This window comes from Chelmon rostratus, chromosome 6, assembly GCF_017976325.1.
Source record: "Chelmon rostratus isolate fCheRos1 chromosome 6, fCheRos1.pri, whole genome shotgun sequence".
NCBI classification, from domain to species: domain Eukaryota; kingdom Metazoa; phylum Chordata; class Actinopteri; order Chaetodontiformes; family Chaetodontidae; genus Chelmon; species Chelmon rostratus.
The window spans coordinates 26,394,236-26,466,324 of NC_055663.1; the positions used below are offsets into that span (position 1 = coordinate 26,394,236).

General features: G+C 42.1%; 1 protein-coding gene and 1 long non-coding RNA gene across 2 annotated transcripts; one reads left to right on the top strand and one right to left on the bottom strand.

Annotated features, from left to right (window-relative positions):
• The first annotated feature begins 11,196 nt into the window (after positions 1-11,196).
• On the top strand, positions 11,197-45,901 carry si:dkey-106n21.1 (solute carrier family 23 member 1). Its single transcript, XM_041938497.1, has 12 exons — positions 11,197-11,268; positions 19,736-19,888; positions 27,150-27,307; positions 31,248-31,431; positions 32,515-32,696; positions 34,182-34,299; positions 35,532-35,688; positions 38,035-38,288; positions 39,714-39,878; positions 41,479-41,587; positions 45,536-45,631; positions 45,717-45,901. The coding sequence occupies exons 1-12, from the start codon at positions 11,197-11,199 to the stop codon at positions 45,899-45,901; spliced, it is 1,833 nt and encodes a 610-aa protein (XP_041794431.1).
• On the bottom strand, positions 20,761-25,040 carry LOC121607600. Its single transcript, XR_006006894.1, has 3 exons — positions 24,983-25,040; positions 24,749-24,901; positions 20,761-23,707 (listed from the first exon to the last, which is right to left on the bottom strand). It is a non-coding gene; the product is annotated as an uncharacterized LOC121607600 (long non-coding RNA).
• Positions 45,902-72,089: the final 26,188 nt, after the last annotated feature.

Below are 72,089 nucleotides of genomic sequence, written 5' to 3' on the forward strand. Positions count from 1 at the left end.
AAAGGGAGGGATATAACAACTAGGTTTATAACAGCTAGCTCGACGTTAGTGTAATAGCATTGTGGAGTTGCATGTATGCAGTGGATGGAAGTGGTGGGAGGATAAAAGATGCAGAGACAAAAAGAGCAATATGAAGAACCATGCAGCTTTTTCAGCTAAACATTATAAAGGAGCCGGAGAACAGCAGATAAAAGGAGACAGTTAGATACAAAAGCAGCAGTAGATCAAACCAATGCAGTGTAGAAGCCCATGAGAGTGTTACCGGATGTGCACGGCCAACATACTGACCAACTGTTATGGAGCTTTGGAGATATGCCTTTCTTTGATGCAGTGACCTGAAGAGGAGACTTGGGAAAGTGAGAACAGAGAGTGAGACAAGCTCTGCATGTGCTGTGGTGACAGGGACATGGTGTGATGACAGCTTTTTGTTCTCCCAAGCTGCTTTGTCATGAAATCACTGACAGAGGAAAAGAAAAGGCAGGAGACAGTATTTGATGGGCAAAACGGTCCAGGTCCACAGACCCAAAACACATCTGTAATGACACGAAATACTAAAAATCCAGCCTTGGATAATGTGGCTCAGTAACATGTAGTGTGGTTGACTCTGTACGTCCAGATAAAAGACCAAAAAAAAAACCAAAAGCAAAATATGGTTGTTTATCGATGATTCCTCCTTTAGCTGCCTTCAACAAACACCAGCTCCCACAGGCCCAAGACCACAGTCAGTCCAGGCTGTAACGAGCGAGGGCCCAAAGGCTAAGAAGCATCAAAGCATTAGAGATTACAGCTGTTGTGAAGATGAATTTAGAAAAGCGTTGGTGGATATTGCGTGCACTGCCACTCTCTAGTATTCCTATCCTGATGAATTCATTGTTATTTATCTCTGTGAAAATTCAAATTCGTCATTTGAGACGCAAAAACTATTTTAAAAGCTCTGTTTTCCAGCCTTTTTTTCTGGTGCCATCTTCAGGCAACATGTCACATCCTATGGTAACGAACATCAGCATTTAACTGTACCTGCAGCTTTTCTGCGTCACGCTTTAGCTAATGTTAGCTAAGGGAAACTAAAGGGGATGAAATCAGTGTTTTGGTTAAATCTCATAAAAGCTCATCAAGTGCATGAGTCCATATATTGCTTTATGCAGGTTTATGGGGAAAAAAAAGATTGTATATATATATATGAGTATTGCTCACAGATCACACAGTTGGGGCTGCAGTTTTTCTTTGGCGCACACTAGTCGTCCTTTTTTCATTGATTGTTGAGGACCTGAAATTTACTCTCAGCTGCTCCACTCATTAAGTCCAGAGTAAGCTAATGTTTGCTAAACGCCTAAAGCATCAATGTAAACTGGGTCAGTCAAACTCATTTAGGCCCGAGGCCATTTGTGTTGACCAGCGCTAGGTCAGACACACACACTGAGCTATTTGTCACAAGTGCATGTGTGTGTGGGTGACATTGATTGTTCCTCACTCTCCATGTGTTTGCTTGCATCAATATTGAGTTTGTGAGATTTTGAATATGTGCTTCAACAAACAAAAAAACACCAGAAATGTGCAAAATGCGGAGAGATAACAGATGGAGGCGAGAGCGCTGACTGTGATTGCTCGTGTGTTTGTTTGTAAAGGGTTCACCTTTTCTCTGCTGGCTCTTCATCAGCGCCGAGAATACCACTACAGACAGCAGAGTGATCGTGTGTGTGTCTGAGAGAGAGAGAGACAAAGAATAATCCGTGGACTAATGGAAAGCCAGCTACAAAGGGACACACACACACACACACACATATCCTCAATACCAATAGTCACGCACAAACACATAACCCCACAGGGCTGCTATCAACTGATGCACTTCCTGTGACAGTGGAAAAAAAGAGCACTGTTCACTGACACAAACACAAGCACACGCACACAGATAGTCACACATACATGCGAAACAAACAAACACACCCTCATGTTTGTATTCACTCCGACCTGCGCTGACACACAAACACACTTTCACATGGCCTCTGTTAGCCACAAGGCGCTAAGTAGCTGGTCACTTTTGCCTCTGGGCTTCTGCCCATTTCCTGTGAACTTACATAAATGCTGAGCCATTAGACGACTAGTCTTGCCTGAAATGCTATTTAGCAGCAGCTCATAGCTCTGTCCCTCCAGCAACTTGACTGAGAAGGAAATGAAAGTTCATACGCGACCCATTTTCAGTCCACAGCTGCTGCTTAAAGAAATGCAAGCCTTGTGTCCGTTTGGGAGCATTCACTGTGAAAGCTGAGTACAGTGTCTGACTCCAAGGGAGATAAATTAACACAAGATTGTAGAAAGGAGCAGTTGTTAGCTGCAGTTATGCGACTTTTAACTCTGTACAATCTCTCAGTATACTTGTTAAGTGTTTTTAATACATAAAAACAACGGTAAGGCAAATAAGGTAGGAGGCAGCATACAAGGTATTTACAGCATATAGCCATGTGCAATGTATGCCTTCGTTCTGGTGTTATGCACCAATGCAGTAATGTAAACTGTATGATAAAGGATGTTTGTTTTGGGACTTGCAGCTGAAGTAATCTTCAGTGCAACACACACTGGTGGCATTAAGCAGCATCATTTGACCTGTGCTAAATACCACTCATAGCAGACACGGCACATACAATAGACACGGATGACGTAGTCAAAGAACTTGCTAATAAAAATGTTGTTTTTCTGAGGAGCTGACACGCATCCATGCTCGGAAATAGGACAGATGACACGCTTCGATCCAACATGACGTGTGGCAAAACAAAAGGTGCCGTTGGTCACACGTCATTGGTGAGTGTAGCCCTGAATACGCTCTAGGTTTTCTTTATAGCACATAAATCCTCCACGTGGACTGTTTTGGCACTTGTCTCTTAGCTAAACTATGGATAGCTTGTATGGTGAGTGACACTTCTATCCCATGCCATTTGCCTCTGTCATGAGTGTTAGGGTTTCCCAGTAAGTTACAACAACATTGGACAGAATGAGTGGTGGAAAGGACTAAAACTGTGTGCTGGGATTGTTGGAGCAAATGTTTGTCTGCAGCAAAACAAACAATGAGACATGCTAAAAATATATTTTGTCCGCTTCCGTTTGTCTATAAAAGAGATTGAGTCCTGCACAGAGTTCCTTCACCGATGCATTCAAGTCAGTCCATTGGGCCTTCACTAAAAAAAAAAAAAAAAGGTGATTGTTAGCTTGTCCTTGTCTATAACCCGTAGTGTTTAAAACTAAAACTATTAAAAAGCATTTTGGTAGTTATTCAGTTATTGTGGAGTTCTATACACAATAACTAGAAAGAGAAATAATGCCATTGTGCAGGTGAGGATGCTGTCGTTAACAGGTTAAAAGAGGAGTTGGAAACTACTCCCTGTCAAAGTTATTTTCTCAGTCAGTCATTTGGGTCATTGCTGCAGTCATTGCACATTGGGACACACATAAGGACTTTTGTGAATGGTTTAGTTCTCCAAGGATATACATGATCTAAATCCAGGGGTCCCAATCTAGGATTACCTCAGATAATCTTGCACTGCAGTGAGATGTAATGACCTCACAGTGTTATGGCTACAGATTAGGATTTACAATGTTCGTCCTGTGAATGCACCTTTGTAAACCTTGACCTATGCATGAATGGCCTGTATGTACTCAATGAAAGGGATTACGAGGGACCTAGACAAACAGGGAATTTGTATACAGTGCAATACATTTGTAAGTAGAGCTGGATAAGTAGGTAAATAATTTTTGCTGACATGAGTATTCATTTCGTTCAGTATGCTGTCGGAGATGAAGGCCCTGTATACCCACACAGGTGTCTGATGTTATTCTGACTAATTAAACCTCATGTTAAAGTTGGAAGGAGCCATGCAGGGAATTATTTTGCCAAACTCAGGCTTATATGAAACTTTCTACGAAACTAGCAGCATGTTCTGACTTGGCTAAAATGTAGCATGCAGTATGCAAACAAAAGCGAAATCTGCAGGATGCCGAAAATACCCAGATGTTGCACTGATTCAGTGGAAAGCTCCAGTTTACATCTATCTCACCTACTGTGTCCCACAATGCAAAGTGCTGGAAAGATCACAACAACCAGCCAGGCTAACAACAGGATGTTTTTTTTTTTTTTTTTTACAATTATCATATGATTTTTCATCACTAAATTCACTTTTGACAATTCCTGACTCAAGAAATCAACTGTGTATGCGATTTCTGAAAATTGATGACGAATCGGGGGTAGCTTGCCAGCCAGCCAGTCACAGGCCCTGCTCACCCCACAGTAACATGGTCCACTGTAAGACTCCAACACTGCAGACTCCAAAAATACAGAAAAACAGAAATACCAGGAGAATTGGCTCCAACTCACATTACATTTGCAGTTAACAGTTGCCATAGCAACAAGTAAAGGAATCTGTCTATCAGGAAATTGCGTAAAATTGCGTCAAACTCGTCAAACTTGAGGCTGTGCTCAGTCAGCAGTAGTTAGCGTTTAATTTAGCAACAAGTAAGGCTAATTGTCCAGAGTTGAGGCAGAGCAGCTGGAAGACATCAGAGGAAAAAACAGAAAATATTTTCTCAGTAAAATAGGATCCAGTTTCAGCCCAATCAGAGAATAAAGTTATAAAGTTGTGTTTTTGTAGAGTAATCCCCGAGGCCCGACCCCAGAAACACTCCATCCTGACGCCATCCTTCTCTTTAGGAATCCATTTTGGACACAAAATTATTATAGGCCCCCAAGTGTTGGATGAGTCATCAACATTTTTTGATCGTTTTCTGAGGTTTTTCAGAAACCAAAATTACATCAACATAAAGGAAAGATCCACGGATATTTGTTAAATTTCTGACATCTGTTTTGGCAGAATAATACAGAAATTCCTAAAAAAGGAATGGACTCACAGCAGCCAAAGTCTGTTCAAGGTGATTAAACCCAACTTTAATGGGTATAGTGTTGTGTTCTCATAGAACAAGTCAAACAGCTGTCTTCGGTTCTAGTCCATGAGGGCTCAAAAGTGCGAAATCGACACTTCCTTGAGACCCCTTCTACTCACATTATCTAAAACAATAACCCTTAACACAGGTCAGGTGTCGCCAATCAAAGTCTGTCAGGGCTCTGTGCTACCAGCAGAGTTTTTGTGTTTCTGTGTGTTCAGCGTTCAGCAGAGGACAGTCACGTCCTGGCTTAGGATACACTGCCATCTAATGGGCAGAGGAGAGTTTGCAGCCTTGTAAATATTCTCAGCTTTCTAACTGAGTGTATGTCATTTAGTTAATCCATTAATTCAACATGTACTGTAAAGGAACCTTAGTTTGGAGACATGATTTAAACCACACACACACACCTGTAAAACACAGCATAGAGACTGATTTTGGGGTTTGATACAATGACTGTTCTTCCTTAGTCTTGACAGGACATTTGTTTGTACGTTTGTTCTCTGACATCTCATTACATAAAGCCTTAAAAGAGAACATAGCACAGCTGTCAAAGCACTCCAATTTTTTCTCTGAAACTGACCAAACTGAAGCTACGCTCAGCCATTATGGCCGACCCCGTCTCCTTAAAATTATGTTTACACGTGCAACGTTTGGGTTAATTTATTGCCATGATGAAAATATGTCTTGAATCAATGTAAAAATAGTTGCAATATGTTTGATCTGCATACTGTCCTACCACAACCACTCACAGGACACAAACAAAAGTCGGTCTCCGATGTTCTGCGCCCTCTATACCCACCATTCACTTCACCCGCCTGCTGTTCGGTTGTGGTGCGAGCACATGAATATTCATTGAGTGGAGAAAATTTGCCACTTTTTAGGAGATCGGCTAAGTAGCTTTCGTGGCTTGTACAGAATGTGACAGTCATGCATGTGTGTTTGTTGTTTTAGTGCTGCAACAGCGTTTCTATGCTGCCTCATGGACACGTCAGTTTTTCAATTACATTTTTCACATACGTGTGAAATCAGTGCAAAGGTGGGAAAGACGCAAAAAGGTGGAATTCACGCCATTAGTTTGAATTGAAATCATTAAACTGTCATTGTGGGGCTTTGCAGAAGAAAAAAAATTGGCTTCGTTTTTGGTCTGACACTCGTGCTGACCACTTCCTTGCACATTAGACCCTGTCTACCAGATATGTGTGATTGTTAGAAGTGACTGATAACATATTACACTGATCACAGTGCAGTATCTGAAAGAGCTTTTCTATTAAATATACAGCATCTGGTACTTCTCGACTCTTTAAGTCCACTGACTCACTGTTTTGAATGAAACTAAGGTTAGTTTTCTCAGTGCCCACAGTGGGGGCCCTCAGCAGCTCCTTCAGTAACAGACTGCTGCATCCACCCTGTAAGAAGGAAAGCCACCGCAGGTCCTCCATACCAACAGCCACCAGTGTTCAACTCCAGTGGTGCTTAATGTGGCACTGGTTTCCATATTCAGACTGCTTTTTACACTGATGTGTGATTTATCATACACCTTGTGCAATAATCCTTTTTCTACTCTCATTGCACTCTATCAATACATACTGGTATATATTTATATATGTGTTTGTGTGTGTGTGTGTGTGTGTGTGTGTATTTATTTATTTATTACTGTGCAAAAGCATAAATGCTATAGCCACTTCATAGTAGCCACCATGTGGATTTGTTTATAAACTGTGTAATTCTATAAAATTTTTTGAATGTTTTTTCAGTTTGAACTCCTTTATATATACAGTTAGCAAGTTTAGTCCAGTGGTGCCCAACCTAGGGGTCGGGCCCCTTTGAGGGGTCACCAGATTGATCTGAGGGGTCATCAGATGCTTAATGTGAGAGGAAAGAAGAAGTTCTGATATACAAAATATTGATTTGATGGACACTCTGTGATCTAATTCGACCTCTTTGGGCCTTGAACACTGACTAACGTTAAACCATGTGAAAGGTTCAGAGAGGAAAAGTTTCAGAACCATCTAAAACACGATGAGGAGACACAACGACCGTGGATTTTTTTCTGGTTTTTACAATGAGTTGTATTTTACAAACCTATCATATGTTTTCAGTGATAAATATTCATTTGTAAAATGTAACTAAGTGTGTAACTACTGTACTGTAACGTAGAACGCCAATAAAACCAGAATTCAGCTGTTTACGAACTGTGTGATTCGACAGCTGTTTGACAAAGTGTCGCTTGTGAACCACTGAGCCTTTTGAGGATGCTCCTCTCATACCCAATCATGATACTATCACCTGTTACCGATCAACCTGTTTACCTGTGGAATGATCCAAACAGGTGTTTTTGGAGAAAGGACTCAAGTGAAGTACCTCAAACTTGTACTTTACTGCAGCATGTGAGTAAATGTACCAGCTCCTGTAATTTACCATTTGGAATGACGCTTTTTACGAGATCAGACCGATCCTGTCCGAACAGGACTTTCCTGTTGTTTCAATCAACAATGAGTTCATTTAATTGTTTATTTATTATTTTGATTTTGATTGAAGCCGAATTGATTTTTGTGTTTCGTATTGTTGGAGGAAACCTGAGCACAGCACACACACTGAAACAATTTGGAGGTCTTTCTGTGAGCTGTCCTGAGAGGGAACTTGATGGGAAGGGTGGAGGGAAGGGGAAGGGGATGAGAGTGTTTTCTTGGATTGCCTGTTTGTTGGATCTTTGCCTTGTTTATTCCCCTCGACCTGGCTTTTGACGTTGATACTGGTTCTTTTTTTCCACTGGACTCGGTTTACCTCGTCTCATTCACTTGTGGTATTCTCCTCCATTTCCTGTCCAGTCTTGAAGACGTTGAGGAACCTGAGACGACCGTTCTTCTTCTCCTCTTTCAGGCAGAGGCCTTGCTTCTCATCCTCAATCTGTTTGAGTCTCGTGTCCCAGCCTTGTTGTTTTTCGAGCTGCAACTCTGTGAACTTCTCCTGCAGATTGTTGTATTTGGTCCGCCAAGCTTTGTCGCTCTGGAGAAGTTCAGCTCTGTTGCTGGGCAGGTTGTCTGTAACCTCTACAAGAGTGAGAGAAAGAGACTTGCTCTCCTCCGTTTCCTGTCCAGTCTTGAAGATGTTGAGGAACCTGAGAACCTTGAGTAATCCTTCAGCCTACGCGTCAACTTCAGTGTTTGGATCTCCCAGATTCCAAGTTGCAAATTTAAAAAAAAATTCCATTAAACTCTCAGACCAAGAGAAACTCTTTGACATACTCACGCCCGTTTTCAGCATTTGGGTTCGTTTGCACCTGTCCCGAACTTCACATTAACTGTATTAGCTATGCATGCCATGTGCAAGCGTGTCATTGGCTACTCAGTACTTTCTGATTCTGGAGAAGGTACCTGAAGGATAGTCAGGTACGGACCCGGATGATGGAGTTGGCGTAGGCGACCAAAGTGAGCTGTCAGAGTGGGCTGTGACAGCTCACAGCCCACTCTGACATCGGTTTGGCCGATGTAGACGAGTGCGGAGGCAGTCTTCTTAAGTTTATACATACCTAAGCTGACTGTGACCATTGTAAAGGGCAATAAAACCATTCAATATATGAGGCCTTTGCCCTTATCTGAAAAATTCTGAATCTGATTCTGATTGGCTGGGAGGTGTCCAGAGGCGTGACACAGGTGTTTGTTTGCTGTTTTAAAACGAATTTTCCCATATTAACCCTTGAGGACGGGCACAGGTTTTGTTTTCAGGTTTGTTTCAGTGCAAATCGAACAAAATAAATGACTTTGAGCAACTCTGACTGCCCTTTTCTGGAAGCACGCTTGAAAAATGCTGACTGTTCACTGGCATGACGTCAGTGTCGGCTGAGAAATAACGTCACATCACACGTTCGCTGATGGAAAATCGAATCGCCTGCTCGCAGAAAACGGCTAACAAGAGGGATCATCTGACAACACAACTGGCAATCATGTGTTCATCATGCTCCGTTGGAATTTTTCTACTTAATGTGTGACCTTTGCTGATCTTGGCTGACACGGTAGGTATGCTGATATTTAGTTAATATTAAGCTTGACAAAGAAAAAAACTTAAAAATTCTTAATAATTCGGACTCTTACTGAGCTTAGTAACTAGCCCAACTTTTTACCTTTTTTCAAACTCTCATCATCAGAGTTTTACAACAAACACATTCAACGTTCTTTTGAACTTGTGTCACAATCCTCTGTGTAGTTTAGTCTGTGCAAAGTCTCGTGAATTTCCTCACGTCTGGGACATGTGAACTTATGACTCCCTGCATCAAATTCACACTTTCCATCTAACGAGCTCAGAGAAGCACGAGCACTGAGATGCTCGCAGCACAGCAGAAGCTTTTCTCAATGAGTGCCGCTCTCATGACAAGCCTCGCAGATTCACCGTGGCATAGGAGTGAATTGATTTCTCTTTTCCTCAGCAAAAGAAATTCGGCATGCGGGACAGTGATGCTCTATATGGCTTCCATGTTTGTTTGCCCATACCAAGCGCCCTGAACACGTGTGGTGATGGGAAGGATCAGTGCTGCTGGGTCAGACGAGGTTTCAGCTGTGGAAAAAAAAAGACTGAGAAGACGGACTCAAAGGTTTAGGAATGGTTAACATTCGGAACTCTAAATTTAAAATACTGAAATAATGAAAGTGGAAAAGCAGCAAATCTTCACACAACTAACAACGACTCCTAAAACGCTTTTGGGGAAGAAACATGCAGTCACCAAGCTTAAAATTCATTTCTGTGTGCTGTAACTGAACTGAAACTAAAGACCAGGCACTGAACAAATCCAGTAAAACATTCAGCAGCTCAGTTTGATTCATGTGTGACTGACTTGTCCTCCATTGCACTGTCAGCTGATGTTCATGGTCATTGTTCTATGTGGAGCCATCCACGATACTTAAATTAAAAGAAAGGCACAATATCTCTGAAAAGTTTACAATTATTTAAACTGATTGCCATGATTTACTTTCTAACAAATATTAATATTATTAATATTAACAAATCAACAGAAAAATAAATGTTGAGCATTAGGCCAGTACTGAGGCTGCAGCTTAATCTGAATGCCCCTTTTGGACAACAGGAGATTTTTACTCTCGAGTATGATCACTGGAAGTGATGCTGAAAGTTTGATTTCATTTTAAATAGAGCAGTTTTACTTCCATGTTAAGCCGTTTTGTTTAAACTATTAAAAAGTCCCACGTTTCTCACTTTCTACTCATCAAGTCTGAATTTTTAAGTAATTAAAAACATTTTTTCTGCACATTTTATACAAAAATACATGATATAATGTGCTTCACAACAGATAAAGCAGCTCTGTCCCCCCCCCCAAAACCCAACAGATTTAAGACGTTCTACGAGACTAGCTGGAAACCTGGATGCGGCTGGACCGTGTGGGGTTAATGTGCTCCTGAGGATGTGATTCTGGACTGTTCCCGCCACGTCATTTAGCCAGCGGGAGAACTCCAGTTCACTCAGGAGGACGTGGACAGACTTTCATGTTTATAGGTGCGACTCCGCTTTGCTGCGATCCAGCCTGAAAACGCAGAAAAAATAACAGCGAGTAAATAACAGTAAAGACCTGTGGTGAGGTAACATACAACAAAATATTCTAGGTGAAAGAAAGATGGAGAAGTGAAGTTCTAAGTTTTACATTTTTAACATAATATGAAATACACAGGAGGCTGGAAGCGAAGGAGCTGAAAGCTGCATCACTGTATTGATCCATAAACTGATGGCTTAAACGACTAGTTCATCCTACCTAAATGCCATTGGTCATAATGTGGCAGGTGGAGTCCACTGCCGTCCAGGTGAACCGCTGTATCTTCACAAACAGTCAGGAATTCAATCAGACACTTGGCTGATCCATGAAATCCTGCACGAAAACACTCAGTCCCACTTTTAAACTTTTCAGAAGAGCTGAGCATCTTAGTCTTAGTGTAACAAATGAAAGATTTGTGTGACAAATGTGCCCGGCTTCCTCTCATAGGATTCATCGTCACACAACAACAGGCACATGACCGCAAGTCAGGGGAAATAAAGCCCTCATTCGCCTTAGAAGCCCAGAAACGTTTCAGAGCCGGAGACGAGATTACAAAATAACTGTGCCCCTCTCTGGACTGTGATACTTGGTCTCCGTGGTGACGTGAGGCGGTCACCTCTCGGGTCTGCGGTCAGTCACAGTTTTGCTCGCACAGTGTGCTCGTTCATCTGCGTGGAGTCCACCTTGGTCCTCAGGAGCAGCTATACAGCACCTGGCCTCAGGTTACCACAATGCATCTCACTTCAGAGGAGAGGATCGAGCTGGGACTGAAGGAGCAGGGGACAGTCAATCCTGCATTCGGGGTGAGTGTGGTGTCATCCTCATCCTCTTTGATTCTGCAAAGCCAAACTGAACACAGTGTCAAACGTTGAGCGAGTAGGTGAGAAAAAAGTGACATGCACCTCTTTGTAATGTGGACAATTAGGACATGAAAGTTGTTTAGCATTATTATTACATTTCTTAAAGCTGCAGACCAAGAGAAAGGGAAATGCGGTGCTATGTTCTTACATTACAGCAGTAAGAGCTAAATGTAAGCCACTGTGGAATGTGAAATGGCCAACGTGTGCATGCATCTTGTGTAGTCGAGCTGAATCAAACAGTTTTAAGCTAAAACTGGAAATGCTCTTTGGCAAAACCCCGACCAAGAAGCAGAATATTGACGCGGGGACATGTGGCTGCGTGTGGTACGAAGGTCTGACTGCATGGAGTGTGTATACAGCTGAGCCGGGGTTGACGTTTCCCCTTTTTTCTCCCCGTCCCGATTTAGGAAGAGTTTAGAAAAAAGGGGAACAGCAAACAAACCGCACAGCTTCAACCGCAGATGGGCGAACACGTGAGCCTGCCAGCAAGGCGAGGCGCCAGGCCTCGTTTATTATTATTATCCTTGTATTGTATACTACCTGACACTCCTATGCAAAGGCCCAGTCATGGATTTCTAGCATACAATGAATTCAAAGACGTTGAACTAGGAATTATACTTTTAATAAATCAATCAAGCTTCCTGACTTTGGCGTCCGGATTAAGTTTTCATGATTCATTTTTAGACTTTGCGTATGTAAATATGTTTCACAAGAACCTTTGTTCTTTAAATCAACTCAAACTTAAGTATGTCATCCATGAAAAGCATCTAAAACCAGCTGGAGCCGCTGGGTTATTTTAGGCTATTTTGGGACAAAAGCACCCCAAACTAGAGAGATGTACAGTATATTAATGTTTATCATGAGCTCTTTGTCCTTTATTGTTACAGTTGTGCATGTTAGAGCAAAATGGTGATATGGTAATGGTGTCACTTCACACATTATGCTGCATTTCAAACAACATATGCCTCATCCCTCTGGCAGATATTTTTATCCTATGGAAGGTTCCATTTCGACAGCCGAACATCTTATTTCCTGTCTCTTCAAGATTTTCTGCAGCGTTTAGTGCTAAAAACATGAAACACATACAGCGTGTGAGAAATCCCAGCAGTCGCTTCTTTAGCCTATTAATAGCGGATGACTGATTCAAAGCATAATTACATGGAAGCAGCTAAAGACGCACGTTTCGAAAGTGAGACCAAACGATTTCAGCAAAAGCAGCGATCAAGATTTCCTGAGGTGTTTGTACTTGATAACCTGAAACTGACTGGTTTCTTACATGCCTGGATTGATATTTTGAGACTGTAAGATGACTTTTATACACAGTTTTCATGCCACACAGACTGTCTCTTCCACCAGGTTTAGAGCTATTTGGAACTCAGCAGTGCAAAGCAATGGAATGGCAAAGCGGATGCGTTTTTGGTGTTTTTTTTGCCGTTTGGACAAGTCGGCTTCTGTTTGGCAGTTCAGCTTTGAGTCCATTCAGGGTTTCAGGTATCATCGGAGGGTAGAGGCTAAACTCCAAAGACAAAGGCGACTCTTTATTAGCTTTCTCTGGATAGTGGAACAGCGTCTTGGTGCAGTAACTCTGACCCTTCATCTCCTCTCTGGTTGCTGTTTTTTAATACTGGCGATAGCGATATGTTTTGAGGGTCATTCTGGTTTTTAGTCATTGCAAATGACTGTTGATACATGTGATATAACTGGTCAACATGTAAAAAACTAATGAAGCTGTGCTAAATGAATTCCTACAAGGGAAGGATACAAAAACGAACAGCAAAGGTCCAAAAAAAGATGGACAAATTATACAGAACAGCCAGTATGCTTCGACAGATGTCAATATGGCACTCTTAAAAACGAGGCAAGAAAATATATGTAGTGGATCTTGAATATGGCAGATAGTGCGGGTATATTTGTGCATGCATGCTTGTACGAGAGTGTGAAAATCACTGAACACAAACTCAGTCACCTGCAGTCAGCGAGTCTCAGAAGAGAAGGTCTCAGAGAAAACGGCTCAGATTGTTTGACTTGTTTCGGGAAGATAAAGATAATTAGCAAGTGGGAAAACGCAAGCTGAGTCCCCCGAGCAGGCGGGACCTCAGCGCCAGGTTAGACGCTGCGCTGGCAAGTCCAGTGACGAGCTTTCGGGTGTGAACGTTTGAGGAGCGATTCTTGCCGAATGGGACTCTCCCAGACTCAAGAGAAACACTTTGTGTTGTGCTTTAAAGCAACAGGTACAGGATGGTAGCGTTAACCTTGAATCAACAAGTGTGCATGCAAACAAAAACTTTGAAAAACTAGAAAACAGGAAAAACAAGATCATGGAATACAACAACCTTTTGACCTCTGGATTAAAACGTAGGAAGCAGCTAAGCACAGTCTCCCCTTTTTCCTTAAATGTCTATTTCAGGCATGCAGATGACACCCCCTCCACATTAACATCTAACCACCGTAGGAAAGCGGTTAAGGCTCTGCCTTACACTAACACAATAGCCTCAGTTTGAATCAGCAGCTCAGAAAGGTTCACAGCCAACGGAGACAATCAGTCATCTGGAAACTAAAACGGTAGCTGTTCTTCAGTGTGCTTTACAGCCTCCGACTCGAAGAGCCTCATCCATGCAGCCAGCAAACTGATTGGTCTTCCCACGCCCAATTTATCCATCCATTCCATCAGCTGTGACGTGGAAGGCACACATCTCGGCACATGATGCTGTGCACTAATAATCACACGGCCAGCATTAGTGATGATTAACCACACTTTTAGCACCGTCTGCCACTCGAGGTTAAGGTTATGGAAAGATAGCGTCTTGGTTTAGTATTGTAAAAGTCAGTACTGAGCTGAAGATTGAGTTTATTAGATAAGTTAAGTGCGAAACCACAGACAGGACTCAGGACTTGTGCACTATAAACAACTGCAGCAATTGGCAACACAAATTAGTTATATGGAACTGAATTTCTCAACCCTGTCTTTCCAAATTTACGATCCTATGCTACTCACGTAGAGACCAGTGCTCACATCAAGTCCTGCATGTGATCCGGGGAATAAAACCACTTATGTTAAGGTTAGTGAAAGGGTTGCAGCCTTTGCTGAATGTTAATAAAGTAAGCTGCTACTGTCTGAGGCCACTTTTGGTTCACAAATGACATGCAGCAAATGTCCAAAGCTGCAACCAAACCAAGGAAACATCAGTTCTGTGTTCAGCGTCTTAGACCGACTGACATCCATCTCTTTGCTTCCACGCAAGTAAAACTGAGGTAGACTGAACTCTGTGGTCCTTTACATATAAGAAATGTTGCAGAAACAGTGTCTTATTCCAGTTAATGCACAGAAAACCTTGTCACTGTTTCTTTGGTAGAAAGCAGTTCCACTTAAAACTGATCACAAAGAGGTCTGTGGATTATCCAGAGTAACAGGGACACTGATATTTCACACTTCCATTAGAGATTTCTCAATAAAAAAATCAGTATTCAGCGGCGACATCTCAAAACTTGGACAAATAAAACCATCCAGAATGTCTAAATAGAGCAAAAAGAGAGAAAACGTCTTTCATTTGCTTGTTTGTTGAGGTAGTTTAGGTGTGATGGTATTTCCAGCACGGGTTTTGTGGCCCTCTCCACCCTCCTCCTCTCCTGTGCTTACTGGAGTGCAGGTGGATAACCACTAGATGGTACCAGATGTCAGCGTAATGACTGAAGCGAACGTCTGCGCGCTCGTCCTGCTGAGAACTTCGAGGCGTGAGAGTAAACCAAACAGGAGGTGAAATGCGACGCAGATGGGTGCGCATTTGCATGGTCCGTCTGCTCCATGTGACTCTCGTGTGACACAGAGGCAATGCTGGGATGCGGGCACCGAGGTGTCCTGTCTGACCGATCACCAGCTTGAGAGCGAAGCATGTGGTTTGAATTCAGTGTGGATGTTATCTTGTGCGCTGGCTCCAGTGAGTCAAAGCTGTGACGTCCAGTGAGAAGGATGCAGCTGCCGTCCAAACACTGTTAATTCTTGCTGATTTGATACAAAACACAGAGAAAGAGACGGACAGAGGGTTTGAGTTTGGATTTAGATTTTAAATGCAGAGCTGAAAGTACTCACTTTCACTTTTACCTCATTATGATGTGAACTGCTGCTTGATTTTGCTCATATTACGCCACAGCAGGGCTCTCTACAAACTTAAAAAAAAAAAAAAAGCACATTCTCAAGTGACGCTTCTGAAACCGATCTGTTCCGTGTAGACTGTGCGTGGAGGGAACTGGCCTCCTTGCATGTGAAGACAGCTCTCAGGGGGCATTCATTCATATACTGCACACGCAACTGCACAAAAGCAAATATGTAAAGCTGAAAACTGAGGACGGACAGTTTATGGCAATGCTTTCACTCCATAAATGCGCAGCTCTGAAGCACGCTACATGCAAGCACCAAGCGGGACACATCCCCAACAGTGTTTGTACAAACCCGCAGCAAACTGATCTGTCCTATGTGGCCTGTTTGCAGAGGGTGTTTTCCTCTTCTCTCATTTTGAAGACAGCAACTGGTCTCACCTATCACTTCTCCCCAAAGGACGCCACAGAAAATCCCATAAAACCCAGAACAGGCTGCCTATCCATCATGGACGACATGCTGACAGACAATGTCACACCTATGACCAAATGTAAGCTTTAAAAGTCACATTTAAAGTTAATAAATTATCAGAAATTTATATTCTAAAAAGTGCTATGTCTCAAGTTTTTAAGTCAACATTTCTCTTTATTTAGCTCCCATCACAATAGAAAAATGCTTCAGGGTCTTTGTCAGAGCGTTTGAAGTAAGGTTCAGTTTGGTAATACACACAATGCATTGCACAGTTCACTGTGAGTTGTATTTTTATGAATGTCGATAGTTGAGACGTCTCTCTCTTGCCTTTTACATATGTATTGTTGTATGTAGGGTTTATGGTGTGTCTTATGGTGAATGCATGTTCTTATCGTATGTCTGTGGTGAAACCAAAGAAAAATATTCACATAAAGTATTCTCAATTTGTAGATGGGATTTAATTATTCAGGAATCAGTCGCTTTCATAATCCGATGGTGCTAGATCCAGGGATCAATCAAAAGCATATAGTTAAATCTGATTTAAGATCCATTCCATAGAATCCGCCCGTCATTGATTTGCTATTTGATCACTAGATGACAATAAAGGGACATTTCAGTGAGTTCATTTTCTTTAAGGATGTAGGATCATTCTTTAAGATCATCTCAGATAATTGGGTCCAGCTCTCAGCTGTGTATGAACTCTGCCCTTGTGAGCATTACCAAACTGAGCCAGTACGCTTAAAACCCGGAGATGAAGGCTCTGCAGCCAAACACAGGCGTTTTTTTCTATTGTGATGAATAAACAATGAATAAATAAATGTAAATTTTGTCCTCCTCAACTTCAGAACTGTTGGAATATTGCGGCTGGATTTTGGGTTTCATGCTTCACTGAGAATGACACTGTTGATTTCACAGTCCTTCAACAAATGGCAAACAAATGTCAAGAAACTTGCAGAGTTACCTTGAACTACAAGTTCATGAATCCATTTCAACATTTGCATTCGAAATCGTCGGCTTATCGGTGTTTGTTCATGTTGCATTGGCTGAATGTGTGACCATGAGTCAGGTGATATAAGGATATGGACACATGGATTTGATTTCATTTATGTGTTTGGAGACTTGTGTCCTTGGTTCCACATATAAATGTTTGTTTATGGGCCCTCCAAACAGCAATCTGTGAGTCTGTATGATTTACATAGAACAGAAAAAAGTAAAAAGAAAAAAGAAATGTATGGCGCCTTTCATCTGGACAGCTTTACTGGAAACTGGTTTTGTCACACTGGGCAGGAGCTGACCACTACATGTACCTAGTTATACTCCATCGACTGCAATGTATTTCTAAATCATACGGTTAATATGTAAATAATGTCTGTTTGTGTATCGCATTTGCCACTCTTACTGAGACTTAGCTTCTCCACACAAAACCACTTGTCCTACTCTGCTTATTATCAGGTATCAGGAAGAAAGCCAGAGCTTTCAGTGCTGCATACAGACGACCCGAGGACCACACCTGATACCCATTCTTTTTCCCATTTCTATGACTGGTCTTGGCTCGAGCTCACCAAGATGATTTAAATGGCAAAAAAAAATCTGTTTTTCCAGGTCCGCAATCCTTTAAGTAGAAGAGGTAGTATGCTGAGGGAGGGAGTCACATAATTTTAAGCATTTATTAGTATTTTAAATCAAAGTGTTGACGGAGTCACCACAACGCACATTTAAACTGATTCCAAAAGCGTTGGGATGCTGTGTGTTTAAATCATAAATGAAACAGAAAGAGATCATTTGCTGATCCTTTCTAACATCTACTCGACTGAAAACAGCACAAAGACAGTATATTTAAAGTTTGACCTCATCAGTGTCATTGATTTTTGTAAATTATCTGTTTATTCTGAATTTGATGCAGCAACGTGTTTCAAACAAGTTGGGACAGGAGCAACAAAAGACTGGGAAAGATGTAAACCTGAATACAACGTTCCCTTCAACAAAGATCGACTTTTCATACTGCTGCTAGCTGCCGCGTAAGGTTTAGGAAATTGCTAGCTGTTGTGACTTATATTAAAGGATAACTTTCGTTTTTTACAACCTGGACCTTATTTCTAGCATTAAATACGACCATTTACTCACCCAGACAACTTTGGTGGCATTTGGAGTCGTTTTGAAGAAATTAGCCCCAGAGGAGCGGCGCGTATATCCGTATAATGCGAGTACTCAGGGCATCCATGCGCAGCCTCTATATAACGCATAATCTGCAGCGAAACTCGTTCATATTCCAATATTTTGTTCTGATATGCTGGTGCTATTCCCCTCTGAGCCCGTGGTGGCATGTTATCAATATCTGGCGTCTCTAGGCAACTACCTCTGACGTGGATGATGTCATTACCGAACGCCGGGCACTGCGAGCAACCAGCCACAACACGGCTAACTCTGCAGCGGTCGGCTACGAATACGCAACAACGAACCATAGCTGTGCCAAACTACAGCTAAACTAGCCGACCGCCGGCTCACAGGTGATTAGCACCAGCATATCAGAACAAAATATTGGAATATAAACGAGTTTTGCCGCAGATTATGCGTTATCTAGAGGCTGCGCACGGATGCCCCGAGTACTCGCATTATACGGATATACGCGCCGCTCCTCTGGGGCTAATTTCTTCAAAACGACTCCAAATGCCACCAAAGTTGTCTGGGTGAGTAAATGGTCCTATTTAATGCTAGAAATAAGGCCCAGGTTGTAAAAAACGAAAGTTGGTTTGCGGCAGAAGTTGATTTCCCATCATGACCGCAAGATAAGACTCACACATATAAACACATGTGCGTCTGAACACATCTGTACCGACACGCTCCACATACTGTATGCATACTAGACATGTTCAGATGCTTGTTACAACGTGGACTTGCAAAATGAAATGGTTTTGTGTATATTTATGTGTTTGTTGCTGAGCTTTTAGTCGGGACTAGACCTTGTCCAGCCCCAGATTTGCCTCATCAAGATTCTTAACACCAGGAACTGATGTATATTTAATATTAATAGATGGCAATCAAGGAGACTTGAAGTGCATGCTAGCACACCCGTTTCGTGCATATGCATATGTTTAAAGCAGCATATGTGCTACAAGCATATACAAATAGAAGGTTTAAATCAAGGTGCTTGGCAGCTGTGTCTTCACAGAGGCTTTCTCAGTGTGATTCAAGTAAGTGCAAATGGCCAACAATCATTTTCTTGCATATTCATGAGCGAGCGCACGTTCCAAACTAAAAATGTAATCAGTACAATCTAACCACTTAGAGCAGTGGCGGCAAAATATAGTTGTCCTCAGTTAAACACCCTAAACTCAACGTTTTGCATATCAGTCCGAGTCCATTCGCTCGCGGTAGGCTGGACCTCAGTGCCCCCGTGTCAGGAGAGGGGAGTGTTGCAACATAAGTCACTGTTGTCCAAAAAAACCACATGCAGCTGTCAAAGGTCAGAAATGTTGTGTGGGAGCAACATCTTGGCAGGATTTGGGAGGAGGTGAGTTGTTCACCCCACCTGCCCTCCACTATCGCCCATATGGGTGTCCAACATGTCAAAACTCACATTAATTCCATTGCATGTGCTCTGTGTTTTTGATCATCTGAGCTAAACTAAACCAACACCTTTAGACCACAGGGAAGATCTCTGAACTACCCTCAGTTTCAAGAAAAAAAACCACGAAGGAAGCTTTGGCTTCATGTTGCCAGAAGACTGCGGGTCCAAGTAGTCTGGATGGAATTAAAGAGAATATTGTTTCTTATCTGATGTTGTTTGGATAGATGAAATTGCTGAATGAATGACTTGTCTGCCTTTGCTGTGCTTTTTTTCCCAAGAGCAAAGAGAGTGATGGACAACCCCAGCTGGCAGCTGAAATAGTGGAGCCACACACAGAGGCCCCGGAGGAGACTGAGGACAAATGCATAGATTTGGTTTACTCCCTCAACGACAGGCCGCCGTGGTACCTCTGCATTCTGCTCGGCTTCCAGGTAAATCACTCTCACGGCTGGTTCAGTAGCATTCTTTCCTCACTCTAGTTGTGAACTTATGAACTGAACAGGAGGGCAGAAATTCCTCTTTAAAGCTGCTTTATTAGATTTTTAACAGAAGCATGCCAAAACAAACTGACAGGCTTGAAGCTCTGACAAATTACGGCTTTGTGAACTTGCTATGCCTAACTGCAGCATTAGTGTTTAAATGTAGTCATGTGTCTGCTCCACCTGATGACGGCGAATCGTTTTAGCTCTGTTTTGGGCTCCAGCAACTCCTGAGAAAAAAAGACGTGGCTCTTTAACTTAGCTGCTAGATGTTTCGGCATCAGCTAGCTCACTGCTAATGGACAGAGCTGTTCAAAAATTCATGATGACCCCTGTTAACATTACACAAGGTCATTTAATTCAGTGCTAACAGAAGTAATATTAATAAGTGGAGCTTTAAACTGCACATTTGGGTGAAAATAAGTATTAAAAAATGGCTCTAGTGTATCTTAATATGCGATTTAGCATATTTTTTCTACCAGTAAAATAACATTCATTGTGCTGTAATGTAGATAGAAGTAACGTGAATATGATGCATGTACAGTATATTGAGCAACTATTTGAAAAAACAAACTTTTGTATAATAAATAATTCAGCCTGCTTACAGGAGAGGGTTGTGTGTGTGTCGGGGATTGGGATTTAAGCGCGCTATGGGTTGTACCCAGATGCAGACACGAGGGGGCACTGGTTTGATTTAACTAAAGGTAACCAAAACTTAAGGGACTATGAAAAACACTCAAGGGCCAATGGGCATAAGACAGGAAACAAAGACAAAACAGGGAAACACTGAACAAACACTTACAAGAGACGTAGCATGGCTCATAGACAAAAGACAACACTAGACAAGCACATACTAGAAACATGATGTGGTTAAATACTAAGACAGCTCACAAGAAACACACACAAGGAACGTGGCTTGATTAGAGACGTAGACAACACTAAAGAAACAATATCATAAACTGGGCATGGCTTGGGAACAAGGACAATTTTAATACACTTTTAAGAGGCATAGCAGGGCTAACAAACACTAAAGACACGGGACAAACATTTACCAGAAATGTGGCATGACTACAGACAAAGACAACATTAGAAACTCTCTTACATGGAACGTGGCATTGACACGAACAAAGAAAAACACTCAATAGTGACATAGGGCTATGGCATGGATTCTCTGACAGCAAGAGTAACACAGACAACACTAAATGACACTGGACAAACACTTACATGAAATGTGTTTAACGCCTGTTATACAGCACTTACACATCTAACTTTAAATGTTTCTGTGGTTTCACGCACATGATGTTTTACCGTATCTCATCGTGATGTTTATGACTTGCATTCGGGAGCACGTAACATGACATGTGTCTGTTGAAAGACAGATGTGATTATCTCAACCAGCTGCTCAGTTTCCTGTTTTTTTTGTGTGTTTTGTTCTCATTCTTACTTCCCTTGGTACCTGCTGTGTGGTGACATCTGGCTATGTGTACAGATTAAGTGGGTGTCAGAGAGCGTCATGGTGTTTAGAGGCAATGCCTCAAAGATAAAAAAAAATGGCGAAGAGAGGGACAGGTTAATTGTGCATTTAAGTCGAACTGCCCCTTTTTCCCTCCGAGTTGAATCGGCCACTTACACGGCTACAAAAACATCCTTTACCACCCGGATCATTACTACTGCCCCTCGCACCTCTTGTTGACACGGCACTGTTTTCACTTAAGCAAAAACTGCATCCATTTCCCAGATATCAGCTTCATGACTTCCAGGAAAAGGACTGTGTGGCATCCAGCCACTGAAGCTGTTTATCATGTGTTCTTTTGAATGGTGATTGTTGCCAAACTCGTTATGTTGGAGCAAAAATGCCAAAACCTCAGGCTTCTCAAATGTGAATATTTGCTTATTTTCTTTGATAGTAAACTTTCTTTGGCACAGTTCATTAGCCACCTCATCTAAGTGTTGAAGGACACACTGTCAAATTTATCACCTCGCCTTCCCCCCTGCGTTTGATTAAATGTAGACCTTTATTCTTCCTGAAGGCTCTGTAATTATTTCCAGCACCTCACCCGCCGAAGACCACACTATATGGCACGCACACATACTGTAAACTTGGCTTAAAGCATCAGTCGGCCAGCTCTTTAAACGTTGACAGAACACAGAAACAAGCTAATGGGTATGGTATGGGTAAGCTAATGGTATCTTTGTTTTGCTGTGGATAGTTTTTATTCTGCTAGTTGGCTGCAGTCCTGATACCTTCATTCATGCATGGACAGACCAGGATTTGAAATGACGAAATCTTGCGGTGTCCAATCGCGGTCCATCTTGACAGTGTTGACCTCTGAGGCGACGGGGAGCTGGAGAATCCAAAAGTAATGAAGCTAATATAGCTTATTAGCTGTGTTGCACCGTTCTTTTATTGGACCTCCTCTGTTGGAGCATAATGTGTTTTTTGCAAAAAGGACAATGACTTGCAGAATTTTATAAGGTGGTACAAGAACATCTTCTGAACAAACTGAGTGAACTTATTGTCATGGTAGCAAACAAGCTAAGCTAGTTTGCTAACTGACCATCTCATTGAAGAGCTTTATTTTCCCTCTTCAATAACTTCATTGAATGAATTGTCAGGGGGATTTAAACAGAAAAGTGGGAAGACAAGAGAAAACAGCTTTGGGAGCTATTGTGACTGGCGTTAGCCTGGCTGGGCTGGCTAGCTTGTTAACGGTTAGCTCACCAGCTCCTGTAGGGCAAGAGCTTCCTGTTTAAATGCCACTTTATGGTGTGACCTCTGCTTTAGGCTGGTGTTATGCTGCAGTAATCATCCAAATAATAAACTCACAAAGAGTCCAAAAGCTGCCATCTCTTAACACGTTCTAACTTCTTGAAGCACTCGACTCCAAAACCCATATTGGAGATACAAATCTTTAAAAACAGGTCGACAAAATATAGTTTTGTTTTGTTAAAGAGGTCAAATTATTTATCCAAAGCCACAAAGTGCATTCAGCCATATGGAGACAACCTAAAACTGAAAAAAATCATGCAAGCACATCAGCTTCATCAAATAAGATTAAATGTTTCAAGTGCAACATTGAAATGCAACAAATTGAAGCAATGAGTGCTAAAGAGGGTTCAGAGGTACAGTGCAAACAGATGACTGTACTGGAGCCAGGACACACAAAAGTCTGGATTTTGTTGAGCACTTGGTGGACCCTTTGTGGTGAGGCAAGTCATTTGGCAGCGGCACAGCAAAGTGGAATTATTCATTTATTATATATATTAATCATTTCAAACATGTTTAAGTAGCTTTGGGTTTATTGTCAATGGGATTGATAACATTATGTGGCGGGCGGACACGTACAATGGGATAAGGTACAGCTGTTAAGTTTGGAAACAGCCCAAAAGAGCCAGACAACGCCACCCTGGGAATTTCACCCAGGGAAATAGTTAATTTGGTACCAACACAAGGCACTCAGGTTCGTTCTACTTGAGGCAAGAGACGTGGTTCTGGTAAATTATAATGTTTTTTATTACATTCAATAAAAATATCTATTGTAAAAAAATACCATATATTCAGGACAGGAAGTGAAGGAGGGATGGTGACAGGGCTGAAGCTTACCAGTGGGGGGGGTGCTGGGGCAATAGGTGAGAAGCACCCCAGTCACTCGTGACACTCACACGCACAAACACACAAAAGGCGAAAACGAAGACCAGGGGTTGCACGACACACAAGAAGGGGGACACCACCACCAGGATACCAGGACCGCCACCATAAGCTTCCAGCACCTGAAAGGGAGAGGGGAAATTGGTGGGGTCAACTCAAATGAACACAAAAGAATAAACAAAACTCTCAAGGGTTGGCAACAACCAAATACACAAATTAACCAGATTAACAAAATAATTAGCCAAAGATGATTCAAAATTACAGTTCAAACAAGAAACAGTTTAACAACTTAAGACAAAGACAAATTGCAACTTAGTCAGAAAATGGCATAACCAAAAATACCAAAGCACAATAAATTAAAAAGTAAATTAATTCACTTAATGATTGAATAGAAGGATGGGAAAGGGAATTCACCCCACAGCTTGCACAGATAAAATATGGTTTTAAAGCAGGCATCTCAAACCGGTTCCATAAAGGGCCGCGTGGCTGCAAGTTTTCATTCCAACCAAGGAGGAGCACACCTGGCTGGAATCAATTAATCAGCTGATCTCAGTCTTCAGCTGACAACTAAGTGATCCCTTGATGTTGATTGGTTGGCCTGATGTGCTCCTCCTGGGTTGGAATGAAAACCTGCAGCCACGCGGCCCTTTATGGAACCGGTTTGAGATGCCTGTTTTAAAGGAACCGGGCCACCGAGTATGCCAGTCCATGCTTCTCAGCCTTAACTGCACAAGTCTGCTCTCCAAGTTAACCACCCATGCAATATAGCAGCAGTGTTGATGCCCCCAACAGAGCAAGGCAGGGAGGAAGCCACGCGAAAGCAGGGCAAGGTCAGCAGTAGCGTGCACCGGGCAGAGCAGAACAGGGCCAAGCAGCGAGCCAGGCCGGCACAAACGCACGAAGCAGCAGGCACGGACAGAGCAAGCAGAAACCAACAAACAAAATAGAAACCAAACAGAGGCTAAACAAACAGAAAGCAGATAGAGACAAAGCAACGCAAAATAGGATCAAACAGACAAAACAGCAGCGGTTCCTGACAAGCAGCATCACACAGCCCACCAGTAGTATCTGCCAGAAAAACACAGAATTAAACTAAAATATAAAAGACAAACTAAATGCTAATAAGGACAGCAGAGAGACAGGATGGCATGTGCGATACATACCGATCGGCCGCATCAGAACACATGTGGGAGAGGAGAGAGGAGCTTCATGTTAAGCAAGCTGCGGTGGCAGACAGTGGCTGCCGATAACCCAAGCATGTCAAAACGGGGATTCCCGCGAGCTGCTATGTAGGTACGGTGTCCGACAATCTGACTCTAGAAACAAACAGCGACTGATATAACAACGTGCGCAATAAGGCGAACTCAAACAAACTAAGGCAGCTACTGCCACATTACCTGCACCAGCAGCGGCGAGGGGGAAGTGAGCCGACCAGGAAGTAGGCGGGCCTCAGAGCCAAAGAGCAAGAGAACGACGGATGAGCACCGGCTCTCTTTATAGAGTGGCCTCAGGTGCCGATTGGCTGATGAGTTAAAGGGAGAGCAAGATGGCACACTCACTTGCAATGAGAGAAGGGAGGCTGCAACTCATCCTGCTACAATCAGGAAGGCAACTAACATGATCCATGGTTGAAGAAAAGATCAAAGATCATTTTTTGGATTTAGGTTTTGGTTAATATACATGTTTTTGTGCACTGAGGGGTCACATCTGCCATTTTCTAACCTTTTACTGTCTCTGAATTATGCCTCCCTTCATTATTTGGTAGCTTTAGGGAAACTATTGCCTGCTACAACAGTGAGAAATCACTTTTAGTGCATGATGACATTATTTTGTACACTTACGCTTAGCTGCACATATTCAAAACAAGGTGAGATTCAGTTCATATTCAGTCTCCATATTCAATTTGTAAAAACAGTGAGGTTTATACAGCTGTAAAGAGGAGCTTCTGTCAATCTGAGTCACTTGAGATGTCGTAAGGGAATCTTCCTACCAGTTTCCTCTGTGATAAAACTGATCCTCCTCTGACTTATGGGAGTTGCAGGTTTGAAAATAGCCCCATAAATCAGGAGAGGCCTATTGACATCTGTCTTCAAATTTTCCCCCTTCTAAATTCTTTTAGATCAATGGCAATCCCCTCCTTCCCAACACACACGTTCACACACATGGTTAGATCTCAGTTAAGCCTTGCATTTGAGCTGCAGAAGTACAAGATGTGCAAGAATACCTTGCTTTATCTCAAATAAGAAAGTGGTTGCCATATTTATTATCAATAAAAATCTATAGTCTAAATGCTCTATCTGTATCAGAATTGAAAAACATGGAAACTGTATATCTTTAAAAGTTACTCATGCACTTTAAACTACATGTGACTGCTACATAGCATATAAAAACTATATATAAACTACATATCATACATGTGATAGTAATGACAAAATATTGCAAGACCCATGTTCCAGTACTTAGTTAAGAGGCATATAATGTTTGGTTTTGTTAAGACTGTGCCAAGCTTTTAATCAATTGCCAGTATTTGTTTAAATTCAATGTCATATTGTACAGGTGTTGTCAGATAAACCTTGGATTTGGCTTCTTAAAACAAATAAAGCTTTAACCACAGAGGTGGCACATGAGAAAACATTCCTCAGTATCATCAGCAGGTGCTGACAAACCACGCTGTGGTGATGCGGGTGCTGGATCATAACACGCTAATGATTGTTGCTGTAGAAAACAATGACACACAACCTGTTTGGCTGTTTAGGTTGGAGGACTTGTTGGTGCATGAATGAGCCAGAGGGTTTCCAGGTTTATGTCGACACACACTAAGAACGCACCCTGTTAGCTAATGTGATCTAGCATGACGTGCAAGGTTTAGTCTTATCACAGCTGCCCAAGCTGCTGCTGAGCTACACGGGATAAGTCAGCAAGTACAATTTTATTTATATAGCACAATTACAGAGTGCTTCACACGCAAAAAAAACAAAAACACATTCTTTGGTGGCTGCTAAGCATTCATGGAGGCAGGACAGCTGATTCACCTTATCGGGTCGAGATGATGAACTCTTTCCTCTTAATCAACTGTATCTTGGACATTTTTTTGCATGTCATCTTCCCATGTTCCTGCTTTATCTCTCCTGTCAGTGAAGGTTACATTGTGGACAAAACACGAGTAAATCAGTGGTAAAATCTTTCAAATCTGTTTTCCATGTCGGCTAAAAAAAGATTTGCTGGATTGTTGAGCCCATAGAGGGCGGTGTATATGAAGGAAACAGGAACAACATGATTTGTATTTTTCCGTATTTTATAAAGAAATTGATTTTTTTCTTGTCTTACAATAACTAATCTAGATAAAAATAAGATCTCACGAAGGGTTTCTATCATCTTCTTTTTCCAGCATTCCTTGCATTTTGTTGTTTCCGATCACCTCCTTTGCAGAAGAGCGCCGTTATGATATGTCTTTTTCTTGATTTCACACATTAAAACAAAGATTAGGTAAGTTCAGGGGAAACCAAGAAGCCAAGATTAGGTTGGTGTGATGGAAAACATTTTCCTTTACATCTGCCCCCACAGCACTACATCCTCGCGTTCGGTGGCATCATCGCGGTCCCGCTGATCCTGGCCGAGCCCCTCTGCATCAAGGACAACAACGTTGCCAAAAGCCAGCTCATCTCCACCATATTCTTCGTGTCAGGGATATGCACGCTACTGCAGACGACTGTCGGGACCAGGTAACAACCCTTTATTCTTCCAGTGAACCGGGAAGTACCAGAGATATGGATGGAGTACTTAGAAGTTGCCAAATCTCACATTTGTGAAAAATGTCCTGCTTATGTGTGAAATTAGGTACTCTAACTCTGTGTGGAATGGTATTCATTGGTGTGTGTGTGTGTGTGTGTGTGTGTTCACATTTTAAGCAGTGCTGTCGATGAGGTTTAAGCTTTACAGCAGGTACAAGTGAGGGAATGCCCCGAGTGAGAAAGTTCACAAGATGCTGAACACTCTCATTAAATTTCCAATTTCACACGTCTTTGCCATAAATTTTTCAAACCTCTGATGATGAGGATGAGGAATTGTGTGCGGCTTGATCTATTGAGGATTATGTGACAGTGTTCCTCTGTCCTCCAGCACTTTCCTTACATAAACTTTCCTCTCTGCGGTGGTCCTAATAATGAGGATTCAACCTGACTTGGATGAATGAGTCTTCACAGACATGGTTTCAGAGTGCTCACAGCAGCCTGAAGTTATAGCTCAGCTCATGCTGAGACCCCGGCGGAATCTCATGTGGAATTAAATTGTCAGTCAGTCTGCTGCCGGCCTCTACGTGACACACGCTAAATGAAATTTACCCTTCAGGATAAGTTCTGAAATAGTTCTCCTTAATATACTTGATACTTTGATGAGAAAAAATACTTCTCAAACAGATCAATCTGTATGATTTACTACAGTGCAGCTGCCTGTCTCACATGCACACTCACACAGTACAGTACAGTACAGCAAAGGGCTCCACACACACTTTCCTGCCCCCCCCCTCAGCACTGCTGTAACAGTAAGCCTGAGCAAATAACCGGCGCTTTTGTTTTGAGTTCTCCCCCTGCACAGTTTGACAAAAGCTTGAGAGCAGCAACGAGCGGCTTTCAGGCTTCCAGGCTTTTAATCCTGCTTAAAAAGCACCTTGAATAATGGGTAAATATGTCATAGGCCATGTCCACTTGCACCAATCAATGAGGCTCTTCAGAACTCGGTTAATGCTTCCAGGATCTGAGGATGCCATCCAACTTCTCCATCTACAAGACGTCACAGTCATCACTAAGGGCTTTGCATGGTGCCCCACGACTAAGGGTCGAGCAGAGAGGGCCTCCATGTAGTAAACGGGCTTGCCTTTAAGAGTCATAGCTTTTTTCCTCACCTCCATGGTGGTGACTCACTTCTCAATGGTGCTATGGAATCTATAGCTATTAATCTAATCTGAGGAGCATTTTGGAGGTTTTCAGATTCTGGAGCCTCCTGTCCATTCAAGTCGACATAATTTGCTGATTCTGCTTTAAGGGATAAGAGGGTTTCTGGAACTCCTGCACACTTTTTCCACAATCCCTTTGATGCTGCTGTAGCCTTTCTCACTTTCCTCCTTATGTTTCCATCTCCCTTGTGTTGAGTGGCAGCAGACAGACAGCAACCCACAGCTAAAAGATCTATGTGGAAGGTTCTGTACCATGTTAAGATGCCAGGTGATGAACAACATGTCATTTTTGTTGCCCAGCCGTGAACAAGTACAGGACCATCTGCTGGAGGCAGCGCTGCTGTCGGAGGACGTCTCGCTGCATGAGGGAAATGAATTGTGGTGAAGGTGTGACAAATCAGGCAGTCCATCCAGAACCTTCCTGTAGGGTGTTCACATGCCTTGTCCAGATATTCTATGACAGCGGCACCAGTATGCAGTCCATCCATCAGAAGTCCACAGAGGAGGGCAGTGATCCGATGTGGGTTGGGGGGCTTCAGGATTTGGGGAATCACAAACATGGACTCATTATTTTCATTACCTTTCTCAGTTGACTAGAAGCAAAATTATGGCCATTTCCAGTTTTTGGTGAATAATTAGCTCAATATGCTAATTACTCAAATTGTCCAACACGCAACTCTTAGCGTGTCATTTGCTAAGCCATTGGAAGCAACATTGCTGGGTTACATACAGGCCACGCAGGGGTTTCCAGCAGACAGAGCCACTTCAGCTAGTTTAGTTCTGTTTAAAGAAGAAGACCAAGCACACACCTGTTTCATCATCACAGAGCCTGCAGCATTTCAATAGCTGCATACTCAAAATTCTGCTATTTGTGTCCTTCATTGCATTTGAATGAAAGTGTATATGTAGGCGATAGTGCAGGATGTCACCATGAGTTTAACCAGCAATGCTCAAAGGCATCTTCATTCACAAGCAAATATGTGATAGGCCACACACACTTGCACAAATCAATATGGCACCGTATATTTTGGTTAATCCCTGCCCCCAGAGCATATACACCGCACTCTATGGGCTCAAGATGCTTCAGTATGTCTATTCTCATACTGATTTATGATCACTGGACAAATCGCTGAGGAGTTATGGGCATTTCCCTGTTAAGCCCTTCCTTTATGTCAACATCTAGAAAACTGAAGAAGCTTTATGCAACTTTGGATAAGCTTGGTCCAATAATGAACCACAAGCCGTTTATGTCAGGCCGAGACTCAGATCAGTACTCGCAGAGATTTACTCACACAGATCTTTATTGAACAAAACCCAAGAACCACTTCGCTGAGTGTTAAACAAATAGGCTATGAAATTATTCTAGGCAAAAGGCTATGACAATATATATCTATAATATAGGAAAATAACAAAGAAACAGAAAACGCTCACTAAGAGGAAAAACAATTAATCTCTATGACTATGAAAACTAAGAAACAAAAGACGCTCCCGAAGGAGGAAAACACAAAGGGCTATGAAAACGGAAAGGCTTAACGAAACTAGATAAGAAAAACTAGAAACTCAAAATACACTCCTAAAAAACAGAGGAACAAGAATCTAAGTAACAAAATAAATCCAACAGAAAATCTCTCTATTCAGAGGAAAACAATTCGGCTATGAGATATTCTATGAAAATAAACCAGAAACGAAATTATCAAAATTACAAATCAAAACACTCACGAAGAGGAAACAAGAGCTTACAGACAAGGACTGTGGCTGTTGCAAGGACAAATTTAACACGTGGAGGGTAATCAGGAACAGGTGGAGACAATAGGTGATCGGGGCGGGCACACAGGACACATGAGGAAGGGCGGGTGCTCTGAAACGAGAGGAGCGTTAGACCTTCAAAATAAAACAGGAAATGACAAGACAAAAACCCCATGACGAGACAGACCTCACCGTGGTGTGACAGTTTAGGACCAAGCTGGCCTACAACTTCGGAGGTGATGTCAAAAATGTGTTTTAAAAAAATCTAAATCGGCAGAACACCTGTCATGGTGCATTTTTATGTTTCCAAAGGCGTTTTTAGTGCACCTTCAAGTGTACGTGTATGTCCAAATTCAAGTTAATCAGACCTACGGTGTGAGGGGCTGATGTTTCCAATAACTGTATTTCCGGCATCACCATCAGGCAGAATGTGTTCATATGTTTCACACCTGCACATCATTTCCAGTTTCTGGGCCCAGGTTCATGTTTGTACGTCATTCCATTTCAAGGCAATTTGGGTCATGAAATGTATTATCAATAATTACAGTAAACCGGTACAAACACAACAGGGCCATGCCCCTTCAGGGCCTGAACTAATGTATGGGCACGGGACATTTGTTTGCATTTAAGTTTTAAGTTGAAAATCTAAAACTCTCCTCACATTCACTTTGATCCTTCAAAGCAATTAGCTGTGCAGGTGCCGCAGGGTTTGTGAAATCCATGCTGAGACATTTTTTCAACAAAATATTAGGATTCAGTCCAACCAAAAAATACTGGCACTAACAATGCACGGTTTTGCTTCCTGACTGGACTGACAAGGCCTCCAGCCTGTGACAAAAGCTCTTTAAAATTTGTGTCCTCAGGCTGGCTTTGAGCAGATCCAGGTCATCCTAACCTGCAGAGACCTGACATCATTTGGTGCTGTGACCTCTGACTTTTGAATCCGGCGCTGTTCTGACTTGCAGGTTACCAATCCTCCAGGGTGGGACCTTCAGTTTCATCACTCCGACCCTGGCCATTCTCGCTCTGCCCAAGTGGCAGTGTCCTGCCCCGAAAGCATCCGCGATGCTGTCCATCCAGCTTCAGAACGACACCACTCCGCTGCAAATGGAAAACTCTGACGAGGTCTGGATGTCACGAATGAGGGAGGTGTGTAAAATATTCACTTGAGCCAGAAGATGATTCTCAGTACCTTCTGTGTCCCAACAGGGACTCCAATCAGTCACTTTAGCAGTGGTCACGGATTTAGGGGGAAAGATTAAGACCTGTTCAGTTTTCTCAGACCTTAATGTTTGTATGAGGATAGAAACAGTCATAGAGTTCATAACATTGTGCTTCTCTGTCTCTACATGTGTGCACCCAGAAAGTTCACACAAAATTTACCAGCTTGAATGAATGAATGACGTAATGAATGAATGAAGGCTTTATTTTGTAACCAACAAAACAATAGTAGCTTAACATGGCCGAAAAAGAGCAGGAAGAAGCATAAGCGTATTTCATCCTGCCCCTTTTCCATCACTCAGTTATAGACAATCATTGACTTGTATTATCTGTACCCGTTATATGTGTATGTATACGTGTGTGATAAAATGTTGGAATTTGGGGCAAAAAAAAAAATCGACATTTGGGGTAAAAACAACCAGATTTTTGGTCAAACATGTGCTGAAATGCTAAGATTTTGCATAAACACAGAAAAATGTGGATGAAAATGTTTAGGGCAAAGAATGTGTGGGTAAAAGTGCAAAACTTTACTGAAAAGACGCCAAAATTTTTATTCAAATGCAAAAACTTGTGGTGAACGTACAGAACGTGTGGTAGAAGCTAAAAGATCAAATAGAAAGGCTTACAACCACAGAGTTATCAGAACAGTGCAGGCTGTGATATTTTCAGCACCATATAAACCTCAGACTGAGGGAATTAATGATGGCGAAACAGGTTTTTCTCATATTTGTTGCCCGTAATGTTGTAATTTAAGACTCAACATGTACATTTCTCTACTTTTTACAATGCAGTGAGTCAAAGGTCAAAAGCTCATATTGTCTTTATGACATTGCGCAAGTTCACCCTTCACTGTTTCCCACAAAGTCCTGAAATGCATTAAAGGAACTTTTTATTTAAGCAAGACAAGTTAAAGATGCTTCCAGGAACAGCATTGGCATGCTATGATGCACCCTTGAGCACCAAAGACCTGCGGCTCACGTATCTCAGTGGTGTCCCTGTCGTCACCCACAGATCCAGGGAGCCATTCTGGTGTCCTCTCTGCTCCAGCTCGTCCTGGGCTTTTCTGGGCTGGTGGGCGTCGTGCTGAAATACATCGGCCCGCTGGCTATCGCTCCCACCATCAACCTCATCGGCCTGTCACTGTTCATCGAAGCGGGAAAGAAGTCTGGAGGTCACTGGGGAATAGCTGCTCTGTAAGTGGACGGTGTTTCACACCAGTGTATCACAAAAGATATGAACATAGCAAGTATGTTATGAGACCTGGGGATTCAGTTTAATTAACTCTGCTGTCATTTTGAAGGAATGAATTGCAATACTCAATTGACACACGAAGACTTAAGCACAAACGTTAGCCTTACAAAAGCAGCACAGTATGATTAGATATAGGAACAGCCCAGAAAAAGAAGTTCTATACATTCAATACATCCGGTTGACGAACACTAACAAACTCTGACATATTTCTGTGCAATCAAATGCCAGTATTCATTCGGTATCTATCCACTATTTAAATCCTCCTAATCTCCACAATTACTGCAACTCACTGTTCCACATGTACTCTCCTGTCATTTACCTTTGCTCCTGCCATGAAATCTGTCTTCATTTACCACCGCCATCTCCAGATAATGCAGACTAAAGTCATTACATAGAGTGATCCTTGTGGGTTTTAAAAGGCTCAGCACATCCACCTCCTGGTGCCATATATGGATGGTAATCAGTCATATCCTTCTTAGCCTCGGTGCCCTGCTCCGCCACCCCCGCCCCCACCCCACCCCCAGCAGCCTCCGTTCAGCACACACAGCAGCTTACTGGCACACAGACACTAACATCTTGTTGTAAATCCACTCTCCCAGCACACACACACACACAAAAAAATTACTGAGGCTCCTCCAGGCTGCCATAAGACACAGTGCGGGCAAAATGAAGAAGTCCATTTGCAAAACATGAATAATATGATGAGAAAAGGTGTTGACAACACTTATTCACTTAGAACACCTAGAAGCTGGAGGACAATTCAGGTTTTAAAAAGCCCATCCTGCAGAAGTGGTAGTTAAAGTAGTTCCAGATTCTCACAGCCGAGGAAGATACGCCTGCTGATGTGCCTGTGTGGTATCACGCCCTGCACCTTCCTCCCCTGACCACAGCCAACCCTCCTGGCCTTACCCTAGTCCGTCATAAGATAAAGTAAGACTTCTTAGAATTTGGCGTTCTTTAGTTTCAGCCCATACTCTCCATTCCATATGGCTATTTAAATTGTTTTCAGCTGCAGACTCTCCCACTGAAGCAACATGCAGCAGGACGATCATTGGTCCTGAACTGCACAGCACGCACTGTTTTAATACACAGCATGAAGTGCTTCATGTGCAGCATTAAATTCCATTGAAAAGCAGGGAACGGAGTAAAGTACTTAACAATGTTGACATGACCACCTTTACCATACGGTCACTGTGAAAGTAATAATAAGTAATAACATATAATCCTCTCCACAATGGCTAGCATCATGTGGGCATGCCTGCTACGTAAAGTGATGTGTGCATTTGCTCTGACACCCTTCCTGACTGCAGTGTGTGGACTATATAAATATGTATGTAATTATAAATACACAAAGAGCTGTGAGGGCCAGGCTTTGGTGGAAACAACTGTCAGTGACGTATTTTGGCCTGTCTTCTGTTCTTCCACAGCACAGTTGCTCTGATCCTCCTGTTCTCTCAGTATCTCAGCAAAGTTGATGTCCCAATGATCGCTTACAAGGACAAGAAGTGGACAGTCTTCCAGTATCCACTCTTCAAGCTCTTCTCCGTGAGTTGCACAACACAAATCTGCCAAGCCAGTACGCACAATTGACCCAAAGATTTTGCAGCGATGATGCGGTACATCCCACTTATGACGTAAAAAAGAAATGTGCGGGTAGACTCTTATTTTCTCTTTTGAGCCGAGGATCTTTTATGGGCTTGTGTTTCACCTCAGCAAACATAAGCCCGGCCAAAGTGGTTTTCGGGCCGATGTGAGCCCCATTTCTAAGCCCTTCAACTGACTGCGCTCATCACCTGTCAGGTAGAGATCGCCTGTGGTGAGGGGCCAACGTTGAGAACTTTTATTTATCTAAGGATAGGTTTCAGTTGAGCACACGTCCTGTTTTTAACATCCGCCCTGCTTCACATTTATGCAGTTACATGCCTTTGTCAGTGTGAGAGCTGACGAGCACAGCTTTGATCCTCGACAGGTTGCTCTCGATGGCGACTCAGCGGATACAAATGCTGCTCTGCATGCAGAGCTGTTTACACTGTGACAAAAGAGCCAAATATTTTGCACTTTAACACCCTTTTCCATGAATAAATATGACACATTTCTTTTTGTGTTGGGTGGGTGTGAACTTTAAACGTCTCTTTAAAGGCTTAGAAGGATGCTGAGGAGAGAGAATATGTGTGCAAACGAAATTACCCAATAAATGTAGACTGAAAATAATGACAAAAAAATAAACACATAAAACTGAATGCAGGTGCTCTTCAAAAGGAGAGAAATTGAGCCACTTTGGCTTCACGGCTCAGTGTGAGCCCCCAGCCCCCCATTTCTTGACCTTAAGGTAAACGAGGTTGAGTTTTTTAGCCAGTCAATTTTTAGTGTTCTTGGTAAAAAGTGGTGTTTTTTAGCGTGCAAATGCAGCAGGGATTACCTGTCAGCATAGAAAGAGCTCCCCTGCTGTATGAGGTCAGTCAGTGCATAGTCTCTTGACAAGTCCTATTCATCATTAAGTGGCTGTAATGCGCAGTTTATTGTACTCACTTAGTGGATCACATAATTTGATGTTTAAATATGACTCATATGGATCTTACTAAAAGCATCTTCTTGTGTCAAGATGAAATCAATCTAAATAGTACAGTTTCCTGGCGCGTGTTTCTGTCCTTGAGTTACTGTTTGATCCTTTATCAAGAGGGCTGCATATTATAAAGCGCCAACTCATGTGTGTTTTAATTTGGTTGAAATTCAACTTAAATGTCCTGAAACAGTCTCTATCTGACAACAAATTCCAGGCCCTGTTTGGGATGTGTGGCGCCTGGCTCGTCTGCTTTTTGCTGACCATCTTTGACGTCCTTCCTTCTAAGTCCGATGAGTACGGCTTCTCAGCGAGGACCGACATCAACATAAACGCTGTGGCTAACTCCCCTTGGTTCCACGTGCCTTATCCAGGTAACTGCATGGATATCATATCATGGTCAAACGTGATCACATTTAAACCTTATGGATAGATTTCACAAAGTGTGGTTTTCATAGTTATTTGCATGTGTATATTTGCATACAGGATGCATTTTACAGGAACTATGGGTACCAGTGCTGCAAAAGATCCTGCAGTAGTTTTGTCCATAATAATAATAATAAGCTTTATTTATACGGCACAACAAAGTGCTTTACAGGATAAAAAAAACATTTCAGGAACATGTGTCAGTTATTGCTCGTATCCTAACTGTCAAAAGTCATTCTCCTTAATTTAATTTTTGGCAAACATCCAAACAGCCACAAGCAAACAGAGAACATTTGGTAGCTTCGCTGACAGTTGCATAACTCCTCTTTAATGATCCGCCAGCATGTTGCAGAATGAAAATGATCAGCTGTCGCTTTCTTTTCATGCAACTGCTCGTGTTCCACAACACACGTCCTTCAACGCATCACAGACAAATCATCGGGACAATACAGAAAATCTATAATAATGGGGACAGATTAAAAACACATGCCGGCTGAGTTTTTCAAGGACTTTCCAATCTGGCACTTACAGGTCGTCACATGCTTGTATGTATGAATGCATAAGAGACAAGGTTTACATTTGATCCTCAGCTAGCCGACAGGTTAACCATGCTTAACTGTGGTGATGAAGATGAAGTGTGTTTCAGCCCTGTTGTCAGGAGGACAGTCAGCGGTGTTTAAATTTTTAATCAGATACTTTTGTACTTAGTTGTTGGTTTGTAAGGAAAATAGCACCAGAACAAGAGCAAAACCTTGTGGAGTCATTTGTCTGAGGATTTCTATAATTCAGAAAATTAGGTTTCTACTGAGACCGCTGGGACAAGGAGCATGATATTATGATCTGCACAGATGTTTGTGTAAAAGCTTGTTTCAATGACATCAGCATTTAGGCTTTTGGTCTTGCAGATGTGTACCGCTGCTGGTCTATAAATCCATATGAACACATGAACCCTTGAGGCCTCACAGGTCATGTGGTAGCAGTCTGCTGGCCATTCTCTCCCTCAAAACATGTGGAACGCACCATCATTGGTATCGTCAACCAGAGCTGGAACAACCTTAAGACCTCCGCCCAGGCCTATGTCCTCTCCGCTCTCCTCTACAGCCTGTGCACCAATGACTGCACTGAAATCCATCACATTGTGAGGTTTTAAGTTTGCAGATCATGCAGTTATCGTGAGCCTGCTGAAGTGTCCCATGATGTAACATGCTACCACTCCAAACCAGCCAACACTCAAATTCACTGTAGAAGGCTGTGGAAATCATTCAGGCAACATACAGGCGCTCGGGGACGATATAATTGATTAATTGAAGCTTGACACTGACTCTGGGAATGTGGCAACATGTGAGATTTAAAGAAGCACAAAACAAGAGTGATTTATTAAACTAAGATTAACAAAAGGGGGGAGCCGTGCCCCATTAGCCGGCTGATGTGCCCTTGAGCAAGGCACTCAACCCCCCTATATGCTCCCCGGGCGCCTGATGCGGCAGTGCTCCTGTGTGTTCACTGCATGTTGCATGTGTGTGTTTCAAGTACAGAGATGGGTGAAATGCAGAGAATAATTTCGCAGTTTGGGATCAATAAAGTGAATAAAATAAAAAAATGAAAGAAAAATAAAAAAAAAACCTAAGCCAAACCAAAAGCCAACGGTGCAGGATGGATGCCAGGACTACCAGCTTTGGTAGTCCAAGGGCTCAGGTGATTTCAATCAGACAATGACACGAAGAAAGCCTCCAAGACAGCGAGAAGGGCGTCCCAAAGCTTTGATTCTAACATCACTGTGCACTGAGCTGGAGTCTGCTGGACAGGTTCCTGATGGCTCTGTTAAGCTGATGATTTATTGACTCTATTCATGTTTTTCTTTTTGATCTTTAAACAGAGAAGTGCATTAGCGAAGGGAATCAAGGTCTGCAGCAGCAGCAGCATTAAGGGTACTCAGCAGAAAGGTCTGTCTGATCTTTATGACAAAGAGTCGTGAAAGAAAGCAGAGTCCATCCTGTCTGACCTGCCTCTGCAAACACACTTTCAGACCTTCCCTTCAGGTTCCTGCTTCAAATACCCACAGCCAAAACCAGCAGACACAGTAGTCTAGCTTTGCTTCTCATTATATGTCTTATTATTACTCTTTTTACTATCTGCACACCTCTTCCTTACTTTTTTATTATGATTTCATAAAGGCTTCAGTTCTACGCACCCCGCCAACAGAAAGTCATTTTTCACCTCAAACAGAGAGAGGAAGTATCTTGTAGCTACAGTATCTGCACAGAAGCTGAAGCTTGCCTGCTATGTACCAACAGGTCAATGGGGTATGCCCACAGTGAGCGTGTCTTCAGTGTTGGGCATGATGGCGGGGGTCTTGGCATCCACCATGGAGTCAATCGGCGACTATTACGCCTGCGCTCGCTTGTCCGGTGCCCCTCCTCCGCCGACTCACGCCATAAACCGAGGTATCGCCGTGGAGGGCATCGGCTGTATCCTGGCTGCGTTGTGGGGAACGGGAAACGGCACCACCTCCTACAGCCAGAACATCGCCGCGCTTGGCATCACCAAGGTCAACAGTCCTCATTTCCTGAGTAGCTTTAAATTAGCATTCATTATTTCCCATGTTTTGGCCTGTTCCATGGCAACTGTGTTTGTCATGTTGGTTCCAGACTTTATCCACAGCCACACTGCATTGGCTCGCTCATGTGACATACTGTATTTCTTCTGCACATGTGATGCACACAATGACACAGTGTTCAGTGAAGTGCAGATTAAAGGGCTTATGGAATGCAGAAATAATGATGATTTATGGAGAATTAATGTCTGTCTTGCTGAGAGCTTTGCAAGATAGGGGCACTCCTGAGTTTAAGCTGATGGCGTGGAATCCACATGCAGTTAGGCATTTTCAGTTATTCAGCGGCATGATGTTTATTTAAAATGTCAGCTGGAAAAGCTGAGCTCGGTTCACAGCGCCAGCAACACACACATCCACATGTCCCACAATAAACAGCACTCAGAGAAACAGCATCTGAAATGGTTAAGTGGGCCGCTTTTTTAGTTGGAAATGACGTCCTCTCGTGTGAACGAGACCACACAGAGATTTGAAAAATATGCTAAGCCACAAGTGCATCGTGGATAAACAGTCCCTGAAGCTCATTGGCACCTCCTAGTGAGATGGTCAGCAGGGTGGTCATTTTAATGAGCTGCTGACTTGGATGCTCATAGATTTGATTTGTTTTTCATTGTAATGAATTCCCTATAGGTGTGCACTGTGCGTCCTCATGCCTGTTTATTTTTTCATATCTTATTCTGATAAATTCCACCAAACGGAAAGTGACTATAGCTAAAACTAACTGCGGAGCATCTGCATACTGAAGTTTTGTACTGATGGAAAGTGCAGCACTTCATGTCTTTGCCTATATTTTGCAAAATGAATTGCTGTTTTCAAAAATATCGTCCTCACATTCTTGCAAAATTACAGAACTGTCCACACAGAAGAAAAAAATGATGTTAAATAATGAACAGCTGTCAGCATCGCACAGATGAAAACATCCATAAAGATATCTTACTGCATTCTTTTGGCAAACAGAGATGATGTTTATGTTGAAGTCAGAGACTTTGCATGTATTTATTTGCATTTCCTTCAAGCGTTTTGCCAGAAAGGTATGTATGAAGAATGTAGCGCAGGGTGATGGTGTGTCAGTTTGATGTACTCGAGCAGCACAGCTTCCTCCCACCGCAGATAACACTCTGTGCGCCCACCTGATGTTTTATGGGCTCTGCAGGTTTGACCTGAACATTCTTTGACTGAGGCCACTTTCTCTGATCTCTACATCCAACTCGGTATCATTGCAGAAGAGATTGATCGTTTCTTTGTCAAAGTGGCCATGTTTTTCAGAGGTTTTCCTAGTAAAAAATAAAGCTGGCATGGTGAGATTGATGACCGGATCTTGTACACACAAGATAACAAACCTCTGTTCTGAATTTATGTAAGGTTGGCAGCAGGCTGGTCCTCCAGATGACAGGAATTCTGATGATCGTTCTGGGAATCTTTGGGAAATTTGGAGCAGTTTTTATCACCATTCCAGACCCGGTCATTGGAGGCATGTTCCTCATAATGTTTGGAATGATCGCAGCAGTGGGGATATCCAACCTCCAGGTAAACCTATTTCAACCTATTTCATGTAACATATCACATTTTATTTTGTGGACATGTTTATCAAAAGCACCTGACGAATGAAGTTACTGGAAAATACTTACTATCGAGATACACACAAAACCTGGATCCAGAGGTGCTGCTCTGGCACTGACACTGTGACCTGAAATATAACCAAAAACAGAAGACTCCTATGAGGATCAATTAAAGGTACATAATTAAATAAACTTCATTTGGGTAGCTCAAAACCAAACAAAAACAGAAAGAAAGAAATTGATGAATTTAAAGGTCCAGTGTGTAAGATTCAATGACGTTTAGAGGTGAGATTGCAGCCAACTGAACACCAGAAGCACTCTATGGAGCCAGCATTTGTTTTGTCCATTCTGGGCTGCTGTAGAAACATGGCGGTGCAACATGGCAGACCTGCTCCCGCTGTAGATATAAAGAGCTCATTTTAAGGTAACGCAAACACAAAGATTCTTAGCTACAGGTGATGATACATGGATGGAAACATAATTAAGAATATTATATTCAATTTCTGTCAATATATCATCCTCAATCCTGCACAATGGACCTTCAATATCAAAAACAAACCAAAGTGACTATTCAAAATCACCGTCAAAACGGTGAATATTCAATCTCTTTCTTCGAGAGGTTGAGTCCACGACGCATCCATGAACACCTTCTAACGGTGGCGATATCCTTTCGGTCATCAGTGTCGCTGGGAAGCAGTCCAAGACACCAGGACACAAGGGTCAACTGTAATACTGTTTCCTGGCACTAGATATTTCAAGGTGATTAAAGCAAGAGTGCAGGGCAAGTCTTAAGCACTGTCGCCCATTAAAACCACCCACAAACAGGTTTTTGTGTTTGTTTGAAATGTCCCACACTGCTCCTTTTGATGTATTTCAGTGAGGGTTTCTTCGCCAAAAAAATTAAGTTCCCTATGTATCACTGTAATGGAGAGCTAATGGAGTCCCACTCAGACAACGTGTTTTCCCAGAAGGGTTGAAAAAAGGTGAAACATGACACGAGGTTTGCAGTGAACAACTACGGCTGCCTTGAGTCTTGTCATTGTCTTCATCGAGTCGTATCAAAACCTCGTGGGAGCTAGTTTATACACAAAATCTTTGGTTGCCATGGCAAGGTGCCAAGATTTATCTTTGAAAAATGACGGAAAACTCCAGGATCATGTTTCAGTTCTTCAGAGAGACTAATGAAAGAAATCTTCAATGGGAAAACACACGAGAGCAGAAAGCTACTAGAACCGAAGCAAACTCAGATTTTTGGCTCTCGATCGACAACTGTGTCAACCACCCGCAGTCATTTTGTGCAGTGAGGCTGGAAAAATGTTGCTTCTCTACAATTTAATTAAGCAGTCCGAACATATTTATAGACCTGCTTGCCCTCTGCCTGCCCTGTGTTGACCTGCCACGATCGAATAAATGTGAATCCTGGCATAGAATCGAAGTCAGGTCGTTTTTGAAGTTCAAGATTATTTCTAATCTTATTTTTGTGAGTTTCCAGCACGGAGATGGCAGTCAGCTGAGGCAGAACGACAAAACAAAGTCTCTCTATCTGTCTGTTTCTGTCTCTCTCGCAGTACGTGGACCTTAACTCCTCCCGTAACCTCCTCATCCTCGGCTTCTCCACCTTCAGCGGCCTCGTTTTACCCACCTGGTTTCACTCCAATCCTGGCATCATTGACACAGGTGAAATTTCAGACAGCGTGCACGCACTCATGCACATGCCCATGAAGTAAAAGCCTTAAACTAGGAACAGATTTATTAAATCTACACACATAATGACTTTTTCTAACAACATAAACAAATTAATTCAGTCTTGACCATCACACAGGAGCATAATTGAATGAGCGAGGCCATAGGGGACAGGTAGAATACGTCATGTCATGAGGTAAACCCCCCAGATCCTACCAAGTATTCCTACGTGTTCCTGCACCAACACAGCAAGAGACATCCAGCAAAAACTGTTTTTTAACAGGTTTGTTATTGTTGTGTCTTTGGCTACGTGATGTCAGCAGACCCTGTCAGAGGCCAAACCATCCACACGCCACGCTGTCTTGTGTTAACTTGCATACAGCCCTGGTTTATTTCCCAGCATCAGTTTGTGCCAACTCCCCCGACACTGGTTCACGTCCAAAAACACACACTGTATGATTTTATCTAGCAGCTCTCGATATCAAAAGATCAGGAGCGGAGCGGACTCAATCAGATCAGATGTGACAATATTTACGATGACTTGTTTCGCCCACACCGACACGTTCACACTAACTCGTTCTGCAGCTTTGTGTTGGTGTGCTTTTATTTTCTGCTCGACCTTTTGAGACGATCCTCTTTGTTAAGGCCAGCTGCAAAATGCACGTTGGGTCGGATCGTCCTGTTTGTTGGCGAATTGAGTGAAGACGGAATCGGGAAGCAACGGCAGAAACATGACATGACATGGGCCGGAAATCCTTATCGCAGGAGCGACGTGGTCCTCTGAAAGTGAGTGGGAGGCTGTGTGCTCCTCCACTTATAGATTACCCTTGAAAAGATGGCAGCGGTTCTGCCAGCCTAAGCTCCTAAAGCCAAGGTTTTCCTGAAATCCCACAGGCCCAGATGGCAACGACTTGGCTACCAATGTGTCTTTAGCCTAGATTTGAAAGTGGTTTGTCTTACCTGGTCCTGTACTTGAATTGAATTAGTTTGTGTGTGTGTGTGTGTGTGTGTGTGTGTGTGTGTGTGTGTGTGTGTGTGTGTGTGTGTGTTTGCTCCTTTGAGATGTCAGTTGTTTTGTATCTTGGTGAGGCAGGCGGGTCAGACCACCTGGGTCCAGTTGGGTGTAAGGCGTAGTTCAGCCTGTAGGGGCCACTGCAGGGACTTTTACACTCTTGATCTCTTTTGCATGTTCACACATGACTTCTGCTTGTTATCACTGAGGATTTAAGTGTGAAGGTGTCAAATTTATGGAAGCTTAATGAGAGATGTTGTCATTCCCTTTGAGAGTGTGAGTGAGAGGGGATTCAAAGTGTCTTAATTATAAATGACCCGGGGAGACAACAGTCACAGCACCACAGGTGTGCAGATTATTGCTGATTGTCAGGTACGACACTATAGACACACAGGATAGATCAGTTGTCAGATTTTATCACATAAGCAATGGCAACTAATTTTAACTTGACATGCCATAAATTCTGAGGTGTCAGTCTACTTTGCAAATAATTCTTAATTTGGTAAACCCATCATTCATGTCACAAGTTGTAAAAAGTTGCAGTAACTTCATTTGTAACCCAGCAACCCTTGTAAAAGATTAAAGGAAGAAAATCAGGATACGCGTGTGACGGAGGGCAAAATTCTCACACATTACCACTGGGCTAAATCTGGATTAGACTGGGTGTAGTGGTGCCAGTGGGTTGGTTGTGTGTTCCTGTGTACACAAATAGCAGTGGATGTGGGTTCAGAGCCTGTCGCTGTCACTTCATTAGTGTTGCTGCTGGTTGGTTTAGTGGGAAGAGGAAAAATGAAACTAGGAAAAAAGAAGAAAAACTATGACTAAAATGTGAAATATTGTTTTGCAAGACAGGAAATTCTCCAATTTACAGCACGTAAATGTAACACATGCATTCATGCACGTACAAACGTACACGCAACAGGTAGAACCTAATTACACTAATCCAGCCATGAAACATTAATCCAACAGATGCAATTAGACCATGTGGAGCTTATACAACCAAGACTGATCAATCTTAGATCCTATCAGAGATCAATCACAAGCCATCAGCTGATGACTCGCTGCTCTTCATAGCACATTGATCGGCTGAGGAACACGTCACCGGTCGCCTCCTTTGAAGTGCCATCAAAAGAGCAATCCTCTAGATTAAACAGCTCTTCTTTGCAGACATAACACCTTGATCCCATGAGTCATGTGATGCAAGTGTCTCCCAGGAAAGTGCTAATCCAGAGTTTAACACTGGGCATGAGGGTTTGTCTGGTTTTCTCAGGTCTAGGCTGCTTACCTCCCAATCCTCTTGGCAAGGCGCCATGTAACTGGCTGTAATCTGCCCGGCTCAGATAAAGCACTCTTGCCCCCAAGTTTTTTTCCCCGGCCTCAACACTTAGCTGATAGCGCCACACAAGAGGAGCCTGTCAGCTTTGTAAACAAATTGCTGCTCACCCAGACATCTTCAGATGTACAGGCTGCAGGATTTAAATCAACTCAGCGGGTGCCGTGAACTTTCGACTGCTGCCTCTCTGGCCAGGAAATGTATGTGCCTGCCTGTCTGTTTGGGTTTTGGTGGGGCCTTTGAACAAGCGTGTGTTCAGAGTCAAACTACGTCAGCGCCGTTTGCAGTCCTTGATTCAATTCAATACAACTTTATTAGACTTCATTGGCTGAGGGGCATTATAAAAGCAGGGAATCAGACTTGCAGGCATCCACGTATTCAATGGGGCTCTGTATTCAACCATGTGCTGGAGGTAGCACATGCCACAAGAAAGGCCAACTCTTTCTAAGGAAACTGTAATGCCACGGTGGTCTAGTGATTACAGAGGCTGCCCCTAAGATGCCAAGCAACTTTCAGAAGTCCAATTATCTGAATGCCAGTGGACCTGCAGAAGTCCTGCAGGCGTAGCGCTCTCTTTGTTATCACAACTCGTCCACTCTGCCAGGCCTGCCATGTGGCCTTAAAGGGGAGCTCAATGCAAGGCACCAGCAGGTCTTCTCTTTGTAGGTTAGTCTTATCCCATCACTCGCTCCACTTCAGAAGTGTTGTAAATACTTGACGTGTCAAAAAAAGGTATTTTCTCACATAACCCTTGTGGTATCCAGCCATGCAGATAGTTCTCATTTTACCTGGCTGCAGGTTTGAGATACCCACGTGTGAGATTCCTGCCACCATCGATATGATGGAGGTGCATGATTACAAAAAACATCCAGCATTGATAAAAACTGTGAAATCTGTGGATTATCCAGAGTGAGGAGCTGATGAAATATGATCCAGGAAGTCCAGAATGACTAAAAGCCATTAGTTTGAAGGCTTATCTGATGCCCAGATGCTCAACAGTGGTTTAGAATATTATGAGGAAGAATTTTACTGCTCTGTTGTTTTATCTTCCGTCACAGCAATTCAATAAAAATAAAAATAAATGCAATGTGGGGTTTCGCAGAAGCTCCCTTCTCCTCCTCCTTCCTATCCCAGAGACAGAATTAGTCAAGCTCAGTAACATAAAACCCAAATCGTCCTGGTTAGCTGCAGGAAATGACTCCCTGTGCAGCATGTAATCCTTTACAAAAACTTAACAAAGCAAAACAAAACAAAAAAAACGTATTTTCACTTCAACTTTGCTTCATGAACATGCAAGAAATGTTGAATACAATTTGATCAATGAAGTTATACAAAACACCTTGTGCCTGCCAGTGTCCGAGAGTGTCATCCTTGGACATGTGGCGGGAATTCAGCTACGTGGTTCATAGGTCTCAACACACAGTGGTACAGAGTGTCTGGTGAAGAAAGCCTGTCTGGCCTGATCTGCCAGATATGCCAGATGGACTGTGTGTGTGTGTGTGTGTGTGTGTGTGTGTGTGTATTGAAAACCTCCCCACGAGATTTATAGTTATTTCACAAGCTAATGACATTTAATCGTTATTGTCTCTATTTGAAGGAATAAAAGAGTTGGACCAGGTGATCGTCGTGCTCTTCACCACACACATGTTCATCGGAGGATTCTTCGGGTTTATTCTGGACAACACCATTCCAGGTGGGACGAAATGGCCGTGCAAAAAATGATAAGTTAAGACACAAGCCTTAGAATCACTCTCGGCTGACTGTCTTTTCTTTTTCAGGCACTGACAAAGAGCGGGGCATCCACAGCTGGCAGGACAAAGTGCGAAACGAAGGCAAAAACACGTGTGACCAGTCCTGTTACGATATCCCGTTGTGCATCGGCGTTCTGGAGCGCTTTAGATGTTTCCAGTATCTGCCCTTCCTCCCTTCTTACAAGACCACCCAAAAGAGGACACCCAAGTAAAGAAGTGGAAACAAACAGGGGAGCACTGATGCTGGTCTGTTATCCCCATTAAGATGAACAGTACTTGTGAGCATTAAAAAAGGAAATTGCATCTAAAATTGGCTTCTATTATCACTTAAAAAGCAACAGAAGTGGATAGGACCTCATGTTGTCCTCACCGGGAGAACGACTTTATAGATCCGAGGTTCTCAAAGGTCTGCATCTGATTTTTATTCAAGGTCACACATCTGAAACGACTGACGCTAACAAAATAATCTCTTGTGATTGGGCCAGCATGAGACTGAGGCAACCAGACATTCCCACAGGCTGCAGGAACTGTGCACCAGAGAAAAGGAGATCTGCCGCTGAGGAGGCGAGAGCGACGTCTCCTTTGTAACGTTCATGTGTGAACTCGGCAGCAACAGCACTCTCTCCAACAGCTACCATGGCAACGAGATAAGCCACAATAAAACCACATTCATCTGAGGACAGGATCGCTGTGAATGACCTCCAGCTGCACTGTGTATTCAACATCACTAACAGTTTATTGATCAGTTTACAATTACACTTCATAACTTATTGTAGCCTATTCAAAACAAGAGGTAAGCCAGGAGTCCTCAACTACAATATAAATATATATACACACATATATATATACATATTTAGACCAAATTACCCTATTGTCACTTTCGTACAAATTAATTATTGTTATGAATAATGTGATACATAACTAGGAAATGCTCTCAGACCTCCAGCAGTCAGTGCTCAATACAAATCCCTCAGTTAAACTACCAACGAATGAGTCTTTATCTATATAAGAAGTAAACAGTAATGTCAATGTGAGATTCAATCGTACAGATACAAAAATAAACCCAACAGGCGTCTCTTGCGTCTCATAGACAGGCTCATTGATTCTCCAGAGTTACCTGCTGCAGTCCAGCCAGTGCCCTGCTGTCGGCTCCAGGCACTGATGAGGCTGACGGGGGGCCCACAGAGCAGAGAGGACGGAGCTGGAGAACGATCTGATTCCACACAATGGGTGAACTATCATTAGCGAGCTTTTGGCTCATTGCCAGGGTTTCGCAAACTAATCAATCACTCTCAAGATGAACTCGGCCTAAACCTGAGCAAATTGCGACCATTTCATAACGTTAATGATGGGAGGAGGGAGGCCTGGTGTGAGGAAGGTCGAAGCCTCCAAAGCTCCAGTGGTGTTACATGTCACTTTGGGAGTCTTTGGTAATCGACATCCTCAGTCGTTCAGATATGAAGATGTTTTGTTCTGCTGCTGAACAACATGCAGGTTTGTTGGTTGGAGAAAACGAAATCGAAACTGGAAAAGTTTTAATCTTTAAAAGAGATAAAGTTGCATATCTCACATCGCCATGTTCATGTTGTTCCTATAACATCATAATTACGTTGCCCCAGGGCCGTCATCACAAGTCACCAGTCAGGCTGTTTTGATGTCAAAGCTTTGCAACTTGGGCAAAAAAGACCAGAAAAATACGCACATAGGATATTTAGCCTATCATCTGGTTCATGTTCTGAAAGGGTCTATTTTAAGCCAAAGCAAGACGATCTTTTCCTAAACCCAACCACGCAGCTTTGTTGCCTAAACGTCACCAAACTGTGACAGAAAACAACAAAACAAAGAAGAAACTGAAAATAACAAATCAACAATAAGTTCCATGCGGGACATGAACCTGATCTAGCAGGAACAGTACATGGTGGTGTACATGGCATCTGGTGTGACCAGCTGTGACTTTAACCTTTCGGTGTGTGTCTTAAATCACAGGTCAGATTGGACTACCACTGCCTCTTTGCTATGAGTGACCTAGAGCTCTGTAAACTGAGGGAATAGGATATAATTAAAAAAAAATGTGCAGTGTACAATGAGGTTCTGTAGAATAAAAACTATATAATCTAAACTAATCTTCTTCAGAACTGCAAATTGGACTTTACTAAATTAGATTTTGTCTTTCTACGCATTCAAACGTGTGTTCTTAGAGAACAAAGCTGAGCTGCTGTGTCTCCTTACATCTGGAATCAAGCACAATTAACCCCTTCTGCATCATTTCTAGGCTTAGTTTATTTGGTTGCTGTCGAGTTTAATAAAACATTTTCAGTGTCGGAACAAACAAACCCTAACCCAGTCATTACATTACATAAATCTTACCATTTTATCCAAAGCAACATGCCAAAGTGCATTCAACCATGAGGATACAACCCCAAAATAGCAAAAATCATGCAAGTACATGATTAGTGCAGTGTAGTCTTAGTGAGGGAGCAGCAAGCTGATACATGGCTTGACCACGTCGTGGATGTCGGATGGGCCTGAACCATTCGCAGCAGAGTAAGCAGGCACCAGCGCTTCAGTTTGGTTTGGTTTGCTTGTGCAGAGCTTTTAGAGCTTTCAGCATGCATCAAATCTTTCCTGACAACATCCAAGTGACTTTTAGGACTTTTAGGTAAAATACCTTCATGAATAAACTGATGTGTTGCTCCATTGCAGAGAAATGACTTAAAAACTGGCGATTCCATTAATGTGTCATGAAGCTGCTGAAGTCACTCTTCAGGTGTTACTAATGTGTTTCAGTAGGATCATTACTACCTCATCAACCACATTAACATACAAAAAACAGACAATGAACACTTTTTCATTAAAAAATATATATATAGAAATTAGCTGTTTTCATTAACATTATTAAGGTTACTGCTTTTTACATTTCATTTTGTGTTTTGCATTGAAGTGAATTGTTTTAAATATGATGCTTTTACATTTAAGAATACATATGTGAGTAATACTAATTGTTGTACTATAATTGCATTAATGAACAAATGAATAAAGTTGTTAAAGAAATTCTTGTTGTTTTTTTTTTTTTTTTTTGGGACAGTACTCATTTCCAGTTACAGTCACATGATTCTGTATGTGTGTGAATGTGTATTCACTCTGTCATGTGAGGATGAAGACTACCAGCACGCCACAGCGGCCCGTTCGCTGTGAAATGTGGCTATAAAGCACAATTTTAATGTTTGGCATAAGTGCTCCAGTAGGTTTATCTTTTAGATGTTTTTTTTTCCGTTGGTCATTTGGTCAAGCTCCCCCCGAGATGCAATCTGTTATACAGCCAGCAGTAGCCACCATAAAAAATAGATACAGTCCAATATGTTCATCTGCGGCCAGACAGAAGCAACTTGAGCTCCTCAAAGCTCCTCCTCGCCAAAACTTCCGATAAATGAAGCCTGAAGGTCATCTTATGATCAGCTGCACTGCAAAGATATTTGTTCTGCTGCACAACCTCAACAGCCTGATCAGTATCACCACAGGGGAGACCGCCGTTGGATTCTGCCCCGTTGTTGTCTCTGTTGATGTCCAGGAAGGACAATTTGCACCAGTCCGTGAATCCTGCCCCACTACAGGGTCATGATCTGGATCAATGTTCCCTCTAAGCCTCCGCGCACTGCTTGCACAAACTCGGCGCACAAGAAAATCTATGCAGCGCACAAAATAAAATTAATCAGAAACGTATTAATTAATATCTGTTTTTAGAACTGATATAATCTAGTTAATTAGACCAATAATATTGTTTTCTGTACTATTTTGCAACGTAACTCAATGAGCGACAGATGTCAGTTCACTTACGCTATGCAGCTAATCATAGCATTGACAGTGTTTGCATATGTGCCCTGCCCATACTCATAATCATAATATGCTGTTACTTTTAGATTATGGGCAGGGTGTGATACTGGCACAGCGTACACATCTGATGTTGCTCACAGTGGTCCTCAGTGTGCTCAGGGAGCTTGTGTGTCTGCTCAGACACATGAAAAATTAGAGGGAACTTTGATCTGGATCATCACTGCTGACGAGAGACACGATGACAAGCCGCTGTGCAAGGAGCGTGGAGAAGGCCACGACTGCGGCATGATTGGCTGAGATTCTGCGGTCCTGTGTGGCTGCCATAGGATTCAGAGGTACCTGTGTGTCACATACTCCACAGAGGGCATCAGGTACCCCTGCCCAGAAGTCTTCCAGCTTCAGACGGGCCTGACACGTATGGCTTAGCATGCCTGGATCGCGCCTGCACCTTGGAACATTTCCATTCTTTCTGTCCGTTTAGCAAGCCAGCTGTTGCACAGATGGAGCCTACGCTGGGTTTTAAATTGTGGATATCCATGATGAAACTGTACATATTGATGATGTACGTCGTGACCCCGCTGCTCTCGGCCATGATGCTTCAGATGTATCCGCCCCTTGCTCCAGACCTCCACTGTTAACACGGTGTGATGGGGCTGCATGAATGAGCTCATGCGTCGCAGATATGGCTCCACTTTGCAACGGGTCCACCTTCGAGCAACCACCTGTGCAGCTTCTCTGTGGGATCTTAAGACATGGAGACAAATATACTTAGACAAAACTTCATATTTGTAAACATCTGAAAAAAATGGAAACTCTGGGTGACATTCCGTTAACTGTGTTTTAGGAATGTTTGGAGAGCCACGGTTAATTTGGATAAATTTAATCTGATTTTCAGGGGATGTCCAAGTCATCACAAAAGGTCATATATGCACACAGTTTTAAAAGTGCATTCATTAAAGTCCCAGGCAGTGCACCTAAACCCAGGGACGTACCGAATCTCATTTTTGTATAACTTGTGCAATAAAGCGCTGAATGTCTGTCGTCATATTTTATGATATCATCACCCTCCCTCACTCAAATCCTCAATTTGAATAATTTGATTCATCAGATTAAATCAATTTGTGTGTGTGTGTTTTTTAAATCAACTTTCTTGAATTAATATAACTCAATTTTAACATCATAAACACATGTGAACAGCAGGCAAATCCAACAAAGCCATAAAATAATAATGAAATAATACTTTTACCCTCAAGCTGATCGATGCCAGACCTTGCACGTCTGCGTCGGTATGGGACAGAGAAGGTGCGACAGGTGTTTTTCCAAGGATGCAGCTGTTTAAACAGAATGAATGGAAGAAACTGTCATGTGACATGTCGATTTAACTTCATGGAGAAGAACAGAACGTCTGGGGATCAAAACGTCTGGGGATCAAAGATGTTCTGTAGATGGAGGGACTTTTGTGCCTACAGCAGTTGAGCGGCATTATTTGTGGATGTTATTTCTCTCGACAACTATCATGTTCATCCCTGTCTACCTAAATTCCTTCATTTTTTATAGGCGAGCACACCTCAACACACCCAGCGGACTCATTGATCTGCCTCTCCGAGGGATACGCACACAACTTGCAATTATGTCATTATCATCTGAGGTGACGATTAAAAATATAATTGAATATAATGCAGTATGACCCTCAGGCATTCTGTACTGATTTCAAATATTGTCCCGATGATGAACTTTTCATGGCACCTATTCATGTCAGTGATATATGAATGCATTAATTTAATGGACTTTAATAGCTCATGTGTCTCAGCAAACGTTCTGCTCATGTTCAGAGCTTTGTGCACGTTACATGTATTGAGTTATGTGTTAAGTCATATGTGTAGCTGCACCTGCGCTAACGCCGAAACGGGAGCTAATTGCCACACAGCATCACATAGTGGCTAAGGAGAAGGTTAATTGGGTTAATGGAAATTCTAGGATTAGTCTTCTAGTGGGAAAGGTTGAGGTGAAATTTAGGCCATGGACCTACGAGACCCTCATGGGTACAGTGAGAATCATGCATCTATATGCGTGTGTGTTAGCACGCAGATGCTTGAGTAGATATGCATCCACATGTTTTGGCATTTTCAAATTCTTTTCTTTCCAAAAAAGCTTGATGTTTGAGTGATGTTTTGTCTTGTATTGCATTTCCCACTGATGTCGAAGTGAAGATCTCTTCCTTCAGGGTCTATAGTATATCTGACAGTAGAGATTAGCCTCCGCCTTTTCTCTGAGAGACATTTTGGCTGCAGTCTTAAGTCTGATCAGGCACATCATCCAACAGCTTTAATCCCCTGTGGTATTTACTGTATATCTGTAAGTGTCATCATAGTACTGAGGCAAACTATGCAAAGAACTGATATTTCCAGACCCTTTTGTACTTAGGATCAAAGTGACGCCACTCAAGATGTGCACAGCACCTTTAAAGTAAAATAAGCAGGTACTGAGGTTAAGCTGAAAAATAAATAATCACAAGTTTAATCATGGAACTCCAGGCAAGGTGGCTCACTGATTTGATCCACGCTGATGATCCAGTAGAGCAGGAATTTGTATTCAAGGTGCTTGAAAGGCTTGGACTTGATCCATGATTGTCACAGTCAGTGTGAGCAGGACAACAGGGATTGGACAATGCAGACAAAGGAAACAGAGTGTTGCAATTTAACAATATCTATTCAAAAATAAGGTTCAGGGCTTACAGGCAGAGAGTGAGTGGAAAAGGGCAGATGAGGGAAGCGGGAACAGGTGTGAAGATGCAGGGTTTGTACAGATGGCCGAGTCAAATTCAAGGATTTTCATGCACTTCTGCAATAATTCATTTTCATTTCATCTGTTGCAAGGAAGTGTGCAAATTGATAAACGGAGCTATGAGTCTAAAGTCATGGTCAGTCTCAATGACAACAATAAAAACAATGACAACAATAAAATAAAAATGAAAAAACAACATTTATTTTGGGTTAGAGAGTAAAATGTTAAACCATGGCTGGGGACATCATCGGGAAGTCCTTATTATTCTTTATTGGCCGGCACATGGGGTGTCACAGGCCTTTGATGTGCCCAAACCGACTGTATTTGGGGCACAAAATGGACGGGGAGAGCCGCAAGGAAACATGCATTGTTTTTTTTTCCTCTGCTCTGCAAAAAACGTCTGCAGCTGTTTCAAGATGCACGACGAGGAGGCATTTGAACAAAAATGAGCTGCATGGTCGAGCTGCCAGAAAGCACGCCACGAAACATCCCGCTTATGATATGCCAAACGGCGCTGAGACAAACCTCAAAACTCCTGGAACAAAGTCATCTAATCATAATCATAAACACTACAAGATTTTATAGTGACTCAGACAAGAAATTGACTGTTTTGGTCTTCATTGGTTTGTCTGATTCCCAATATTTTATCATGAAACCAACTCCCAGCAAAAAAACAAGTGATTTGAATGGAAGACAATAGTACTAACTAGTCAGAGTAGCTGGAAATAAAAAATCCTCATGCTAAGGACTCTCACTTGAGTTTGCTGCCAACTGTGTGCACCAGCCAACAACATGGTATTACATACATTACACATATTGAGCTAATGCTTTTAATCAAATAAAAATGGAATAATATGTGGATTGAATAATTCAGTGTAACATAAGTTACTAACAGCTTCTGTGACGTAGCAGGTGAAAATGGGGCCACACACAATAAGTACCATATGTGGAAGCCATGTGGCTGGGACAAGTGCCAAGTTTGACGCTAAGACCATCACCCGGTCAGGGAACAGGCCAGTTGCACGGATATAAATTTAAGATGGTTGTCTAGCCTCGCAACTCGGTTGGCACAAATCTAACAGGATTACTAAATCCTAATCGGGATTGAGTTGTATCGACAGATGCGAGTGTTCATTAAGTGAAGAGGCACCTTCAGCCCCAATGTTCCAAACGTGAGGTATTAGAGAAAGTCTGTCAGGGCATTACCTGCTCGGGGTTTTATCGCCCACTGGAAACGTGACTCATCCTGGAGGTGTGCCACCTCTCAGCTGAAGGTTTTGGATTTCTGGATGGAAAAAGGTCGCAAATTCTAAAGTAAGCATGTCAACTCCACGAACAGAATCTAATCAATACTAATAAAGATTAGATTGATTGATTGATTGATTGATTAGAATTAACACGAATGACAAAAACTCAATTTCATTTTAGGACTATTCCTTACTCATTAAAAGAAAAATTAGAAAATCAAAAAGTACATGTACAAGCATTAACTGCTTATTGATTTTCTCTGCTTAATCAACCCTCGTATTGTCTTCCCATCTACTCTGCACCTTTTGTCTTCCCGGTCTGGTTTGACTGCTTGTAAAGCATGAAGTATAAAATAATCATCAAATTCTGTGTTGAACCTTTTTAGTCAACTTGTTTCCAACACATCAACATATATTTTACACTTATTTTTGTAATGTCTGATAAAATAGATGCAATTTATAAAAATTTACACTTCATTTTTGATTAAAAAAAACAGAAATGCTGATTATTTTGACTATGGTTATGATCTGAGGCACATAAATTGATGTATTATCACAGACTGGCATATGTCAAAGTTTAGTCAGGACACTGTTTTGAAATAATGTAAAATTTTTTAATGGCAGCAAATAGTCACACCTGTTGTCCTCCCGGGTCAAAATTGACCCGGTGTGGTTTGACTGTTTATAAAGCATGAAGTATAAATGTTTGTGTGTGCGTGTGTGTGTGTGTGTGTGTGTGTGTGTGTGTGCGCGTGTGTGTGTGTTTATTGTACTGGAAAGCACAACAGTATGATCCATTATACCACTTATTGTGGCTGGGTCAAATTTGACCGGGAAGACCACAGATGCTATAAATTTTAATAAAACACACATAATTCAAAGAATATAGTCATAATTAATTTTACTTGCAAAGAGCATAGTATGGAACCATCCATGTCATTTTCAAGCAATTATATGAGAGAAAACCATAGTTATGATATGCAAACACTTGAAAACGGGTCAAAATTGACCCGAAGACAACAGGAGGGTTAACTATTAACATAATGTGATGTATACGTGATAAGTATACAAAGCAGTGTAGTGTGTTGTACTTGTGTATTTCTGTGAGATTTAAAGATACCAAGTAGTTTAGTTTTAGAAATGCACCGTGACAGCTCCATGGAAAGGGCCCCATTGGACGACACACTTTTTAAAAGACATGTTATTGTTTTTCTGCATTGTATAATCGACTCTGACTCCTACACACTACATATATATGTAGTTTGAGCTAAGATGCATTGGCTGAATGCAGCTGGATTACATTCACTGGCAGCATTTTGTTTCGTATGCAGGACAGAATTGCGATTTTAACGCAGATGATGCCATGATACGATCTGTCTATTTTACTCTGGCTGCTGTTGTTTACAACTGTCCATCACTGCCAGCAAGTTAAGATGGTTGGCAGTCTGGGTCATATATGTGTCTCTGGGGATTGTTAGCAACAGCTTTACACTACCGCCAGAAGCTACAGCAGGGGAGAGCTGCACCTACTTGGGTCTTCCACCCTTTGCAACACTAAATGAGCTGCTGCCCTCCTGTCAGAAACCTGATCTCTGTGTCTGGCTGTGCCCGAGCAGTGCCTGTGGGAGGCATGGAAGTGGTATTTTAAGTTAAAGCAACTTTGCTAGATAGTTATCTACTGCAGGCTTCATTCAATGTCCATCATGTTTGCACTTCATGTGGACATCTGCCAAGCGTGGAGCAGTCTGCCAATCCCACCTAACCAGGTAAATACAAGATCTGATTGGACTGTACTTTTAGCAGAGAGTAAACAATAGGTAAGATAGGGCTAAGAGCCCCCGTCTGCAGGATCCCAGCTTTTTTCTTTTTTTCAGACGGCCTGGTTTAGACTAGCTGCAAGGAAATGCTGCCGAAAATTGAAGTTTCAGCATTTCAAAAACTCCTGTGCAACAGTTTTCAGATCATCATTTGCAAGGTTTCAAGCCTGGAGAACAAACTAAAACACAGAGAACAGCAACAAATTTTAAACTGAAAATGTTTTGGAGAAACACTGCAAACAGTGCTGCAGCTGTGAAGACAGAAAACTCCGAAATGTTTCAGAACTTAGTTTAAATATAAACCTTTTTACTAGAGTCCAAGCTGTCAAACCTTTCGAAGCTTTGCTTTGAAATATGACGTGATATTATGCGCTACATATGTGCCGTGGAGTTCTCCACTCAATCTTCCACCGAAAATATGCACCATGTTACTGCTGCCAAAAATCTCGACCCCCAGCCAGTTTCACTTACCTCAATAATAATGACGTGGCCGGAAAAACCGGAGCTGAACACCGTTGTGTCTGCGTACATTCTGCAGCTGGACCACCAACGCCAACGAGGCCAAGAAGGGAACTGAGGCTGTGGGTGTGTGCATGATGCCGTTCCCTCCTACAACGCCTGAATCTAATCGACTTTAGTTCTCTATTCAACACAATCCACCATCATCAAATGATAAAGCAGCTCCAGCACCGCAACAGCGCTCCACATCACATCCTTCACTTCATCTTTACTTTTATGTATTTTACACTTAAAGTGTTAGGATGTTTTAGGAGGAACAACTTGAGGACAGCCCAAAAGGATTTATTTCTCTGGCAAAGGTGGTGTGATTTTAATATTTCCTGGACCGATGAGTGATTTCAATCCCGTCAGTGCATATTTGGGTAATTTTTCAGCCCCTCCCCAGTCATAATTACAGTTTTCTTTTTAAAACAACTCACAAAATTACACGAGCTATCACAGCCATAAACTGTAGTTTCATTGTAAATGTGTGCAACATCACTGTGTTTCCGCGGTTCCCAGAACAAATTTCTCCTATGGGAGAAAACTTTAATTCCTATGATATCATAAAATTCAAAAAAGAGGAGTCTGTGGTAAAAGTGGGCCTCAGTGGTAGCTACAGTGGTGTGTACTGATATTGTGTTTTGGCTCACCCTGCAGAATATCTATTACAGACAGCATTCTGTAATAATGTGATCATTAAAAATGTCATCTGGGATGATTAGTTAAATTACTGAGATAATTACAGTGACACGTGTCCATGTTAATCCTGGCCTAAAGGAGATTTGTATAACAAATCAGCATCAAGTCTTGAACTTTGAGCTCTTTTGTATTGTTTTCTTTTCCATTGCCACACCACTAAAATGTGATACTGTGTAATTTAAGTGTTGGGTTTCATCAAATAAACTGTCATGGTTGGAAATGATTATCCTCATAAAAGCAGACAGCACTGCGCACAGATTCCGGGAGATAAGCCATGGATCAGAAACTCTGAGCTGATGCCAGTCTGTAGGGAGTGCACTGAGGGGGTGTGCCTTCCTCAAGAAATCTCATTGACAGTAAATTGCAACATACTGTGCAAGTTCTTGTGAAGTGTCCAGTTGTTATCGATGATACTAACTGGCATGCTGTTGGGTTCCTGTAAACACAAGCATGCTCTTCTTGGCTTTTCTGTTCCTCTTTTGGGTGATATTCAAGTCCAGCCTGCTCCTGGAGGTGTTCCATCCTGGAGGTGTGTGCCGGGGCGGTGACATTAGGCCTGCCGAGGCCAGCAGGAACGCCGGCTCTGTGGTCTGACCGGAGCTGAACAACATGGAGTCAGCGGTGGAGAGGAGGGTGAAGGACAAGATCAAAACCATTGGGGAAAACCCCTCTCACCCCACATAAGTGTTTGTTCCAGTGTCTCTCTGCAGGACTGCTGGACTGATCACATACTTACCATATTTACTGATATATTTTGTATACTATACTATGCCAATGCTGCGCCATATTATATTTGATAGTGTATTTTACTCTCATTATGTTATCGTACTGTACTATACTTCATGTTATGTACCTTATACTACAGACCACTGCATGTGAAATTGATGTACTATACTGTATACTATGTTATCCAATATCATTAAATTTAACCTTATACTAAATCTAATATCCCATAGTGTATCCTTTATGTACCATATTATACTATAGCATGTAAACGCTACATTGAGCTGCTTTATATTATTTATTTTACTTCTATTATACTTCTACTGCTTCTATATTAATACGAACAAAAAGTGGAGTGGTGCTGGGGAGGACACACATTTCTACGCTTCTATCCTGGCGGAGAGCCTGAGGACACGCTGTGGTTGCAAATCATCATGGTAGCCATGGCCTAAAGCTTAACCTGCTCTTCAGTCTGTTTCACTCTGCAGGTTACCATAACTTACAAGATGAAGAGCTGTATTGGAGAAGAAACACTTCTCCAAAACTAGTGATTGAGGCCACAAACTCGACAACTGCATTTCCCTGCTTAGGATAAGTAAATGATAATCTTATCTTAACCTCACAAACCGATTGCTGAAAGATTTCACAATAGTATTTCCAGCAAAGATAGGTGTATTGATGTGTGTGTGTGTGTGTTTCATTGATATCTCACTGTAAAAGATACCAGTTTTTACATGAATTCTTAATAATAAATTGTCAGTTTTTTATCCACTTTATATATCTTGCCCTACTAAATGTGGAGGTTTAGGCATATGTATTTTTTTTTTGTAATGACTATAACCTGCAAAGGTCCTGCAGAAATGCATGACATGACTAAATTTATCAGGATCCAATCATACGCTATACACACATGCATGAATGATAATGAGCCAAAAGTGAGATTTAAAAAAGTGCACATGCTGTAGGCGCATTTGTCCTCGCACATTTATAAAGAAAATGGCATCATGCACTCACAGATAACCTTTTATCAAATCGTCAGCAGCCGTCACAGGCACTGCTGCAGCAGACGTAAATACAATGATGTGTAGCCCTTGTGACTTCTCAACAATTGAAGAATTGTCAGTGCATAATCAGATTAACTGTAAAAATCATTCAGCGGTGCCATTCGATAATACATTTTAATTTTTTTTATTTAACCTTTATTTAACGAGGTAAAAGACAAATTGAGATCATGATCTCTTTTACAAGGGGGACCTGGCCAAGAGGTCAGCAGCACACGTCACAATGAATAACAGACAGTAATTAAAATAAAAGAGCAGCAATAACTAGGTTAAAAGTAAACATATAAAGTGCAGCAGTGGAAGTACAGTAACAATTTTAAAAACATGTGCACTGTTCCTCGCGATGACTATCAGTCAGTAGGGAGCGAAAGTTCTCCAAAGGTATGAGCTCCGACATTTAAAAATCAGACTGGAGGGTATTCCAAGCTAATGGGGCGGCAACTCTGAAGGCTCTTTTCCCCTGTTCAGTCCTGACACGAGGGACAATCAGGTGAATGATATCACTAGAGCGTAAGGCGTAGTGGCTTTTAGCTCTTTGCATAAATGAACACAAGTACGTTGGAACTAGGCCAAGAAGAGCTTTTTAAATAAGAGTCAACCAATGTATGTACCGGCGCACACGTAGAGATGGCCATCAAGATTTGGCATAGAGTTCACAGTGATGGGTGAGTCTGCTACAGCCAATGACGAATCTCAGCGCACAGTGATAGACGGTGTTCAGGGACTGAAGACAATTAGTTGAAGCTGTCATGTACAGAGCATCACCATAATTGAGCAGAGGTAAAAAAGTTGCAGAAACAAGATACTTGCGAGCTCGGAGAGAGAAACAGGATTTGTTTCTATAATAGAAACCAATTTTGATTTTGAGCTTAGTGACCAAATTTGCAATATGCACTTTAACTGAGAGCTCCTGATCAATAAGAAATCCCAAGTACTTGTGGTTAGAAACAAGTTCAATGGGAACACCTCGTGAAGTTAAAATTGAGGGGATGTTCCCTGGTAATTCACCAGATTTAGAAAACACCATCAGTTTAGTTTTTTGTGCATTTAAAACTAACTCAAGATTTTGCAATCGAGATTGAACTGCACTAAAGGCAGATTGTAAAAACTCAAGAGCCAGCACAATTGAGGGTGACCAACAATAGATGACATATTCTGCAAGTTTGGATTGCTCAGACTACACTTCATGAGTTCAGTTTTCACCTAGAAATTTAAGCAGTCGATTCAGACTTCCCAGACACTCATATGTTACCACTGTGACTGACTCTCCAATCTCCCAAACCTTAAGGACAACTATTAAAACTGTTCATCATATACAACTGCACATCCTACAGTGTATTCAGAATGGGATTTTGACAGATAGAGACATTTAAAAAGTTTCAGAAACATTTTTTTCCCACGTTTCCACTCAGGTATTGAAAGCGGGTGTCAACTGTGAGAGCTCAACAGTGTTAATTAACACTTCCTAATTTTTCTAACATGAACAAACGGTTAGATTTGAATGTGTGAAAACAAAGTAAAATGTGACAAACATCACAACAAACCTGCAATCCAGTCACATTCAATGTATTTTTGCTGAAATTAGATAAAAAAAAAAAAATCAGTTATTATCGGGCTACACAGTAATGACATTTGGGCCTGTACTTGAGGGACATCTCACATAAGAACCATTACCACTACCACACACCCACCATGAAAGAGATCAGAGGAGCTCATGAGTGGAAGAATCGCAAAATTTTGAACACATGACTGGAAAAACTGGGACAATTAGTCAGAAAAAAATAAAATATTTACTTGTGAAGCTGGAGAAAGTAAGATTTGATCATCTATGCTATGCTACAGTGGAGTTCACCAGACCTATCTGCAGGTACACTGACCACTGTTGGTAGACAGACAAGCTACATACTTTAATGGAGTCATTCTAATCTTTACGACGGTTTCACTAATCCGTCTTAGTGAAACTGTCATAAAGTTAAGTCGCTGCTATAAATGTTCTTGTCACTTCTATCAGGTCAGAGCCAAGCAGGAAGCCGACGTGCAGACACAACGGCACCTCTCTGTCCTGACTATGTGGTGTTAACAGGTGTATTCTTGTGTAAGTCAGTTTGTTGTGTTTTTGTCAAGACAAAAGTACAGTCAACAGTTTCCATGAGACAGCAGCAGAATGATGTATTACAATACATGCCCACCAAATCGCAGGCCTCAGCTGCTGCTCCGCATACAAAGAGGAGGAGCGCAAACAGGTGTGAGAGGAAGCAGAAGAGGGGTAAGTGCGGAGGTCCCCGGGCTAGGCTAGCAGCTAGTCCAAACGGGCCCGCTATCCAAACCTTTACTAGCAGAAAATGGACCACGTATGTCTTTTAGGTCTACCCAGTGTGACATGAATCAATGCTGTGTTTTTGTATTTACTGAAGCATGGTTTGACGACAACATCCCGGACTCTGCCATTCAACTTGACCGGCTAACGTGCCATCAGGTGGACACACGGGCGTCGCACCCGTGGGGGATGGGAGGGTTGCAACACCCCCACTTTTACAACCAGATGATTTCATACCCCCCATTTTTTTCCTGAGGTTATATATTGTACGGTCTCACCTACTTTTTATTGCAGGATAAATGGTTACTGTCGGTGCAACCACGCCGAACAAACAATCATTAAACATTAAAAAAGCTATTTCTCCAAAATCTTTTCCTCCTTCGCGCTCTTCCCTTCTCTCCCATCCACACACACACAGGCACACTTCCTCACTCTCGCCCCGCCCCCTCCTCCTCATCCAACCACATGCACGCATCCATACCAGAGGCGTTCACTGACAGTAGGAAATTGGAACACTAAACAGCAATAACATTGCGGGGTCGTTAAGGGGCAGGTTTTCATTATTCTTATTTATTGTATTTCTGTCAGAAGTTTTTTGTTTGTGAAGCACTTTGTATTGCATTTTTAATTGTATTTAAGGTGCTATATAAATAAAGATTGAGTTAGATGTTAGGGAGTTCATTGACAGAAAATTGAAAACTTCCTGCTCCCAAACTACCATCACCTCAGTGGTATTGCTTCATATGATTGACATCTTTTAGAATTGTTTCTGAAAGAGGTTTTGTTCTTCTTGGAATAAATGTTTAATTGAGGAAGAACACATTTTCGTTAATATTTATATTATTAATTAATATATTACTTTTTAATATAAAATTTAAACATTAATGGATAATTGTTGGTTAATTTTCCCAATGATAGATTCAGAAAATTTTGCTCATGTGCCACAACCTAGAACACCCCCACATTTTAAATAGCTGTGACGCCCATGGGTGGACATGGTTAAAGGGTTTAGGGAGGGAACCGCTTACCGCTGGCAGAGTTTATGTCGTCCAGTGCCGACCTTTCTAACTGCAGAGGGGATTTACATTGCATTCCGTTGGTCACTGTTTACATTCCCCTGAATCCCAACAACAACAGCAAAAATGAAGCAATCGGTGAATTGCATCATGTCATCAGTGAGAAACAGACAGCCCACCCAGAGAGATTTCTCATCATAGCTGAGCTATGCAGACCGTCGGACTGTGCTTCACCAATACACGAGCATGTTGAAATAATGAAATAATACACTGGACCTGGTTCACACACAAAGGAGGCTACAAGGTCTCACTCCTCCCCCACCTCGGCACCTCTGACCACATCACTGTCATGCTAAAGCCAGCATACAGACCACGGGTGAAAGTCATCAAACCAGTTCAGAAACAGGTATGTGTGTGGCCAGAGGGTGCCACCTCTGGACCTTAGGAGTGCTTTGACACCACAGACTGGTGTCATGACTTAGCAGGCAGCCACTTGCAAAACCTGTGGTGTCAGGAAAGCCAAGCATCGGTCTACAAAAAGGTAGCCTGCCTTTTTAGAGACAGCAATGAAACACAGAGCCTGAGGCAGCGTATCCAGACCATCACATTCTACAAACCTGAGACAGTGACATCTCTGCTGAACAGTCTCTACAACTTCTTTGCATGCTTTGATGCACAAACAACAAACCTGCACAGAAGACCCCCCCCCCAAAAAAAAAGTTTTGTGATATCACTCTCCAAGATCAACAATAAGATGAGATAAAATAGACGTCATTAATCCTTCATTAATTAGGTTGTTACAGGCAGCAAGCAATAGAAATAGCATAAGCAATAGAAAAAAATACAAAATACATCACATGATAAGAAGTTGACTATAGTCTCCACTCTAATTCATCCCAAAGGTGTTCTATCGGGTTGAGGTCAGGACTCTGTGCAGGCCAGTCAAGTTCAGCCACACCGAACTCTCTCATCCATGTCTTTATGGACCTTGCTTTGTGCACTGGTGCACAGTCATGTTGGAACAGGAAGGGGCCATCCCCAAACTGTTTTCACAAAGTTGGGAGCATGGAATTGTCCAAAATCAAAATCAAGTTCTTCTGGAAACCGTCAAACCCAGACTCATCCATCAGATCACCAGATGGTGAAGCGTGATTCGTCACTCCAGAGCACACGTCTCCACTGTGGCAGCGTGCTTTACGCCGATGCTTTGCATTGCACTTGGTGATGTATGGCTTGGATGCAGCTGCTTGGCCATGGAAACCCATTCCATGAAGCTCTCTACGCACTTCCCAGTTCTTGAGCTAATCTGGAGGCCACATGAAGTTTGGGGGTCTGTAGCGCAGAAAGTTGGTGACCTCTGCGCACTATGCGCCTCTGCTCCGCTCCATTATTTTACATGGCTTTCCACTTCGTGGCTGAGTTGCTGTCATTCCCAGTCGCTTCCACTTTGTTATAACACCACTGACGGTTGACTGTGGAATATTTAGGAGCTGGTAACAGTGCTGGAAATTTACAACACAAACTCACGACTGGACTTGTTGCACAGGTGGCATCCTATCTCAGTACCATGCTGGAATTCACTGAGCTCCTGAGAGTGACCCATACCTCTCCAAAGTTTGTAGAAACAGTCTGCATGCCTTGGTGCTCGATTTTATACACCTGTGGCCATGGAAGTGATTGGAACACCTGATTTCAATTAGTTGGATGGGTGAGTGAATACTTATGGCAATACAGTGTATATTGCACAAGGTATTGCATGTATTTGATAGCAGAATGTTAAACAACAGGAATGTAAAAAAAACAGTATGTGTGTGGACACAGTGCTGGGGTTGAACACTCTGGCAGCTGTTGGAATGAAAGACCTGCGGTAGCGTTCCTTCTTACGGGGTGGATGCAGCAGTCTGTTACCGAAGGAGCTACTGAGGGCCACCATAGTGTCTTGCAGGGGGTGGGAGGGGTTGTCAATGATGGATGTCAGCTTGGGAAACATCCTCCTCTCACCTACGTCCTCAATGTTGTCCAGAGGACAGTCCAGGACAGAGCCAGCTCTGCTGACCAGTTTATTTAGTCCTGTTTCCTGTCCCTCTTGGAGCTTCCACAGCCCCAGCAGACTACTGCGTAAAAGACTGCAGAATCACCGCAGAGTCATAAAATGTTTTTAACAGCATCCTACATACTCCAAAGGACCTCAGTCTTGTCAGCAGATGGAGACGACATTGGCCCTTCCTGTACAGGGCATCTGTGTTGGTGGTCCAGTCCAGCTTGTTGTTGAGATGAACACCCAGATATTTGTTCTCCCCCACGATCTCAATGTCCAAACCCTGCATGCTCAGCAGATGGTTTAATCTGTGGTGCTTTCCTGCTGAAGTCACCATCTCCTTGGTCTTTCTGGTGTTAATGTGCAGGTGGTTCAGTCCACACCAGTCGACCCTGTATTCCAGTTAGTTCCGCTGTAATACACATGGTTGTATCATTGCAAAACTTCTGGAGGTGGCAGCTGTCAGTATTGTGTCTGAAGTCCGATGTCTAAAGGGTGAAGACCCCTGTATTTATTTTTAAACACTTGCTGTCTTTTTTTTATCTTTACTGTTGTCTTGTTTTTATCTTTATATTTCGGAACACACTGTGGGATTGCAAGAACCAGTATTTCGATTCCTCTACATGTCCTGTACATATGGCGAAATCAACAACAAAGTTGACTTCGTGTTTGAAGTTCAGGTCATTTCATTGACTCCCAGCACACTTTACACAATCTGGGAGGAGATTTTACTTCCCTGGAGAAGTGGAGTCTTTCATCCATCATTAATCAGGTCAGTAATTTGGTCAGGTACCTGTTGTTAATGGGGCAAGTGCTGTCCTCTGGCTTCTTATTGCTTTCTCATGATAACTTCGGTGACAAGTAACAGTGGCAGTTGCTGTTCTTCGTGTATTTACCATTTATTTTACTACTTCCTTGGCAGTAAAAATGGCATTCAGGCGTTCTTGTCTTGCAAATTTGGGCCAGTGTTTACTGTGAATCCCTTGTGCATGTGCACACCATTTGAATCCGGCCTGGGAATGGTGGACGCTGCCACTGATGATGCAAGCTGCCATATAAAGAGGTAACAAATGAGTATCGTGTAAATAATGGCTATAGCAGACTTAGTGCCAGCTATAAATGACTGATTATATCTTAAAGATTAGAATTTTAAATCTGTACTGCACATCTGCAACTTTGTGACATACAAGGTTGACAATAGCTTATATAGCAAAATGCTAGCGTAAAGCATAAAGCTTCATTTCCTAATTCATTGAAACGCACTTTATTTTTACCCTCTTTTTGCCAGTAGTGTTATGGCTGTTTATGGTTATTGACTACCATTGACTATGTAATTTCAGAGCTGTTATTTTTACCAATGTATTGTCAATTTTCACTCTAATTAAATTTTAGCGTTCTGTCCAGAAAACACTATAGAAAATAACCAGTTTCATCACAAATGTTTTTTATTTTTTTTTTTCAAAATAAAAGGAAACTTAGTGACCCAAGCTCAAGAGTCATATTTGTTCAAGATCTAGACCTACACACATGGATATCACGAGTGTTCCAGAGGTTAACTCAACACAAGCAAAACAGTAAGATATAAATGGCTGAGGCTGGCAGGGAATCCACAATTAACTGATAAATCAATTCCTTAGAAACATTCCATGGAACAGAATTTACATGTGACGTTTTTCAGTCAGTCTGCCAGACGTTTCAGCATGTGATTCAAACAAAATCAGCAGGTAAAACAATTACAAAGGCGCGGCCGGCGGTTCTCTGGAGCGGAGCGATCAGATAAAGTAGATTGTTGGAATTTACTTGGAAGAACACTTTATCAGGGCTATAATGCAGTTGAGTTACTATTTTATGATGGATGGAGCTGATACAATGTGTGGATGTTCAGAATTAGGCCTGGACTCCAATCCAAGTCAGATACTGTGGATAAGCACAGATTCTATTTTTTGTCTAGGATAATGTTTTCTTTAGCGATTTGCAGCGTAAAATGGTTCTACGTCTGATTAGAACATTTATTATTATAATTATTATTATTATTCATTTCACTTTGACTTGCCCCAAAACAAAAGTGTTTTCTATGTATCTTTTATTTGGGCGCAGTGTCAGACCTAAATGCAATTCCTGAGTATAATTTGCAATTTAAAATTGCTTTTTTGCTGTATGTATTTGTTAAAGCTCTCCATTAAAACGACCTGTAGGCGACATGGGATCTGTCCAATTTGTGAGGAGGAAGAATCGAGCGCTTTCATGGGAACAGAGCCTGAAGAAGAAAACCTCGCTTAACAAAGAAAGCAGATACCTATCGTTGGGATACAAATTAACTCTGACTGGGGTTTTATGTTGTGTGGAGCCATCTCATGCAAAGACAGCCTCGCTATGCTACCTGCTTCTCAGAACACCCCCCACCGGTTAGGAATGTGTCATGGCATGTTATGCCATATATATGAGAAATGTCTCTGGAAAGTTATCACCATCATCAATCATTCCACACAACTGTCCCAGCTCTGGCTCAAATATCACAAAGTGTTTGAGTTACCGTTAGTTGCCAAGCATTTTGAGGAACAGATTTGATCCATAGAGGAATCGTAAAAAAAAAAGAAAGAAAGAAAGAAAAAAAAGCAGGCAATCACAATCAAACGCACTCTGAAGTTTTGCATTTTCACTAAAGTTCTCTAAAAACTCAGAAGTATTGCTGCATCTTGAGGCACTCTGCGCTGGCATTAGGTTTGGCCGTGTTGGTGCATGTTTGGTTGATATTTGGTTTTGCTGAAGTGGGAGTGGGACAATTATGCTTAACGGTTGGACAGTGGCCAAAAAGCTTTTCCGTGTGCAGCTTGCTAGTTGTTCTGAGAGCGATGCAGTGGGAGTCAGCCTTACCCGTGTAACGACACACTTGTCAAAGAACACTACATCTCACACAGCTTGAAAAATTGCTACTATGCAGCTAACTCACGTCTGAACCAGCTTTTATGAGCGACGGCAGGAATAGCTCGTGAATGAGATAACCCTGGTTATATTTTAAATTTGCAACACTTCCTGTTGCTGCAACTGTACGTGTGTGAAACGCCTCTGATATCTCAAAAGGGACAAGGGAGCACACAAAATAAATGAATAGAAGTACATCTTGGTTTTAAAGTACGAGCTGATACTGTGCATTTCATTGAGGCCTAAACAGCCACCAAAAATGAATGAACTTTCATACAATCACACCTAATGGTATGATGTTTGCGTGCTCATACAATGTCAACAACAAACTGTTGAGCTGGTTAGTCATCAGTGTGTGGTTTTAGGTAATAGGAAGTGTGTGGTGCACAGATAACTGTCTGTTGGGGGATCTGAGATGCAGATAAAGCACAGGTAACAAGGGACATGGTCAGTGATAAAATGAAGGAAAATGATAGCAAACTGTGATGCATCACCAAACTGTTGGAATTGCATATCACCACTAATCTCCACATCTCTTTTATAAAACTAGCTTTTTATGCTTCTTCCTGTTTCTGATTAGGTGTGCATACATGAGACAGGCGTTTTTTTTAGAAGACATCTGTTCACTATTATATTATTTGTAGGTATGATAATAGGAAATGTTGCATCCCGGGTGTCCTTGGGCTAAATGGACCTGAGTGTGCAGGATGGTCACAGGACTGTCAAAAGCAGCGTGAGTAAAAGTGCATGAAAAGAAACAGTCTCTCTTCACTGGCTGGAGAGACGGCAGAAAGTTCCTGCTTCTCATATAAGCCTCTGAAGTTTAGGTAACATCATTTCGATATTTTGACAGCCAAAGGACAATATGTGTTTCTACATTAAGTAAATAGAATTTGTCTTTTAAACAGTGGCCAGGTGTGGATGGTGACAATAAAACTTTCTTTAACAAAGCAACTAACAAGCTCTTGAACACACACACAAACATCAGGTCTAACTATTTGACTTTTTATCATCTGACCCAGAACCACTGTACGATGGGTGAGAGGCCTCGTGTGAACACGGTGACCCTGATTACTACCACGTGTGCACACCACAGCACAGAGCTTACGCTGCAGCTAGATCGAGTTTAACAACACAGCCGAACATCATTGGAATGCAGTTTTTAGTGCTGTGACAAAGTATTTTAACAAAAAGGCAAATGTGGCCATGACAGTATATAAATAAAAAAGTGTGAAACATTAAACAGACCACACAGACATTGATTTTTTTCATTATTTTTTTTTTCTATTCAGGTTTTACACAGCGTCTTTTTTGGATTGTATTTGGTTGAATTTTTTGCAGCTTGCAAACATACACAAAGACTGATGCGTGGTAAGTGTAACGTGGAATGAAGCATTGACTTAAATAAATGGACAAATGGACGGAAAGATGTTCATGCTCTTGAGAAAATAACAGGTTTTACAGACTGTGATGTTTCTGATTTCATCAAGCAATGAAAAGGCTTTTAAAATACCTATGAGACATAAGTCAATAAAGTTGTGCAGTACAACACACAAATAATGAGCATAAAATACTGCTCATCACTTCTCAGCTGTGTTAAACACATTTATTCATCAATTTTTTCGAACCACGGAGAGACAAGGATCTCCCAAACAGAGCGAAAGATGTGAAACCTGAAATATTAAACGCTATATAGAGATGTTGTCATCGCAAAGTAACAAACACTCTCCTTTTGCAGCATAAAAAAGTACATATGTGGTTCTTTGGCTGCTGGATGTTCCACCTTTCTTCACAGCTAGGCGCTAACTTACAGGTCACACAGTGTGTTTAGCAGAAAATGTATGAGTAATGAGTATTTTCTGCTACTTTGGGTTTTTACTGTGCAGATTCAGATCATTAATACAAAATATTATCAACAGATACATTTTGATGTAATATTATCAGCAGTATATGCAGTAGGAATAACAAAGCTCCACCTCCACCAGCTGCAACATTAAAGTCATGTATGTATTAATGCAGCAATAATTGTTAATTAATTATATAATATTCATTAATCAGAAATGTGAGTATATTTTCATGCTAATACTTTTGTACTTTTACTGAAGTAAAATGTTGAATACAGGACTTCCACTGGTAACAGAGTATTTCTACATTGTGTAATGTTACTTTTACTTAAGTAAAAGGTGTGAGTACTTCTTAAACCACTGATTTATAGTATGCATGTGTACCTTTCTGATACTTATGTGGTTTTAAGCGCTACCATCCCATAAATATCAATGAACGCCAAAACTGGGTAATTTATTTAGGCTAGGCATAAAGTAGTCATTGAGTTCTGCAGCCCGAACAGCAGGACGAGAAGGAGATGCGGACACCTGACTGTGAGCGCTCCATAAACTTCTCAGGATGATTGCTGCTCAACATCCCCCGACACATGCAAGAATCACAGGGTCAAATTCTTATCCACACACGAAAGTCAAACATTCAAACTCCACTCCACAGGTAACAACACAGTTATTTGAATTTTTCGGTGAGAACATTCCACCGCCAGAAGCAGACCGTGTCATAGACCCAGAGTCGAGCCGAGCCTGACGCTGCTGGAGGGAACTGGGAGAGCCGCAGAGAGATGAGACGGTGGTAAGGTTAATGCAGAGACGGACGGAGATTAAACACACATCGTGCTCAACGGTTTCCCAAACATCTTCCTGAGGTTAAGATCACAGAAGTGAGAGCGCACACCTACTGTGAGGTCCGTGTTTGTTTGGACATTGGCATGATGTCTGTTATTCTCTGATGTCTCTGTGCTGCAGTCTGAAAATAAATAATGACTAATGACTGTAGAATTCAAGCGGAAACTCCCATCTTAAATTTGCGGGTATTTTCGGTTCAACTGACCCGTGTGGTAATTAACAGACTTCAGGGACCACAAGTTATTGGGGAATTTATTGGGCAGAATTCTGTTCCTGTCAACTTAAATAAATGGTTACATGTAGCACTGGGCTGCAGACTCTTTGAATTTGATGACCAAATAGTAGTATCTACAGGGATATACACTTAGTGGCCACTTTATTAGGTACACCTGCACAGTCTAGTGTAATCCAATACACCAGCTCAGCCATAAAATCTGCCTTCATGTTGCCTCTAAGTACTTTTTAAAGTTGACATAGAGGTGCTCATCCATCCATCTTTTTTTTTACGGTTATCCGGGGCCGGGTCGAGGGGGAAGCAGTCTAAGCAGGGATGCCCAGACTTCCCTCTCCCCAGACACTTCCTCCAGCTCTTCCCCGAGGCGTTCCCAGGCCAGCCGAGTGACATAGTCCCTCCAGCGTGTCCTGGGTCTTCCCCGGGGCCTCTCCCCGGTGGGGCATGCCCGGAACACCCTCCCAGGAAGGTGTCCAGGAGGCATCCGATAAAGATGCCCGAACCACCTCAGCTGGCTCCTCTCGACGTGGAGGAGCAGCGGCTCTACTCTGAGCTCCTCCTGAGTGACAGAGCTCCTCACCCTATCTCTAAGGGAGCGTCCCACCACCCTGCGGAGGAAACTCATTTCAGCCGCTTGTATGAGATCTTGTTCTTTCGGTCATGACCCAAACCTTATGACCATAGGTGAGGGTAGGAACGTAGATTGACTGGTAAATCGAGAGCTTTGCCTTTCAGCTCAGCTCCTTCTTCACCACGACGGACCAGTACAACGACCGCATTACTGCTGCCACTTCACCGATCCACCTGTCTCTCCATCCTCAAACCGCCCCCACACATGCTGGAAGTCCTGGTTTGAAGGATACAACAGGACAACATCATTCGCAAAAAGCAGAGATGAGATCCTGCGGTCCCCAAACCAGACTCCCTCCGGCCCTGGGCTAGAGGCGTTTATTCAATTATATGTCTTAACATCAAGGTCATAGTTGGATGGTGGTGTTGTACTGAGCTGCATTATGTTCAGAGGTGTTTTGAATATTCTGCCCCCTTCATGTATGTAAATGCGAATGAGAAACACCCAATGTAATTCAGTACGTCTCCCCCATTAACCGTGACCTCAGTAATAACTTATATATATATTGATTGATTGATTGATTGATTTCTTTATTTTCTGTCATGCACATTGCAGCAATACATCCTAAACAATAATTCTGCTGCTCAGTTCTCAAACAAAATATCTTGCCTTCTATTCCAGGCCCGGTAAAGAAATTTTGCCATGAAAAAGGTTCCCCTTCTGAAACATAGTTCAAGTTTTTCATGGTCATCCAACCAAAAGAAATCAAAATAAACAGAGGACATCTTGAAAAGTACCTCTCTGATATCTGCGTATACGGGACAGTAAAACATAAAATGAACCTCATTCTCAACTTCTCCCAAATCACACAGCAAACAAAGTCTGTCCTTCTCTGGAGTAGCATTAAACCTTCCAGTCTCTATAGCTAATGGTAATGTTCCTGAGCGTAACTGTGCACACAGGGATCTCTGTCTTTTGCTTAAATTATACTGTACATAAGGTTCCACACAGTAGCTGTCCTTTATAAGACAATAAGTACGCAATTTTGGTTTATACCAAATGTCAACAGACCATTTTTCTATAAACTTAAGAAACATGTCACTCCTCATCTCCTGAATATCACAACATAACCTATTATAAAAAATAAATGATGAATTATTCAAATGAAATAAAGATTTTAGCTCATTAGCCCAGGGGTGAAGTTTGGAGATGCTCCAATTAAATATCTTTTTAGTAATTCTCTGATTGGGCATCTTCACCAGTCTATTCCAGAGACGAAGCATTTGACATTTATGTCTGATGTTTGGAGGTTCCCATCCAATATCTCCGGTAATGGCCAAGACAGAAGCAAATTTATGGACTCCCAGAAATGATCGAATTGCTCTATAATGCACTGTATTGCAACATGTATGTTCCCGGAAGCCCCAAACACCAGAAGCATAGTCAGACACCGGACAGACACATGAATTGTATAGTTCTGTATAAGTATGGAATCCTAAATTACCACAATGCTTTACTTTGTTCAATACAGATCCCAAAGCTCTGCCTGCTGACTGGGCTAAAACATTAACAGCTTCCTTAAATGTCATGTGTTCATCCAGTGTCAAACCAAGATATTTATACTGGTCAGTATATGACAGCACTACTGAACCCAAATTAAAAATAACTTGACTTCTCTCCAATGATTTCCTCCTGAAGTGTACAATTTGTGTTTTATCTTGATTTATCACTAGTCTCCATTTCCAGCACCATTCCTCAACAGTGTTCAGCATACTCTGCAAATTTTCTTCATTTTCAGCTAAAAGAACTACATCATCCGCATATAATAGTACTTGCTGCTCCCCATATACTATATATACTAAGTATAATTCATGGCACAGCTGTTGTTCTCAGCTGGTTTTATAAGAGCCTTCTTGAAAATACATTCAAAATCTTCAAATTTTGCAGATTGACT

Bases quoted from the DNA above. Each gene is read 5' to 3' on its own strand.
- si:dkey-106n21.1 (XM_041938497.1), top strand. From the start codon at position 11,197: ATGCATCTCACTTCAGAGGAGAGGATCGAGCTGGGACTGAAGGAGCAG. The intron at 38,289-39,713 runs GTCAACAGTCCT...AATTTATGTAAG, and splicing joins CCGCGCTTGGCATCACCAAG to GTTGGCAGCAGGCTGGTCCT. The intron at 39,879-41,478 runs GTAAACCTATTT...TCTCTCTCGCAG, and splicing joins TGGGGATATCCAACCTCCAG to TACGTGGACCTTAACTCCTC.